The sequence below is a fragment of the Peromyscus eremicus genome, unplaced genomic scaffold (assembly GCF_949786415.1).
Source record: "Peromyscus eremicus unplaced genomic scaffold, PerEre_H2_v1 PerEre#2#chr22_unloc_1, whole genome shotgun sequence".
NCBI lineage: Eukaryota > Metazoa > Chordata > Mammalia > Rodentia > Cricetidae > Peromyscus > Peromyscus eremicus.
The window spans coordinates 2,298,845-2,370,933 of record NW_026734286.1 but is presented as its reverse complement, the minus strand read 5'-3'; positions in this window follow the sequence as shown (position 1 = coordinate 2,370,933).

Here is a 72,089-nt window from a genome sequence, read left to right as displayed (position 1 = left end):
ACCCATCTGAAATCCATTCATTATCTATCTATCTATCTATCTATCTATCTATCTATCTATCTATCTATCTATCTATCTATCATCTACCTACCTACCTACCTATCAGCTCTTTAGAAAATCAATAGGCATATGCAAATACAAATAAGTTAAAACAAATCAAAGAAACAAATAGAAAAAACACAAAGAAGAAGCACAAGGAAGACATACACATGAAGAGACAAATGCATGCTTGCATAGTCACAAAACTCATAAAAATCAGAAAACATTAAAAATAAACAAAAGTCCAGCAATGTTAAAAAACCCAAAGAAGTAATTCTCAACAAAAAAAATCTTTAAATTTACCAGAGTTTGTATTGTTTTGGTCATCTACTGCTGGCCATGTGACTTGCCTAAAAGTGTGATTTGTATACCAAGTGAGACTCCATTGGAGAAAAAAAAACTAATTTTTCTTTTGTGAGTGATTATCAAATGAGGATAACTCCTAGGTAAAGAATGGGGGCTCATATCCACCTCCCCTCTCAGTGCTTGGATCTTATCTGTGCAGTACCTGTGCATGCTGCCATAGTCTCTCTGAATTCATATGTTCATCAGTCTTGTTGTGTCTCAAAAATAATTTTATTAGGTGGCTTCTATCTCTACTGGATCTTACAATATTTTTATCTCTTCCTCTGCATGCTTCTCTGAGCTCTAATGGGAGGGATTGATGAAGATATCACATTTATGTCTCAGTGTTCTAATATTTCTTCATCTCTGAACATTCTCTAGCTATCGTTCTCTGGATTTGACCCCATCTAGTGTAGCAGGACACTTCTGTGATGATGGCTGAGACACTGATCTATGGGTATAGTGTAGTGTCTTAGGAGTCATTTATTGCTATTTTTCTTTATCAGAACAGTATTGAGTTTTCTCCTAGTTCCACATCCTATTAAGCATCAGTTCTTAGCTACACAAGCAGTGCCAGGAATAGGTTTCATCTAATGAAGGAAAACTTAAATATGATAAGACAGAATTGAGTTACTATTGATTTTTTAATGATAATGGCTCATATTATCCCATAGGCTCATATATTTAAGTGCTTGGTCCCCAATTCATGGAACTTGTTTGGAAGGACTAGGATGTATGGCCTACCTATAGTACATGTGGCCTTGATGAAGGTGAAGTATTTTGGACGGAGTTGTGTCACTGGAGCTGGGCTTTGAGGTTTCAAAAGCCCTTGCCAGGCCCAGTGTCTCACTGTCTGTGGAACAGTATGTGCCTTTCAGCTACTGTTCCAGTACCATATCTGCCTGCCTGAGGCCATGTTGTACATCATGATAGTAGACTAGCATTACGAAGCTGTAAACTTCAAAATGTTAAATCCTACAGTTAAATGCTTTCTACTATAAGTAGCCTTGGTCATGGGATATCCTTATTGCAAATAACTAAGACAATTATTTCAACAATACTTGAGCTAATATTACACAGGCATACTATGCATGCAGGACATCATTGTAGATACATGTTTGTAACTGGGTTTGTATTTATCTTCCTCCATTGTTGATGTACAGAGTTTTGTTCAGTAACATGAACACTAGTAAGTAGGGCTGACAGCTCTAGGTAGGTACCAACTTGCCTTCAGTCTATTTGATGAGTTATGTATGTTGCATTCAGCAATATAGAGCTTTACCATCAGTTTGTAGAGTACAGTAAATAATCTTGGCAAAAGCCTGACTTGCTATGGGGGTTTCTATTGGAACCTTTGGTAAAAAACTAAATTATGTGCTACCCATTCTTGACCCTGGAGGTTTCATTTGCCAAAGACTAAATTATATATAACCCATTCTTGGCACTGGAGGTTTCATTTGGGGGCAAGAGATGTTAAGTTCGGGCTTTGTCGTTTCTGATTTGGTAATTTCTTTGAGATTGTTTTTATATTTGTATGTATTTTAAGAAGCTTCTCCTATATTAGTTTTCCACACAGCCACCACAATGTCCCTTAGTTTTTCCTACCCCTCTCTCCATTTCCTTTTTTATTCCAATTTCCTTTCCCCTTCTTCCTTTTGGATTTTCTTGTTCCAGTCTCCCCAAATGTTTCTCCATAACTGTATTCTGTTTCCCCTTCATTGTGAGATGCATTATAGCTTATCTCTGTGGCTACAGGATGCCTTCAGAAGCCTTAAAATTTAACATCTACAGTAAGCAATACATACAATATTTGTCTTTTCTGCTGAATTACATCACACAGGATTTTTCTAGCTCCTTCCATTTACCTGTGAATTCTATAACTTTGTTGTGTTAAACATCTGAGTAACATTTCTTTTATACATGTTCTACATTATCTTTATCCATGTATCCATTGATTATCTAGGTTGCATTCATCTTTTGACTATTTTGAATAAAGTAGAAATGAACATGGCTGTGAAAGTGTCACTGCAGTCTTATGGACAGTTCTTTGGGCATATTCTCAAGAGTAGTATGGCTAGACCTTGAGAGAGATCTATTTCCAGCTTTCTGTGTAATCACCACACTTTTTTCTACAATGATTGTATTAACTTTCACTGTTAACAGGAATGGATAAGCATTTCCCTTTCCTAACATCTTTGTCAGTATGAGCTGTCATTTCTGTTATTTTCTTGCTGATTCTGACTGTGTTAAAATTTAAGTAGTTTTAAAAATTTATTATTCTCTTATACAAAAATACTGACTGCAGCCTCTGCTTCCTCCTCTCTTTTCAGGCCCTCTCTCCCCTAGACCCACTGCTTCTCCATTTCCCTTCAGAAAAGAGCAGGCCTCCTAGTGATATCAACCTAACATGGCATAACAAGATGCAGTAAGAGTAAGAATAGAATGTCATATCAAGGCTGGATGAAGCAACCCAGTAGGAGCAAAAACATCCCACAAACAAGCAAAAGAGTCAGAGACAACCCCATTCCCATTGTTAGGAGTCCAAAAAAAAACCCCAAGCTAACCTAACATAACATGTAGGCAGAGAGCCTTGTGTAGATTCATTCAGGTTCTGTGGTTGCTGCTTCAGTCTCTGGGAAGATGGTATGAACACTGTTTAGTTGATACTGTGGGCCATGTTCTCCTGGTGTCCTTGATCCTTGTGGCTCCTACAATCTTCCCTTCCCTTCTTCTGCAGGCTTCCGTAAGCTCCACTTAATGTCTGACTGTGGGTTTCTGTATCTTATCCTATCTGCTTCTGGTGGAAGCCTCTTATCACAATTGAGCTAGGCACTGATCCTGTGAGTATAGGAGAATATTACCAGAAATAATTTCATTCAATTTTTTGTCAACTGTGTTTAGTTCTACCCTAGGTCTGTGAGCCATGCAGCTCCTCAATCTTGTCTGTCTATGCAGTCTTGGGCATGGGTTCCTTGTCCTGTTGTGAGCCTCCATTTATACCAGTCATTGGTTGGCAACTCTCACAAACTCTGAGCCACAGTTGCCTCAGAGCATCCTGCAGGGAAAACATGTTGTGAATCATAGGTTTGGTGGTTGGGTTGGTGTCCTAATCTCACCACTGGTTGTGAAACTTGGTTCCAGAAAATACCCTGGTTCAGGCTTTATATTCACCACTACTGAGTATCCTCACTAGGGTCTCCTATCCTCAAATACACATATGTATTATCCATGAGTTCAAAGTGGTTGCTACTTCCTGCCAACTTGGTCCAATCAGCATACTGTCATCCATATAGTGTACTAATGTGACGTTTTTGTGAAAAAGATTGATGGTCAAGATCCCTTCTAACTAATTTATGTCACAGGACAAGGCAGTTAATATACCCTTGAGGTAAAACTGTAAAGGTATACTGCTGACCTTGCAAACTGAAGGCAAATAGCTTCTGATGGTCCTTATAGACAGGTACAGAGACACAGGCATTTTCTAGATGAATACCTGCATACCATGTACTAGGAAATATCTTAATTTGCTTAAGAAAGTACACTACATCTGGTACAACACCTGCAAACAGAGTTACTACATGATTGAGTTTTTGATTGTCAACTGTCCTCCATCTGTCTGTCTTTCTGCACTGGCCAGATATTAGAGTTAATATGGATTGACAGGTGACACAGAAGGCAAAGAGCAGGTGAGGAAGTATTGAGTCAAACTCAGTGGTCGGGAGAATCTTGTAGCCTTGACTGACTTGTAATCAGGGTGCTTCTTTTTATATAACTCAATAAGCAGGGGAAAATTCTTGTTGTTCTAAAATATAGATCATATAATTTCTGTCCCCAGATGTTTGTTTAACTTCTTCTTTTGTATCTGAGGTCAAAAGCTTACTCATCATTGATAAATATGATAGAACAGAGTTATTTTTACAATCATTTTCCCTCATCAATGCCATTACCTAACTTCTGAGAATCTAGAGGCATATTTTGTCAAAACAAGCATATTTGGAAAAAGACAGCTCATTCTCAGGCTGGCAGCTCTTGCAGTTCCAAAGACACTAGACAGAAAGAATGCATCCAAGCTAGGCCAAGCAGATTGCCAAGTCCCAAGGAATGTAGTATTAACTGTTAGTGGTCTCAGTACCAATTGGCAGTAGGCCCAAGAAAAGTAGTCAGGGCACATCTACTGCAGTTATTATTCAATGTCTGGCATAATACAATGTTTACGTTTTGCATTTTTATAGAATTATTTTTAGGAGAGGGTTGGACCTGCTTCAGTTGAATGTACCAAGCTCTGCTGACTCCAAATGGGGGAACTTATCTTGTCAGAGGAAGAAATGGGAGGTGGGCTGGGGGAATGCTGGGGGCGCATGGAGTTGGGAAGAGAGAGATCTGTGGTTGGTATGTAAAACAAAAAAAAAAAAGAAAAAGAAAAAAATTATTTCTACGTCTAATTCTGACATTCTCCTGTTCCTTGGTCATAAGACACCACAGTGGCTTTGCACCTGCTAACTTTTCTAAGAAAGGGAGATCCTGACACCTCATTGTTTTTATCATTTTTATACCATTTTTTTGTCCATCAATATAAACTGCTGTGTAGTGCAGTGGTAACTTCAGCCAATATAACTTTTGTTGCTGTTTCTTTTGCTTGAGGGGGATACCTTATGCAGCCCTTAATCTTCTTATATATATAATCACCAGAGCAAATAGTAGAAAGATCTTATCTACTGCCAACTACTCTAGTCCACCAAATCTTGTTGGCCTATGTAAATTTATGTTATTCTGATTATCTTTGTCCAGAGTAAGTACAGGGGCAGATGTTCCAAGAATATCTCAGAGCTTCATTAAAATATGTCTGGCCATCTTATGTGTATGACAACCTCCAGGGCACAAGGGATATCTTCAAGTAGACCCCTAAAAGTAGGAGGAGTACTATACTCAGGACCTTCCTGGGGGAAGCTTAGAATCAGGACTCCTGGAGAAGGAATAAATGATTCAAAAGAAATTTCCCATCAATCTGATATCTTCAAATTGTACAAATATTAAAAACTCCCCAAGCAAGCAGCATGTAGAGATCTAAACCAAAAGTGAAACATGACATGACAACGATCATGTGTCTTAGCTTTCCTGGATTCTTGTCAAGCAGCTGTGCTGACTTTATAATGATCACCATTTCCATCATATATGGCTTATTTAGTTTCAGGGGAACCTGCTTACCCCCTCATTCAAGGGGTTCTGAGTTTGAAAACTGGCACAAGTCTGGAAATTGATAGGCTGGCTGAGATTGCCTTTTGCCGTGATACAATGTAGCCTTTCTTTCATTTGTTTGATAATTTTTCTGATTATACAGGTCAAACTAAAATGCAGTAGATTTCTTATCTATTTCATAGTTAGAAACATCATGATTGGCCAGTACCAAAGGTGCACCTTGCCTATGGTGACTGTTATGGGTTGGTCATTTGAACATTACTTTTGTCTACGCTGTCCATTATGATAACACCACCTTTGGTGATTCAATGCTGCTACCTGGTCCCTTCTACCTAGGGTCCCGATTAAACCCATTGCATTTCATTCATCCAATTGAACAACAGCATTTCCAACCCTAAGGTCTAGCATAAGGAAGTGTTCGACAAAAAATTCTTCAAATTTGCTCATAACCATCTCACCATTTTCATCTTTTCTTTATTATTATCAAATTTTCTATTCATTTTACATACCAACCACACATCACTCGCCTCTCCCTCCTCCCACACCCATTCTTCTCCCCCAGTCCACCCCCCATACTCACCTCCTCCAAGGCAAGGCCTCCTATGGGGAGTCAGCAGAGCCTGGTACATTCAGTTGAGGCAGGTTCAAGCTCCTCCCCGTGAACCAAGGCTGTGTGAGGTATTACATCATAGGCAGTGGGCTCCAAAGAGCCCATTCATGCAGCAGGGACAGATCCTGATCCCATTACCAGCGGCCCCTTAAGTACGTCAAGCTAAACAACTCTCTTGCCTATGCAGAGGGTCTAGTCCAGTCCCATGGGGGCTCCACAGCAATTGGTCCTTAGTTCATGAGTTCTCACAAGTTTGGTTTGGTTGTCTCTGTATGTTTCCCCATCATTATTTTGATGTCTCTTTCTCATAGAATCCCTCTTCTCTTTCATCAACTGGACTCCTGGAGCTCAGCCTGGTGCTTGGCTGTGGATCTCTGCATGTTCTTCCATAAGTTATTGGATGAAGGCTCTATGATGACAGTTAGGTTATTCACCAATTTGATTACCAGATTAGGCTTCTTCAGGTACCCTCTCCTGTAGCTGAAGTTTTCCTGGTCCTGCCTGGCCTACAGTCAGGACAAATCTCTCTCACCTGCCAGTCCACAGCCAAGTAAACACACAGAGACTTATATTACTTATAAACTGTATGGCCATGGCAATCTTCTTGCTATCTAGTTCCTATATCTTAAATTAACCCATTTCTATAAATCTATACCTTATCACATGGCTCGTGGCTTACTGGTATCTTAACATCTGCTTCTCATGGTGGCGGCAGCTGGCAGGATTTCCTGTTCCCAGAATTCTCCTTGTCTGTTTATCCTGCCTATACTTCCTGCCTGGCTACTGGCCAATCAGTGTTTTATTTATTAACCAATCAGAGCAACACATTCACAGCATAGCAAACATCCAAGAGCACTGTCCACTATTGCTAGTAGTTTAAGGTGTAGTCATCCTTGCGGATTCCTGAGAACTTCTCTAGCATCCTGTTTCTTCCTATTGCCACAATGTCTCCATCTATCATTGTATATCTTTCCTTGCTCTCCCACTCTGTCCTTGATCCACCTTGAACATCCCATTTCCTTATGTTCTCATCCCCCATCCCTTACCCTCCATTGCTCCTTCACACACCATTTGCTCATGGTGATCTCATTTATTTCTCTCTCTTAGTGTCCTCCTTGTTAGCTAACTCTATGAAGCTGTCAGTTGCAGTCTGGTTATTCTTTGCTTTACATCTAGTAAAAAAGGGAACATCCTATATATATATAACACATATCAGATCCCATAGAGGTCTGCCAGGACCTCTAGCACAAGGTGATGATGAGATTGATCAGTTACTAATAGGTAATGTGCTAGAAGCCTCAAAATTTCATAAAAAATACCATGTAAATAACAAAGGTTTGAAGAAGGAGTTCTCCATCACTTGGCAACAGGCTAAGGATATTTTGAAAAAATGTCTTACTTGTTCCATCTATAACCAAACTCCATTACCTACAGGGAGCAATCCAAAAAGTATACAAATAAATGGAATTTGGCAGATGGATGTGTTTCATTTTGCAGAATTTGGAAGATTAAAGTATGTACATCATACCATTGACACCTATTCAGGATTTCAATGGGCATCTCCTATGAGTTCTGAAAAGGTTGATTCTGTTATTACACACCTATTAGAAGTTATGGCCATCATGAGAATACCTGTACAAATTAAGACAGACAATGCCCCAGCATATGTCTCCAATAAAATGAGACAATTCTTCACTTATTACAATATAAAGCATGTTACAGGTGTACCACACAATCCCACAGGCCAAGCAGTCATAGAAAGATCCAATCAAACTTTAAAGGATATGCTAAATAAACAGCAACAGGTAACAATGACTCCTAGAAATAGATTGCATAGTGCTTTATTAACCTTAATTTTCTCAACGCTCATGAGAAAGGAACAACAGCTGTGGAGAGACATTGGATGACAGACAAAACTCCTGAGCTAAACCAACTGGTTTATTTCAAGGATGTGCTGACCTCAGAATGGAAACCTGGATATGTTCTACATTGGGGAAAGGGTTTTGCCTTTGTTTCTGCAGGAGAAGAAAAGCTATGGATACCAACAAAATTAATAAAAATATGATTCGAACAGGAAAGACCCCCTTGATGAGGTGAAGTAAAAGATCATCCACCAATGTGACATCTCTACAAGTTGTAAGAAAAATTTAACAATCAAAGGTTGGAGTAGGGCTCTGTTTTTGTCTTTCCAGGATAATGGAAATACCCATCTTCCAAAAATCATAAGTCTTTGGATATCCAGATGCTTACAGCAGAAACAAAGAATCTATTGGTACCAATCTACACATGGTAAAATCTCACTGTCTAACACCTATCTCTTGATCAATCTAGAAAAGTTGTGGTTCCAATTCAATTATAAGCCAAGCTGGCTTTGGAGATGGAATTGGCTCACTCCTTCTCTAAACCCAAGCATATTGCTAAAAGAAAAGGTTGAGAGATTCTTCAGTCCTGTATCAGAAGAGCCCTCTGGTGTGGGACAAAAGGAAACCAATAAAAGGGGACCATTGTCTTCAAGATTCTAATTCTCTCCATGCTTACTCCTGATTTCTCAGAATCCTTTCTCATTTGCTATGTCCTCTTTAAATCCAAACTTTCCGTTTTGATAACAAATAAGTTTTTCCAATAGCAATCTCTGAAGTCTCCAGATGGAGGATGGGGCCCCAACAACAATAACTCTACCCAATCCAGAATTATGCCATGGTAATCATCATCATACTACACTTCTTGCCAGAATTTCAAACAATCTTACCCATTACTATAAGACTTGCTACAAAACCTACAATTAGTCTAACTGAGATTTAAGTCTCTGAGCTTTCTCACAGTACCCAACAGAGATACCATCACCCCCTAAACAACAGGAAGCAATTCTAAGAAAACAATGCCCCTTCTCCCTTAGGTTTCATAATTCTCAGGGTTATGGATGATGGTTATAGGGTTGGGGGTGGAAGAAAATATTAGACTCAGTATTCTTAAAAAAAGGGTAAAGAAGAAATGGAATGGATAGGTATAAGATATTATGGTAGATTATTGTATATACTTGTAACAAATTTAGTAAAATAGCAGTCTTAGATAATTTGCACTATAATTTGCACTGTTATGGATTCTTATATGTTGATGCAAATGTAAACTATTTTTATATTCCTATTTAAGATAATTGTATATTGATAGAAATACAGAACTATATTTGTTGTAATGTACATATAATTCTACTCTTATTTGAAATTTTTGTATATTGATACAAATGTAAATTTACATCTTTCATACTTTATGTATGTTCTACTTCTGTTTAGGATATTCAGTATATTGGTATATATTTAAGATTATTGTCATATTGCATATCACACTATATATTCCTACCTCTGTTATAAATATCTTGTGTAGTGTCACAATTTTGAAGTCATTGTTCTTTACCATACATTTACTTATAGACTGTTTACCTTGTTTACATGAAGCCTTAGTCCTTAGGTTATTTTGGTAGATAAGACTTATAGATTTATAGTCACCCATGCTTGTCATCTCTATAGTTATGTTAGTTAGGTTATCCAGATTTACAGATACATAGTTTAGATGGACAGGTAATCTTCAAACACTTCATAGACCTACAGAATATGGCATTTAAATAACTTAGAATTCTGTTGACGTGAGACACAATCGCTCTTGGCAGCACCAATTTGATCCTGAGAGAATGTTGATCTTCTAAGACATTTCCATTTGGAAGTTTGTCTTCTTGGCACAAAATGGCCTACTGGGCAAAGAACTGCCCTTGCCTCGACTGCTGACAGTACGAATACAATGCTGTCCTTTCTGGACAAGTGAGACACAAGAAAAACGACCACTGTAGTCTGCCAAGACAGGGTAAGATAGTCTTTCAAAATTCCGGCTTCTACAAATGATCTGACAGTTACTCTAGGCCTGTAGCCAGTTTGAATGCACCAACTATGCTGAGAAACATTAGGTGACTGTCCAGGCTGCCAGCTGTCTCGGTCTACTCTTGCAAGATTCCCGAAAGTTGCTTGCTTCCATCTACCATTTCTCAGGTACCATTATATTCCTTCTCAGGTCTTTGATGGGATTGAAGACTAGCAGTTATAGTTACAACTTAGTGTGTGTGTATATATATATATATATATATATATATATATATATATATATATATATATATATATATATATATATAATCTTAGATAGAACATATTAAGTATTAGATTCAGGTTCTTTAGGATAGGACACCTTTTGGAATGATTTTTGTAACGTGCCATTTACCTATGCTCTATACTTCTCTGGATTTTAGTTTGTGTTTCTTGCTTGATATTGTTTGCATTGGTTGTAGTTCCATCTTATCTAGGTTATTATTCCTCATTATTCCTGTACAATATTTGATAACCATTCCTTTGTATATAGTTTTGTATTAGGTTAAAACCTTCTTATTTAGACAAAAAGGGGGAGATGAAGTGGGTAGCCATTCCAGCTTTGATCTGGAAGTTCAATCCCCATTGAGGCTTCGGCAACTGTCATGCCTACAAGGCCGGGCCAAGGGAGGACCCTGGAGGCCCGAGATCTGGATGGGCCAGCACTCTCTCTGTTCCTGGACCCTGGACGGTGGAGGTTGACTGAGCAGAGCTCCAGAGAACACCGCTGGCCTGCAATACAGCTTCCCCGACCCCACAACCTACCTATCCCTTCATTTGTAAGTTACCCACTAAATAAATATTCCTTTTAACTATATGGAGTGGCCTTAATAATTTCACCAATATACATACCTTGTTTGTCCTTCTGAATCTGGCTCACCTCACTCAGGATGATATTTTCTAGTTCCATCCATTTGCCTGCAAATTTCATTATCTTTTTTTTCCTGCTGAGTAGTACTCCATTACGTATATGTACCACATTTTCTTTATCCATTATTCAGTTGTGAATAATGCTGTGATGAACAAAGGTGAGCAAGTGTCCTTGTGGTAAGATTGAGTATTCCTTGGGTATATGCCCAAGAGTGGTATAGCTGGTTCTTGAGGAAGATTGATTCCCAATTTTCTGAAAAACTGCCATACCGATTTCCAAAGTAGCCATACAAGTTTGCACTCTCACCAACAGTGGAGGAGTATTCCCCTTGCTCCACAACCTCTCCAACATAAGCTTTCATTAATGTTTTTTATCTTATCCATTCTGACAGGTGTAAGATGGTATCTCAGAGTCTTTTTGATTTTCATTTCCTTGACAACTAATAATGTGCAATTCCTTAAATGTCTTTCTGTTATTTTTCAGTCATTTGAGATACTTCCATTGAGAATTCTCTGTTTAGCTCTGTAGCTCATTTTTAAATTGGATTGTTCATTATTTTGATATGTAGTTTTCTGAATTCTTTATACATTTTGGAGTTCAGCCCTCTGTCAGATGTGGGTTTGGTGAAGATCTTTTCCCATTCTGTAGGCTGTCATTTTGTCTTAATTGATCTTGTCCTTTGCCTTACAAAAGCTTCTCAGTTTCAGGAGGTCCCATTTATTAATTTTTGCTCACCATGTCAGTGCTACTGGTGTTATATTTAGGAAGTGGTCACCTGTGCCAATGTGTTTAAGACTGTTTCTTCCTTTCTCTTCTGTCAAGTTCAGTGTAACTGGATTTATGTTGAGGCCTTTGATTGACTTGGATTTGAGTTTTGTGCATTCACCATTTTCATCTTATAGGATTAGTGAATAGTATGTCTTCTGGGACCTTCCATTGTGGAGGAATAAATTTTACACAGTGTACCATTGTAGCATTGCAATTTCTCTGAATATTAAAATATATTTGTCAACAGTAAGCCAAGGGATATCAGGTATTGCCAACTCCTTTTCAGCTGGCCATCTTTGAATAAATCCTTCAGCTAGCCATTCAAACAAGTTCTTGACACTGCAAGCTTTCATATTAAACCTAGAATCTCCACTCAGAGGGCCCATATCAATAAACTCAGCCTAATCTATTCTTATGTACCTCCCACCATTATCCCACATTGTGAAAGTCCACTTCTATATAAATTCCCCAGACTTCTGCTTGAATGAAGTAGCAAACTCATTAAGCTCTTTAGTTGTGTACCTCCTCCAAGGTAAGGTTTCCCATGGGGAGTCAGCAGAGCCTGATACATTCAGTTGAGATAGGTCCAAGTCCCTCCTCTCTGTACCAAGGCTTCACAAAGTGTCTCACCATAGGCACTAGGTTATAAAAAGCCAACTCAGGTACTAGGGACGGGTCCCGATCCCACTGCCTGGGAGCCCCTTAAACAGTTCAAGCTAAACAACTGTCTTGCTTATATAGAAGGCCTGGTCCAGTACCATGGGGGCTCCTCAGCTATTGGTCCACATTTCATGTGTTTCTATTAGTTTGACTATTTGTCACTGTGCTTTTTCCAATCATGGTCTCAATATTTCTTGCTCATAGAATCCCTCCTCTCTCTCGTCGATTAGACTCCTGGAGCTCCACCTGGGACCTGGCTGTGGATCTCTGCATCTGCTTCCATCAGTCACTGGATGAGGGTTCTATGACGACAGTTAGGGTATTCATCCATCTGATCATCAGAGTAGGTCAGTTCAGGCACCCTCTTGACCATTGCCTGTAGTGTATGGAGGAGTCATCTTTGTGGATTCCTGGGGACCTCCTTATTCCCATGGTGTCTTCATTTATCATGGTATCTCTTTCCATGTTCTCCCACTCTGTTCCTATTCCAGCTTGAACCTCCCACTCTCCTAAGCTGTCATCCTCCATTCCTTGCCCTCCATTATGCCCCCTCACCCACAGTTTACTCATGTAGATTTCATCCATTTCTCTATCGCTGGGTGATCCCTGTGTCTTTCCTAGGGTCCTCCTTACTAGATAGCCTCCCTGGAATTGTGGGTTGTACTCTGGTTGTCCTTTGCTTTACATATAGTATCCACTTCTGAGTGAGTACATACCATGTTTGTCTTTCTGAGTCTGGGTTACCTCACTCAGGATGATTTTTTTCTAGTTCCATCCATTTGCCCACAAACATCATGATGTCATTGTTTTTCTCTGCTGAGTAGTACTCCATTATGTATATGCACCACATTTTGCTTATCCATTCTTCAGTTGAAGGGCATCTACATTGTTTCCAGGTCTGGTTATTACAAATAATGCTGTGATGAACATAGTTGAGCATGTGTCCTTGTGGTATAATTGAGCATTCCTTGGGTATATGTCCAGGAGTGGTATAGGTGGGTCTTGAGGAAGATTGATTCCTAATTTTCTGAGAAACCATCATATTTACTTTCAAAGTGGCTGTACCAGTTTGCATTCCCAACAAACAGTGGAGGAGTGTTCCCCTTGCTCAACATCCTCTCCAACATAAGCCGTCTTCAGTGTTTTTGATCTTAGCTATTCTGACAGGTGTAAGATGGTATCTCAGAGTCATTTTGATTTGCATTTATCTGATGACTAAGGATGTTGAGAAATTCCTTAAAAGTCTTTCAGCCATTTGAGATTCTTCTATTGAGAATTCTTTGTTGAGCTCTATACCCCATTTTTCAATTGGACTATTAGGTATTTTCATGTCTAGTTTCTGGTGTTCTTTATATATTCTGGATATCAGCCCATTGTCAGATGTGTAGTTGGAAAAGATCTTTTCCCACTCTGTAGGCTGTCATTTTGTCTTATTGACTGTGTCCTTTGCCTTTCAAACCTTCTCAGTTTGAAGAGGTCCCATTTATTAATTGTTGCTCTCAGTGTCTGTGTTACTATTGTTATATTTAGGAAGTGATCTCTGCTGCCAATACATTGAAGACTAATTTCTCCTTTCTTTCTACCAGGTTCAGAGTAACTGGATTTATGAGGTCTTTGATCCACTTGGACTTAAATTTTGTGCACAGTGCCAGATGTGGACCTATTTGCAATCTTTTACATGTTGACAGCACCATTTGTTGAAGGTGCTTTCTTTCTTACATTGTACAGTTTTGGCTTCTTTGTCAAAAATTAGGTGTTCTTATGTGTGCAGATTAATGTCAGGGTCTTCAATTCAATTCCATTGGTCTACATGTCTGTTTTTATGCCAGGAGCAAGCTATTTTTATTACTGTAGCTCTATAGTAGAGCTTGAAGTCAGGGATCATGATACTTCCAGAAGTTGTTTTATTGCACAGGATTCTTTTAGCTATCTTGGGTTTTTTGCTTTTCCATTTGAAGTTAAGTATTGTTCTTTCCAAGTCTGTGAAGTATTGTTTTGGGATTTTGATAGGGGATTGCACTGAATCTGTAGATTGCTTTTGGTAAGATTGCCATTTTTAGTATGTTTAATCCTTCCTATACACGAGCATGGGATATCTTTCCATTTTGTGATATCTTGATAAATTTTTTCTTCAGAAACTTAAATTTCTTGTCATACAGGTCCTTACTTGCTTAGTTAGAGTTATCCCAAGGTGTTTTATATTATTTGTGGCTATTGTAAAGGGTGGTATTTCTCTTATTTCTTTCCCAGCCCATTTGTCATTTGAATATAGGAGGGCTACTGATGTTTTTTTTGAGTTAATCTTGTATCCTGTCACATTACTTAAGGTGTTTAATCAGCTGTAGGAGTTCCTTGGTTGAGTTTTTGGGGTCACTTATGTATGCTGTCATATCATCTGCAAATAGTAAAAGTTTGACTTCTTACTTGCCAATTTGTATCACCTTGATCTCCCTTTGTTGTCTTATTGCTCTAGGTAGCACTTCAAGTACTATATTGAATAAATATGGGGAGAGTGGACAGCCTTGTCTTTTTCCTGGTTGTAGTGGAATCGCTTTGAGTTTCTCTCCATTTAATTTGATGTTGGCTATTGGCTTGCTGTAAATTGCCTTCATTATGTTTATGTATGTTCCCTGTATTCCTGATTTCTCCAAGACCTTTATCATGAAGGGGTATTGGATTTTGTCAAAGGCCTTTTCAGCATCTAATGAAATGATCATGTGGCTTTTTTTCTTTCAGTTTGTTTATATGGTATATTATATTGACACATGTTTGTATATTGACCCAACCTTGCATCTCTGAGATGAAGCCTACTTGATCATGATGAATAATTTTTTTATGTGTTCTTGGAGTCTGTTTGCCAATATTTTATTGAGTATTTTTGTATCAATGTTCATGAGGGAGATTGGTTTACATTCTCTTTCTTTGTTGCATCTTTGTTTGTTTTGGGAATCAGAGTAACTGTAGCCTCATACAAGGAGTTTGGTAACATTCTTTCTGTTTCTATTGTGTGGAACAATTTAAAGAGTATTAGTGTTAAATCTTCTTTGATGATCTGGTAGAATTCTGTGTTTAAACCATCTGGTCCTGGACTTTTTTTGGTTAGGAGACTTTTAATAACTTTTTCTATTTACTTAGGGATTATTGGTCTATTTAAATAGTTTATTTTGTCTTGATTTAACTTAGGTATGTGGTTCCTATCCAGAAAATTATCCATTTCTTTCAGATTTTCCAGTTTTGTGGAGTAGAGGTTTTTGAAGTATGACCTAATGATTCTCTGGATTTCCTCATTGTCTTTTGTTATGTTTCCCTTTTCATTTCTGATTTTGTTAATTTGGATGCTCTCTCTCTGTCTTTTGGTTAGTCTTGATAAGAGCTTGTCTATCTTGTTGATTTTCTCAAAGAACCAACTCTTTGTTTCATTAATTCTTTGTATTTTTTGTTTCTATTTTATTGATATCAGCTCTCATTTTGATTATTTCCTGGCCTCTGTTTCACCTGGGTGAGTTTGCTTCTTCTTGTTCTAGAGCTTTCAGGTGTGTTGTTAAGTCACTAGTGTGATATTTCTCTATGTTCTTTATGTGGGCATTTAGTGCTGTGAATTTTTTTCTTAGCACTGCTTTCATAGTGTCCCATAAATTTGGGTATGTAGTACATTCATTTTTATTGATTTCTAGGAAGTCTTTAATTTCTTTCTTTATTTCTTCCTTGACCCATTGGTGATTCAGTTGAGCATTATTGAGTTTCCATGAGATTGTAGACTTTCTGTAACTTTTGTTGTTGTTGAAATCTAACTTTAAATCTTGGTGGTCTGATAGGACACAGGAAGTTATTACAGTTTTTTTGTATCCGTTGAGATTTGCTTTGTGACCGAGTATGTGGTTGATTTTAGAGATGTTCTATTGTGTAACTGAGAAGAAGGTATGTTCTTTTCTTTTAAAGATTTATTTATATTATGTATACAGTATTCTGCTTGCATGTATCCCTTCAAGGCAGAAGAGGGAGCCAGACCTCATTACAGATGGTTGTGAGCCACCATGTGGTTGCTAGGAATTGAACTCAGGACCTTTGGAAGAACAGCCCATGCTCTTAACCTCTGAGCCATCTCTTCAGCCCAGGTATATTCTTTTTTGTTAGTGTGGAATGTTCTGTAGATATTGATTAAGTCCGTTTGAGTCATAACATCAGTTAGGTCCCTTATTTCTCTGTTAAGTTTTGATCTGGCAGATTTGTTCATTGGTGAGAGTGGCGTGTTGAAGTCTCCCACTAATAATGTTTTGGGTTTTTATGTGTGATTTAAGCTTTAGTAATGTTTCTTTTACATATGTGGGTGCCATTGTATTTGGGGCATAAATGTTCAGAATTGAGACTTCATCTTGGTGGATCTTTCCTGTGATGAGTGTATAATGTCCTTCTCAATCTCTTTTGATTGATTTTAGTTTGAAGTCTATTTTGTTGGATATTCGGATAGCTATACCAGCTTGCTTCTTAAGACCATTTGATTGGTAAGACTTTTGCCAGCTTTTTTCTCTGAGATAGTGTCTATCTTTGAATTTGAGGTGTATTTCTTGTATGCAGCAGAAAGATGGGTCCTGCTTTATTATCCATTCTATTAGACTGTGTCTTTTTTATAGGTTAATTAATTCCATTGATATTAAGGGATATTAATGATCAATGATTGTCAATTCCTGTTATCTTTTGGGGGTAGTGTGTGTGTGTACTTCTCTTCTTTGGGATTTACTGCTGTGGGGTTATCTGTTGCTTGTGTTTTTGTGGGTGTATCTGACTTTTCTAGGTTGGAATTTTCCTTCTAGTGCTTTCTGTAGGCCTGGATTTGTGGCTAGGTGCCCCGGCCAGCAGGTGTCAATGGGGGTGATTCACTTGCAGAAGAGAATGAAAGGGATGGGAGACATGAAAGAAGACAACAAGACAGGGTTCTGATCAAGCTGCAAATTTTATTCTCCTCAGCAAGGCTTATATAGCATGGGAGGAGGAGGGTGTAGCTGGAGGATTTTTCTCCAGCTCCCGCCACCAAGTCCCGCCAGTCCCAGAGCCCACTTATAAAATAAACACACAAACTCTTACATTATTTAAACTGATTGGCCATTGGCTAGGCAGGAAGTGTAGGCGGGACAAGGAGGAGAATAAAGCTGGGAAGTGGAAGGCTGAGTCAGAGAGACACTGCCAGCCACCACGATGAGAAACAGCATGTGAAGATGCCGGTAAGCCATGAGCCACGTGGCAAGGCATAGATTAATGGAAATGGATTAATTTAAGCTGTAAGAACAGTTAGCAAGAAGCCTGCCATGGCCATACAGTTTTGCTGTGGATATCGCTATATGTAAACAAACTCTGATTGGCCAATAGCCAGACAGGAAGTATAGGCGGGACTAACAGAGAAGAGAATTGAGGGAACAGGAAGGGAAGAGAGAGACTGCCTGGAGCCACCGCCAGGAGAAGGAAGATGTAAGGTACCAGTAAGCCATGAGCCATGTGGCAAATTAAAGATTAATAGAAATGGGCTAAATATAAGAGTAAGAGCTAGACAGTGACAGGCCTGAGCTAATGGCCAAGCAGTTTAAATAATGTAAGAGTTTGTGTGTTTGTTTTATAAGTGGGCTCTGGGACTGGCGGGACTTAGTGGCAGGAGCTGGAGAGAAATTCTCCAGCTACACAGTTTGTAAGCAATATAAGTCTCTGTGTTTGCTTGGTTGGGTCTGAGTGGCTGTGGGACTGGCGGGTGACAGAGATTTGTCCTGACTGTGGGCTAGGCAGGAAAACTCAAGCTACAAATGGCATCCAATGTGGTGGCAAGAGTTTCCACCTAAAAACTGAGAAAAAAGATTCTAAAACAGAGCTAAAACCAGCTTCCTAATTGTCTCTGTCAAATGAGCGGCAGCTTCCTAATTGTCTCTCTCAAATGAGCGGCAGCTGCCAGTTTGAGCTACTGGCGGGAATGAGGCCTCTGCAAGTGGCACATTAAGCTGCATGGTGGATTTAGACTTTGACAGTACAAAACAAAAAAAAAAAGAGGTTTCTGGACTACATGCTGCTTGGATAAAAGCATAGACCCACGATAGCTCCCAGAGCTGGTGGTAAACATAGCCATGTTGGGAAGCTGAGGTGGGTGGAGCCAGCAGCCACAGCTGCTGCAGTTAAAAGCAATAGATTCACAATAAGACAGATTCAGATGTAACAGTTTACAATGTGTGTAAAAGATACGTAGGCTTGAAAGAGACAAAAAAGGTGATATATAGAGTTATAGAAACAAATACATAGTTTTAAAAAATAAAGTCTTTAAAGAGACAGTAAAGGTAGTATAAAAAATAAGCCACATAAAAATGGATATTACACAGAGAATCTGGATTGTGTTGTCTTTGGGATTTTTAACTGCAGAAAAACATTTGATTGTAAAAGCTGTTCAGTTATGCCAAAATGTATATTTTAAAGATACCTTGACTTCAAAATTTGGATGTAAGGATATGTTACTTTGGAAAGGAGACTCTGCTTTTGTTCCCACAGAAAGCCAGAGGCTATGGATTTGTTCAAGATTAAGATACATCAGGTTTGACCAGCCAAGACCCCCTGAAAGATCTCCGATGACACCATGACCCAGATGATCCAACATCCAGAATGGTTTGAAGGCATCTGGCTCAGACGATACAGCCTCATGGACTATTCCATAATTCTAAAATTTTTTTTGTTTCCCCATAAGATACAGCGCCCCCCTCCAGCAGGAAGTAGTAAGAGAAGCTACGCCCAATTTCCCAAATTATATGTAATTTTACTTTGTTAAGGTTAAAACCTTCCTTTTGGAAAAAACAAGAGGGGGGAAGTGCTGTGGGATGTTCTGTATGGCAAATGTGTTGCTAATTAGTCAATAAATAAAACACTGATTGGCCATTGGCTAGGCAGGAAGTGTAGGTGGGACAAGGAGGAGAATAAAGCTGGGAAGTGGAAGGCTGAGTCAGAGAGACACTGCCAGCCGCCACGATGAGAAACAGCATGTGAAGATGCCGGTAAGCCACGAGCCACGTGGCAAGGCATAGATTAATGGAAATGGATTAATTTAAGCTGTAAGAACAGTTAGCAAGAAGCCTGCCATGGCCATACAGTTTGTAAGCAATATAAGTCTCTGTGTTTGCTTGGTTGGGTCTGAGTGGCTGTGGGACTGGCGGGTGACAGAGATTTGTCCTGACTGTGGGCCAGGCAGGAAAACTCAAGCTACAGGAGGGTACATGAAGGAGAGAAGGGGTGAAGGGCATGCCAGATGTGCAGCTGTGGGGGGACTTGCAGATGAAGGAAGACGTGCAGGTTGTGAGGCTGCAGGATGTTCTGCTAGGTGATAAGGTCACTGGTCAGGGCCCATTGTTCTGTTGCTATGCTACCTGACTGCGGAATGTTCTTTATCTTTGAGGGCATCTGGTTTAGGGCCTGTGGCTTGTTCTCTGGCCTAGCTAGTACTTTTCCATGTTTCATGTTTGGTCCCTGACAGATAGGTATTGTTTAAATCTGGTTTTTGTCTTGGAAAGTCTTGTTCACTCTGTCTATGGTGAAAGTTTCGAAAGTTTTGCTGAGTATATTGTCTAGGCTGGCATGCATGGTCTCTTAGTGTCTGCATTCCATCTTTCCAGGGCTCCTTGCTTTCAAAGTTGCCATTGAGAAGTTGGGTGTTATTTTGATAGGTCTGCCTTTGTAAGTCACTTGGCCTTTTCCCTTTGCTGCTCTTAATATTCTGTCTTTATTCTATAAGTTTAGTTGTTTAATTATTATGTGACAAGGGGCCTTTTTTTGGGTCTAGTCTGTTTGGTGTCCTATAGGCTTCTTGTATCCTCATAGCTATTTCCCTCTTTAAGTTGAGAAAGTTTTCTTCTATGATCTTGTTGAATATACTTTCTTTGCCTTTGAGTTGGTATTCTTCTCCTTCTTCTATCCCAATTTTTCTTAGGTTTGGCCTTTAATGGTGTCCCAGATATTCTGGACATTTTGTGTTATGACTTTTTTGGCTTTGGTATTTCCTTTGACTGATGAATCTATTTCCTCTATTGCATCCTCTACACCAGAGATTCTCTTCCATCTCTTGTATTCTGTTGGATATGCTTCCATCTGTGTTTCCTGTTCATTTACTCAGATTTTCCATTTCCAGCATTTCTTCTGTTTGTGTCTTTGTCATTGTTTTTGTTTCACTTTTCAGGTCTTGAACTTTTCCTCCCACATGTTTAATTGCCTTTTCATGGATTTTTTCCTTTCTTTAAGGGATTTATTGATTTCTTCCATTTTTATTTGTCTTTTCCTCAATTTCTTGATTTCTTCCAATTTTTTTTGTATGTCTTTTTCTCAATTTCTTTATTGATTTCTTCCAATTTTTTGTTTGTCTTTCTTCAACTTTTTTAAGAGAATTTTCATTTTTTTTTCTTGAAAGATCTTTAGCATCTTCATGAAGCTATTTTTAAGATCACTTACTTGTGCTTCTTCTACATTGTGATATTTAAGTCTTACTGTTGGAGGAGGGCTAAGTTCTGGTGATGCCATATTGCTCCTTATGTTGTTGTATGTATTTTTGTATTGATGTCTTTCTGTCTCCTCTTCTAATAGGTATAAGAGGTGCCTGTGTCTGAGCAAGTTGCTTTTGGTCCACTCTGTGCTTGTTGTGTCTGTGTCTCAGGAGAACCCTCTGGGTCCAGTCTTAGCTTTTGGTCTAATTGGAGCTGGCAGATTCTGTGTCTCAGGGAGCTGCTCTTGGCCCAACCCAAGTTAGTTGATTCTGTGACCCATGTAGCCACTCTTGGTCTTCTCAGGGCTCTTGGTCCAGTCAGAGCAGACAGATTTTGTGTCTCAGGAAGCCTCTCTTGGTCCAATGAGAACTGGCAGATTCTATGTCTCAGAAAGTCACCCTTGGTCCAATGATGGCTGGCAGATTCCCTGTCTCAGGAAATTACTCTTGGTCCAATGAGAGCTGGTGGTTTGGTATATATTCCTCAGGAATTTACTTGGGTCACAGGCAGATAGGTTTTGGGGCAGGGTGTGGAACTTGTAGATTGCAGTGTCCGATGGGGGTTTTGGTATGGGGACCTTCTCACAGGCATTTTCCCTGCTAGCCTGCACCTGGGGCAGAGTTGGATGGGGCTTCCCAGGGACTGGCTGTGTCCCTGGGGCTGGGTCCTAGGGTCAAGACTCTCTGGGTGGGAAAAGAGTCACTCACCCCTTGGTCCAATGAGAGGTGTTCCCAGATTTTCTTTTAGCTAGCAAGATTTTTAATTTAATTTTAGTTTCTCTGTCTCTAAATCTCATTTAAATATTGCTACCATGTTCTAAGCATATATATTTTATTCTCAGATTAAACTTATTCATTATTATATAAGCTACTTAGGAAACATCAATATTTTATGTCACTTTTTAGTCCTTGCCTATTTAAACTATTTCTGCCAATTTAATAAACTATAGCTTATTGTTGGTAAGTATTAACAAAAGATAATTCTACATCAGTTGTTTCAATGATCCAATATAATGGATCCAACATTTTGGAATTTGTGTCCTCCACATCCAACCTATTGATGCAGTCATTCATCTGTTGCTATTTCTCTTGGCTACATTTTTTTGGTCAAGTTTACATATGCTATAATCTTATGGGAAGCTGGTACTTCAACTTATAAAATGCCTCCATTAGATCAACTGTAGGCAAGACTGTAGGACTTTTTTAAAATTAAATACTGATATGGGAAGATCTATACCAACAGAAGCATTAGCAAACCTGGCTAGATGGTCCTGAGTTTTATAATAAAGCAGGTTAATCAAGTCATGCAGAGCAATACAGTTAACAGAATTCTGCCATGGTCTCTGTTTCATTTCTTGCCTCCAATTCTTGCCTGGAGTTACTGTCTGGACTTTCTCAATAAAACCTGAGATTTCTGAGCTAAAATAAACCCTTTCTATCCAAGATGCTTTTGCCATGGTCTTTTATCATAGAGATAGATATAATCTTAACTTAAAGAGTGCTGATTTGGATGTTGTTGACATCAATAAGAGGTGGGATATAATAGCATATTTATGATCATTGCAGGCAAAGTCTTGAAAGTGACTATGGAATATTTCATTCTTTCTGCTCTTTTGTTATGTATATGGTGTTGTTCTACCAAAGGAGCTTGCCATTATGTGCTGTATTATAGAAAGCATAAAAAAAATGAAGAATGTTAATTAAACAATGAAACTTCTGAAACTGTGAGCTGAAACAAGTCTTTTCTCTAGATAATTTGACAATATGTTTGGCATATATTGTAGTAGTGGACAGATGAACTACACAGAAAAATTTTATCAAGATGAAAGCTCTCTTTGTCATCAATACATACATAATGCCAGGTAACCAATGCATTGGAGAAGCAGACTAGGAAAAATTGAAGAGATTGAACAGGGAATTTGAGGGTGGCTCAAGAAGTGAATAATTCTTTCTTCTTTATACAAGTTTTATTTTATGTGAAATCAATCTTGCTATTCCATTTTTATAAAGTTAGTAATAAATAAATAGTTATTTGGTAGTTAATTGGGAACATTTCCAGTAAAAAATCAATATTCTTGGTACGTTCCTAAACTCCATGATACCTATTACTCTATATTTGTGTGAAAAAAATCTAAATTCAAATTTAGAATGTCTCATATTTCCAGCTTTTGGGCAAAACTATCTTTAAATTTAATTTCTCCTTTTATATAACTGCTGTGTATTTTATAATCTATTTCATAAAGTTATTTTCTTAGTGCATTTGAAAACTTTTTTTATGTTTTGGCATATCCATTTAGATTTTGTGATATCATTTTTAAAATACAGATTTTAAAATCCATTCTGTATTTATTATTGTTATTATAGTACACTTTGACAAAAATTTTCCATGTTTTTACATATACAGTGTTCATATGTTATTGTTTCTTTTAACTTTATTAGTAATTCTGAGAATTTATCATGGATCGCAATCAGTTGTAGGGCTTAGTGAAACAATTGGGCTACTGGAATTAAGAAACATAGTTTTGAATTTCTTATTTGTGTTGGTAAAAATAATTTTAAATTCCCCTTGGTGATAGAAATCTAATTTTCTGTCCTGTTTTCAATCTCATATTTCCTAGGATAGTACAAAATTTTACAATTTGAAGTATTTTTCTCTCCCCCATTTCTCCTCACTTCTTTCTATTGATTTATATCACATTATAAGCTCACTATATGTTAGTTCACATTTTAAACATTGCCACTGAGAAAATATTCAGTTGTAGAAATAAAAGAATTAACTACTGTAAAATATGATTAACACATTTGAAATTACAGAGATCCATCATCTGAATACATACAGTTGTAATGCAATTGTATGGCATTAAACAGAGTTGGATATAACAAAATTAAACATATCTGAATTGTGTAACTCAAATAGAGATGGAATGAAATAACAAAATCAAAATGTGTTCTTCAAAGCAGAATTCAATATTTGTTGTTTTTCTTTTTCCCATTTGTTCACATGACCTTGCTTATCTTTGTGTCCTGATTTTTCATGCTGGTGGATAACTATACTAAATAGCTTATGTAGTTTAACATTCAAGCATTTCTATACTACTTTCAACCCACAGGCATTGTTTTTTATTAACTTTCAAAAATATTCTGTTATAATTTTTTATAGTTTTGCTAAAATGTACATAACATTATTTTCTAACAAGGTACTAAATTATTTACTGATTTAACCATAATTTACACTTTTTTCAAACAGCTACTTATAAGTACATGGCTATCAAGCTAAATTCAGACGGAAAGCAACCTAACTCAGACTTCATGATTTGTGTTGGATCCTCTGATCTATCTAGAGTAAAATGGAAGGAAATGATTCCTGAAAGATGTTTTTGGATAACTTCATTTGTGCTGTGGTACCCATATGTCTTGTCCCCAAAGACAGAAACACAGATACACTAACATGGACAAATAAAGTAAAAATAAAAACAGAGCCTAATATGATTTGAGTTTTTATTCAATACTCATTTTTGTAATAGTTATTTCCTTCCTCTTAGGTGAAATGTTGTAAGATATTACAGAGCATAAATTAGGGCATAAAACCTTTTTGCAAAATAGTCAAATATGGGTATAGATAGGGTCAAATGGCTGAATTTTTTCTTATAATTCAGATATAAATTATATAGCTATATCAGCTATTTAATCACATATCAAATATTAGAGGAAATAAACAGGAAATATTTAGTTTTCTCATTTATTGCATCTGAGAAATCAAACAAGACAATAGGAATTGAGGTTTGAGTTCATTTTCTCTTTCTATGACTTAGTATTTGATGGTCTTTATGGAGGTCTTTAGGAGGCCAAAAATCTCATCTCTAACAGATCTACCTTGCAGAACTCACATAATTTTAATAACATGTTCTGTTCTCCAGTTCTAAGTCCACAGAGTTATGCTTTATGATCTCAGTATATATGTTGACATCCATGATCTTGCTGTTAGAAAGCATTCTCTTCATAGCCAATCTCCCTTCCTCTGGAAGGCACCACTGAAATATGGTCTGCTTTCTTACAGGGACCATTTAGACACTACCAATGACAATGATCCAAGTAGGCTACATGCGCTATCCACCTCCACATCTTCTGAAATCTAGTCCTTTCACCCTTTGCCTGGGACATTACCCTCTTCTTATCCCACCCACTTCCTTTGGGTCTCACCACCAGACTGAACCTCACTTGCTATAAGGGTACCTATAGCCTGCTCATATGATAAGACCATTTTACTATGTCAATTCTACTAATCCATGATCACGGAGATCTTTACATCTTATGATATCTTCTTCAACTTCTTTCTTTAAAGACTTGAAGTTCTGTGGGAGGCCAGATCTCACCTTTTCCAAGGTTCTTATGAGGAGAAGAGAGGGATAAGAAATATTAGATAGAAAGATAGTGAAGAAGAGAAAGACAGAAACACAGGGTAGCTTTGGGAGGACCTGGGTCAATAACCAATGGCCTTTTCCATTTATTCAAAATACTTTTTGTAACATTCCAAGGGAGAGGCAAAATATCTCCCCTTTGCAAGATCAAAGCACACTGTACATTCAAGTGTAGACCCTTCAAAGGACCTGGTAAATATGCCCGTGGCCAAATATCATCTTCTTTTGCAGACCTGCTGTGTAGATGTAACCAACCGTCTAATTAAATAAGAAACACAGAAACAATGCAAAGAAGAAAGCCAAGAGGTCAGAGCTAAGAGCTAAAACCTTACCCTTCCTCCTGCGGTGGTCCTACATCTCCAAAAGAGAGCTACTTCCTGTGTTAAAGTCTTGATATAGACTTTCTGTTCTGCCTTCTCATTGGTTGTAAACCCAACCACATGACCGCCTTGTCACTGCCTGTCGGTACAGACCTCCAGGTCCTCTATGGTTGGTATTGAGATTAAAGGCATGTATATCCAATGCTGGCTGTATTCCTGAACACACAGAGACTTACCTAGCTCTGCCTACCAAGTGCTGGGATTACAAGCATACGCCACCACCACCTGGCTTTCCTATGGCTTGCTAATAGCTCTGACCCCAGGCAACTTTATTTATTAACATACAAATAACATAAAATATCACCATATTTCCCTTTTCTATTTTAATAAAAAGAAAAAAGGAAAAAGCTTATAACTAACATAAGAAAAACTATATATAAAAGTATAATAATTATATACAATCTATACAAGTAATAAATACCTAAACAATGTCTAGTTCATTTGTATTTGACAAATTCAGAGAAAATAATTCTATTATCTATCCTATCATATCTAATTCACTTTCTATCCTAATTAATCTTCAACTATAACTAACTAATCTTCAATTCCCTCAGAGACACAAGAAGGAAATAATATTAGCTAACAAAAATAAAAACAGGAAGTACATGCAAGCAACTTCCAAAAAATTGTGAGTTGACAGAAACAGCCAGCTGCTTGGACAGTCATTTGAGTTTTCTCCACAGTGTTGGGGCATCATCTTCAGCCTATAGGCTTAGGGTATCTGACAGAGTCATTTGTGAAGTAGGATGTATACAAGATCAACAGTTCAACCTCACATTGGGTGAGAGCAGTCTATATACCAGAAACACCTGAATTCCACTAGTGTCATGTCATGATTCAGGATTTTAAATTCTGGAAATTGTTGATGTTTTTTGAATTCAGCTGTCCATTCTTCTGGGCTATATGTGTATGTGGCTTCATCTCAGCATCATGCCCTTCTCCACATCCCTTTATTAAATGCCATTCTACTACTGAGAGGCCTGAGCTTAATTACTCTTCAAGAATAACTGTTTCAGTTACTGTTCCATTGCCTGTTCAGCTGCCTTCGAAGAAAAGGGCACTGTACCTTTTCCGGATTGTGAAGGTCACTTCAGGGATGGTGGCATATTGTCCTGGCCTCAGAAAATGCCTTTTGATAAAGCCATAACCACACTTGTTTTGGCAAGAATTAGTAGTCCTTTGTTTCATGTCCTGTCTGTCCTGTTTGTCAGCAGTTGATTCGAGGATACTTTGTTGTCCAGTGTCTAACTTTTACCACAATGAAAGTTAACTCCAATTGCAGTTTTTTCAATGCCCATATTTTCTCTGAAGTAGATTGGTACTGCCAGGAGCCGACATGTCTCATAGTCATAACAAAAGAGAAAAATTTTCTAAGTTATTGAGGCATTTTAAATGCCATATTCTGTAGATCTCTGAAGGGTTTGAAGATGACCTGTCTATCTAAAATATATCTGCTCAATCTTGAAAAGATACCTAATATGACTACAAATTCTATTATAATGTCTAACTACTAACTTTCATTTCTTTATATCCTAATAGTTGGTAATAATAACATTCAAGGATCAGAAAATTGTATTACATTGTTAAATGAATGGTATAAATACAGTTAGAAATATACATATAGCATTTTCTAACAATATCAATTTCTATATATATATATATATATATAGTATACAATATAAAACAATTGAATCCAATGTAAAGTATTTAAAACTAGTAATTACTTTTTCTTTTCTTTTTTTCTTTCCTTCTTTCTTTCTTTCTTTCTTTCTTTCTTTCTTTCTTTCTTTCTTTCTTTCTTTCTTTCTTCTTTTTAAACAAGAACCTTAAATCTAATCTCCTTTGCTTAGCCCTTTTCCTAACCCTGGACAACAACTTGTAACCAACCTCCCTAATCAATGAAAATTATCCCAGACCCAAAACCCATTAAAAGACAAAAAACCACCTGCCCCACACCACCTCTTTGGGAATGTGGGCGTTGTACTCTTAAAATTGCTTCCTGCTGGGTATGGCCAAAGGTATCTTTATCCTGAAAAGAAAAATTTTAGGTTAATTGTCAAATTCTAGGAAAGGTAACTATATCCTTTGTTATCCAGTCTGTATATAATGCCAAAGTTCAGGGTTTATCTCAAATCCTTATTCAAGTAGTCTTTGAGACTGGATCATTTCAGCTAGCCCTCTCAAAATTGCTCTGAGCACTTTGTAGTTCAAAGCTAATCTGCAGATGATGTTTGTCAGCCTAGTGATGTTATTATTGTCCACGTGGAATTGTTGTTGTTGTGGGGCCCCATCTTCTTCCTGGAGACTTCAGTTGATGTTAGACCTAGCCGTGATTTCCTGCAGAAAACCGACAAGAGACTCGAACACAAAGACATATATATGCAGCTAATTGAAGCCTTTTTTCTTTCTAGAATTATTTAGTACTCTATATGACCATTCATTTTTTAACAAAGTTTAAAATGTATATATATTAATGTTGTAAATTTTGATATAAAATTTATACTTTAAGAAAAGTTTAAAGAATCAGAATAGAATCAAAGAGGTGAGATTAGTAGTAGAATAGTCCCTTAATTAATTTGGCTTTTCTCCTGTCCCTTAGCAGAAGATGGCTCTTTTCTTCTGGCATGATACAGGGAGTTTGCATTTTCCTTTTAACAACATGCTTGGGTTTAAAGAAGGAAAGAACCATTCTCCAACTCCAAAGTTAGCTTTAGATTTTAATTGAACTGGGACTATTAGAAGACCAATAGTGTTAAATCTTTAGAGAAAAGCAGAAACAAAATCTAGGAAGACTTATACAATTTTATAGATGTTATACCCATACGCCATTTGACTCTGTTTCCTGGGATAGATGATTTGTCCCTTTTCTTCAGTTATCCCATTTGTCCAGTGTTTTTCAGATTCCCTAACCTTCATTCTTCTAAAAGACAAAAACAAAAACCTTTCCCCAAGGTTTTTTTGGGGTGTTCCTTTTTGGCAAGTTATTATCTGATTAAATGAAAAGGCATGTGTTACTGGTATTAGTTAGTTTAAATTGGATATTCATGCTGGTTGATGAACTATCATCTCCTCTAATTAAGAGGTCTTTCTTGTTCAAATCAAAACTTTATCAATTTTGATGGTACCCACAGCTTATCTTCTCCTGTAGAAACAAAAGCAAAACCTCGTCCCCAATGTAACACATATCCTGGTTTCCATTCTGAGGTCAGCAACATCCTTAAAGTATATAGGCTGATTTAATTCTGTAGTTTTGTCTATTATCCAAAGTCTCTCTGCAGCTTTGTTCCTTTCTCATTGGCATTGAGAAAATTCAAAGTTAATAGAGCATTATGTAGTCTATTTCTGGGGGTTTTTGTTACCCCTTTCTGTTTATTTAGCATATCCTTTAGAATTCTGTTTGATCTTTCTATAACTACTTGACCTGTAGGATTATGTGGTATACCTGTAATATGCTTTATATTGTAATAAGCAAAAAACTGTTTCATTTTAACAGAGACATATACTGGAGCATTGTCAGTTTTAATTTGTGCAGGTATACCCATGATGGCCATAACTTCTAGCAAATGAGTGATTACAGAATCAGCTTTTTCAGAACTCAAAGCAGTTGCCCATTGAAATCCTGAATAAGTATCGATAGTGTGTTGTACATATTTTAATTTTCCAAATTCTGCAAAGTGAAACACGTCTATCTGCCAGATTTCATTCCTCTGAGTACTCTTTGGGTTACATCCTGCTGGTAATGGCATTTGATTGTAGAAGGAACAAGTAGGACATTTCTTTACTATTTCTTTGGCTTGTTGCCAGGTTATGGAAAAATCTTTTTTAAACCTTTACTATTGACATGATGTTTTTTATGAAATTCTGAGGCCTCCAGCACATTTCCTATCAATAATTTATCAATCTCATCATTGCCTTGTGCTAGACGGCCTGGCAGACCAGTATGGGATAGGATGTGAGTTATATATAAAGGATGACTCCTTTTGCTGATTGTATCTTGTAACTGAATAAATAGTGAAGTTAATTCTGAAGCATCAGGGATAAATTCTGCAGTCTCAATATGTAATACTACTCTTTCAGCATACTGAGAGTCAGTTACTATGTTGAGAGGTTCTGAAAAATCCATGAATACCAACAGAATAGCATGCAACTCTGATTTTTGAACTGAATTATAAGGACTTTGAACCACTTTACTTAGATTTTTGGATTTGTAACCTGCCTTTCCTTGTTTGTTGGCATCTGTATAAAATGTACAAACTCCAGATATGGGTTTTTCCGTACAATTCGAGGCAAGATCCAATCAGCTCTCTTTATAAGATCAGTTCTATCGCTTTTGGGATATTTGCTGTTAATTTCTCCCAAAAAATTACTGCAAGCTTTTTTGCCAAGGTTTACTTTCTGTCCATAATTTTTCAATGTCCTCCTTAGTTAAAGGTATGACAATTTCTGCTGGGTCTATTCCTGCTAATTGACAAAGTCTCAATTTTCCTTTCCAAATCAAATCAGAGATTTTTTCCACATAAGTTTTTAATTTTTTATTTGGTTTATTTGGTAAAAATATCCATTCTAATATAATATCTTCCCTCTGCATTAATATTCCTGTAGGAGAATGTCTAGAAGGTAAAATAACCAAAATGCAATCCAGCTTTGGATCAATACGATCCATGTGCCCTTCATGTACTTTCTTTTCTACCAAGGCCAATTCTTTCTCAGCTTCAGGTGATAATTCTCTTGGACTATTTAAGTCCTTGTCACCTTCTAAGGTTTTAAACAAATTATTCTGTCATCATTTTTTGCCCCAACAATAGTTCTTAGATGAGAAATGTCTCCAAATAATCTTTGAAAGTCATTAAGAGTCTGTAGTCTGTCTCTCCTAATTTGTACCTTTTGGGGTCTAATTTTTTGTGGCTCTATTTTATATCCTAAATAATTAATAGAATCTCCTCTTTGTATTTTTTCAGGAGCAATTTGTAATCCCCAGCAAGGCAAAATTTTCTTTACTTTTTCAAACATTCTTTCTAAAGTATCTGCATTTGAATCAGCTAGTAAAATATCATCCACATAATGCTTAATTATAGATATAGGAAATTTTTTACATACCACTTCCAAAGGATGTTGTACAAAATATTGACACAGAGTTGGGCTATTCAACATTCCCTGTGGGAGGACCCTACATTGAAATCTTTTAACCGGTTGAGAATTATTATAAGTAGGCACTGTGAAAGCAAATCTTTCTCTGTCTTTTTCTTGTAAGGGTATTGAAAAGAAACAGTCTTTTAAATCAATAACTATGAGAGGCCATCCTTTTGGTAACTGAGTAGGCAAAGGAATTCCAGATTGTAGAGAGCCCATTGGCTGAATTACTTTGTTAATTGCTCTAAGGTCTGTTACCATTCTCCATTTACCAGATTTTTTTAATAACAAATACAGGAGAATTCCAAGGGCTGGTTGATTCTTCAATATTCTGAGCATTTAACTGTTCTTCTACCAGCTCTTCTAAAGCCTGGAGTTTTTCTGTTGTTAAAGGCCATTGCTGAACCCATACAGGCTTGTCTGTTGACCATTTTAAAAGTAGAGCTGTTGGTGATTTTGGAAGATTATCAGTTGTTGTGCCCTGTTTTTTTTAAATAATTTTTTTAGATTTATTTATTTATTATGTATACAGCATGTATGACTGCAGGCCAAAAGAGGGCACCAGATCTCATTACAGATGGTTGTGAGCCACCATTTGGTTGCTGGGAATTGAACTCAGGACCTTTGGAAGATCAGTCAGTGCTCTTAACCTCTGAGTCATCTCTCCAGCCCCAGTTCAATTAAAATTTAAAGCTGACTTTGGAGTTGGAGAATGTCTCTCTTCTTCTTTAAACTCAAGCATGTTGTTTTAAGGAAAATGCAAACTCCCTGTATCATGCCAGAAGATTTACCTTTATATCTGACTCTGCATTTTTATTATTAAGACCAACTAGAATTAGGCATCCAACTTTTGGGGCATGAATTCACAAAAATGCTGCTTTCCTGTCACTGGTACATGCCAGAGCTGCATGTGTGGGTTCTCACTAGAGTCACTACCTCACTAGCTAGGTTCTGTTCTCTTTTTCTCTAAGCCTGTGAGTGTATTTGGGATTTTTCTATTGTAGCTTCTCTGCAGCAAACTCCATAGGCATTTGGGCTCCTAGTGCCAGAGGAGTTAGCTGCTTTCACATGTTTCCCCATGCAGATGGCTGGGTCTTTGGCTTCTTTTTTCCCAGTGAGTTGTGGGCTTTCCCTGGACCACTCCTTGGATTGCTGCCAAACTAAGTAGCTGCCTTAAAAACCCACTCAATCTTCTACTGTTCTACAAAGAAACAGTCAGCTTCACATCTTCATCATCATTGTCAGCAGTTTTGGTGAGACATTTGGGAATTCTTAAAGGGAGGAATTACTTAGGAGAGTTTTTTTCTCACATTAAAAAAATGGGAAACACTATTATGATGGAGAGAGATAGGTCTCTGTATAATTATACAAAACACAGTTTGAAAATGGAACAATTAGGTGAAAGGATAATTAACTTAGATGGAATTTATGTAATATTGATTGTAAACATTATCTTTTTTATCATTTTTTGTTTTATCACTAAAAAATGGTTAACATGAGTTTTACAACTTTTAAAACAAAGTTTTAGAAAGAAGTTATTTTAGTTTAGGTACAAGTTTTAGAAAAACTTATTAAAAATAGAACATAGAAATATTCAGAAACAGACAAAGGAATTTAAAATAGAACCAATCTCAGCACTGCATTACAGGGTTAAAGAAGAACAGCCTAAGGTTTTCAAGCAGCCAACCTTAATTTATGCTGTAACCTTATAGGAGCTGCCAAATGATAGATATTCCCCAAGTCTGTGTAAGAGCTGAATGGACTCCTATACAAATATTAGATTGAAGGAGATTCAAGGAAGTGATAATCTCGTATGACATGCATTCACTTTTGTGAAGCAAAAGTTATATTTGTAATAAACTTGTAATAGAATTATCCCTCAAGACTGTAGAGACTTAATTCAGAAGTCTTGGAGTCTGTTCCTCAATTACAATGGAGGGCCTGGTGGAAAGATGAGGCTAAGACCATTGATCAATGAAGTAGCGGCAGAGGTATAGAAATCTCCCAAGACCAACTTCTTGGAGAGGGAGATTATGCTAATATAGAAAAGCAATCTCTATATGATGACCACACTTTTGTTTTATGCTGTGTGATAGCCTTGGGTGCTTAGGCCAGAATTAAAGAAACAGGACAGAAAATTGAGTCATTTCCTAAGTTATACAGGGCTCAAAAGAACCCTTCACTGATTTCTTACAATGATTGACTTCAGGAGTAAATTGAATGATGTCCAATTTAGAATGTAGACAAATAATAGTTGAATCTCTGGCTTTTCAAATGCTAATGCATAATGCAAAAGGGAAATTAGATGTTAAAGGCAAGATCAGCACATTTGGAGGAATGGATCTGAGAAACAGTCAAAATTAATAAAGCTTGGATAGGAAAGGTGATTTCCACAGGTTTGAAAAAAAATTGAAATGTCAAGTGTTTCAATTGTGGTAAACAATGTCACCTAAAAAGGGATTATAGACAGGGTTTCCTAGAAACAATGTTTTTTTCTAAGAAATATCCTACTTGTCCTTCTGGAGTATGCAAAAGGTGTGGCAAAGACACACATTGGACTAATGAATGTAGATAAATAAGAAACAATCAAGGTAACCTTTTACCCTGAGAAAACACACTAATGGGCCTCTCAGAGGCACCCATGTTAAATTCAGTTCAGTCATTTCCTGACAACATGGAGGAAACTTCTTGCCAGTGCAATCAAAGAACCTAGTGTCTAGTGTAAAAAAAAAATACTGCTCTGGATGATAGAACACCTATAGAAGAGAAAACAAAAAACTCAGGAAAAACTATAAAGTCAATATGTTGGCAAACTTCTATAAAGGAACAAAGACCAAAAGTAAAAATATGAATAAATGACATCATCATTTAAAGTCTTGTAAACAGGTACAAATGTAACAATAATTGCAATAGAATCTTGGAATCCAAATTGGCCTCTTCAGGAGGTAAATGTTCAGCTTTAAGGGATTGGCATATTATCTCAGGTAAAACAGAGCTTGAGATGTGTTGAATGTATAGGGAGAGAAGGACAGAGAGGCAATTTAAAGCCATATGTAGCTAACATAGAAATGAATTTATGAGGATGAGATTTGTTACAGCAATGGAATACTCAGACTAACATTCCTCCCATTTCAGAAACAAACAGTAAATTAACATGTCTCTCTGGGAAAATATGTGGTATTATAAAGAACAGTCACTGACCATTCAGATTGTACAAGAACAGGGCAAAACAGCTGGTGATCTTCCAAAGGCACCAACAGCCTTTTTTGTACAAAGGTTGATGGACAAAACTGTCGGGGTTGAGCAATGGCTTTTAACATCAGATAAACTGCCAGCCATAGCAAAGCTGGTACAGGAGCATGTTAATGCTCAGCATATTGAAGAATCAACCAGCCCTTGGAATTTTCTTTTTTTGTTATTAAAACGAAATCTGGAAAATGGAGAATGGTAACAGATCTAAGAGCTGATAATAAAGTGACTCAGTGAATGGGCTCTCTACAGTTTGAAATTCCTTTGCCTTCTCAGTTTCCTAGAGGATGGCCTCTTATAATTATCTAACTTAAAGACTGCTTCTTCACTATACATTTACAAGAAAAAGACAGAGAAAAATATGCTTTCACAGTGTCTACTTGTAACAATTACCAGTCAGTTAAGAGATACCAATGTAAGGTTTTTCAACAGGGAATGATAAGTAGCTCTACCCTGTGCCATTATTTCATAAGTAAGCCATTGCAAATGATATACAAGCAGTTTTCTCAATCTATGGTTTATCATTCCATGAACTATATCTTACTAGCAGATTCAAATGTAGTTACTTTAGAAAGAATGTCTGAAGAAGTAAAGAAAAATTTTTCCTTTTTTTCAGATTACAAATTGCTCTTGCAAAAATACAAAAAGGAGATTCTATCAGTTATTTTGGATATAAAATACATCTACAAAAAATTGGACCCCAAAGGTACAGATTAGGAGAAATCAATTGTGGACTCTTAATGATGTTCAAAGATTGCTAGGAGACACTTTCACTATTTGAGTACCAACTCAAGAACTGAGTAATGTGCTTCAAACCTTAGAAGATGACAAGGACTTAAATAGTCCAAGAGAATTATTAGCTGAAGCAGAGAGAGAATTGGCTTTGGTGGAAAATAAACTGCAGAATAAACATGTGGATTGTTTGGATACAGAGCTTGACTGCATTCTGGTTATTTTACCCTCTACACATTCTTCTACAGGAATATTAAAGCAAAGGGAAAATATTATCTTAGAATGGATCTTTTTACCACATAAACAGAGTAAAAAATTAAAAACTTATTTGGAAAATGTCTCTGAGTTGATTCTAAAAGGAAATTGAAACTTGGTCAGTTAGCAGGAATAGTCAAGGCAAAAGCTGTAGTACCTTTTACTAATGATGAAATTGGCAAATTATGGGCAGAAAATAAACCGTGGTAAAGAGCTTGCAATTTATTTTTTTGGGTAGAGTAATAACAAATATCCCCAAAACAAGAGAATTAAAATTATAAAAAGAAATAATTGGATCCTTCCTTACATTGTATGGGGAACTCCAATATCTGAAGCTCCTACATTCGCTGATCCAAATAAATCAGCAAAAGCTAGTTACAATTAGAAATATTTAAGTAAAGTGGCTCAAAGCCTCTATGATTCCCTTCAAAAGTTGAAACTATATGCTATTTTGATGGTATTTCTCAATTGTACAGAACATTTTGAAATAGTTACTGATTCTCAATATGGAGAAAGAGTTGTTTCCCACATTGAAACTGCTGAATTTATTCCTGATGAATGGGAATTAAATTTGTTATTTATACAACTACAAGAAATAATCAGTAATACAAGTCATCCCTTATATATAACACAGATCTGAACCCATACGGGTCTGCCAGGCCCTTTAGCACAAGGTAATGTTGAAATTAAACAACTACTGATAGGAAATGAGCTAAAGTTGTCAGAATTTTATAAAAAACACCCTATCAATACTAAAGGCTTGAAAAAGGATTTTTCCATCACTTGGCAACAAGCCAAGGAAATTATAAGGAAATGTCCTACTTGTTCTTTACACAACCAAACACTACTAACTGCAGGAAATAACCCAAAGAAAACTAAAAAAATGAAATCTGGCAGATGGATAGGTTTCCTTTTGTAGAATTTGAACATTTAAAATATATACACACCACACCATTGATACCTATTCAGGATTCCAATGGGCAACTGTTTTGAGTTTTAAAAAGGCTTATACAGAAAAAATTTTAATCACACATTTGCTAGCAGTTATGATTATCATGGGAATACCTGTATAAGTTAAGACTGATAATGCTCCAGCATATGTCTCTAGTAAAATGAAACAGTTTTTCTCTTATTACAATATAAAGTATATTATAGGTATACCACACAATCCTATGGGTAAAGCAGTTACAGAAAAATCAAACTGAATTCTAAAGGATATGCTAATAAACAGAAAGGGGTGATAAACACCCCCAGAAATAGATTGCATAATGTTTTCTTAACTTTAAATTTTTAAAATACTAATGAGGAAGGAATGACAGCTGTGGAGAGACATTGGATAACAACAACAACAACAACAAAAACCAACAACCATAGAATTAAATCTGCCTGTATACTTTAAAGATTTGTTGACCTCAGAATGGAAACCAAGATATGTTTTACATTTGGGAAGAGATTTTGCTTTTGTTTTTTCAGGAGAAGAAAAGCTATGGATACTATCAAAATTAATAAAAGTTCAAATTGAACAAGAGAGACCTCTTTATTAGAAGAGGTGATAGTTCATCAAACAGCATAGTTGTTTATCTAAACTAAATTATAAGATTAACAAATGCTTCTCAATTGATCATATATAATTTGACAAATAGGAACCTCCCAAAAGATAGGGTTGGGGAAGGGTTTTGTTTTGTCTTTACAGGAGAAGAAGGCATCCAGCCAAGGAATCTGAAGACCAGTGGACAAATGAGACATCTGAAGAAAAAAGACAAATCATTCAGAAAAAAAATATCTCAAGAAAAAGAGTAAATTGACATATTGATATATAACATATCCAACAGGACAAAATTTCATAAAATTTCCCAAATGTTTTTTCCTACTGTTCTCTACAGACACATATGCCTATGTTCTTTTTATAGTCCCAGTGCAATTAATAATTAAACCTGGCTTTGGGAATATAGTGTGGCTCTCTCCTTCTCTAAGCCCAAGCATGCTTGTTAAAGGAAAATCCAAAATCTCTTTCTCATGCCAGAAGACCCACCTGATATGGGACAGAAGAAAAACCAATATTAGGGACTATTCTGTTACCAATTATTGCATAATGCTTTTGTTTATTCTTGACTCTTTAAAACTTTTTCATAATGCATGAATATTATCTCAAAATTTATAAGATTTACATATATTTTAAACATTTTGTCATGTTGTTAATGGTCATAAAGAGTACTGACTAATTCTAGAAAAAGGATTTATCTAGCTTCCTGTACATGATTTCAGGATTGAGTATGTATTAGGTAACTAGGAATTCAGTTTTGGTACTCCGGATGTGCATAGCAAATATCAATCCTTTAACCTCTTTAAGATCTGCTGCATGTGATATTTAAAATGTTTAAGTTTTTGCAGTGAACCTACCTTTGGAGTCTACAAAAGGATAATGGGACCCCACAATGATTATTCCACATGGACTATGATAATGCCACTAAGCTGACAAATCCCAACCAAAGATTGGCTTTGGACTACAAACTTCTCAAGATAATTTTTTGGTGGCTAGTTGAGATGATCCAGTTACACAGACTACTTTAGCCAGAACGTGAGACAAGCCATGCACTTTCCCATTATGCAGAGACTGGACAACAAATGATACAGCTACCTATCTCAGGACTTGTCAATTACCCCAATTTTTTCTTTTTAGGATACCCTAAAAATGCTGTCAGCCTCAAACAGCAGGAAGTAAATTCAAGTCCATGATGCCCACATTTCAAAGATGGAAGGGGTGGGCTATATTTTGTTTTGTAATGGGTTATGGTTATTTGTCATTGTTTGGGATGGTTGGTTACAAGTTGTCATTGATAATGGTTAAAAAAAGTTGAACAGGGCCTAGAGAGATGTCTTAGAGGTTAAGAGCACTGGCTGTTCTTCCAGAGGTCCTGAGTTCAATTCCCAGCAACCATATGCTGGCTCACAACCATCAATAATTGGATCTGGGGCCCTTCTGACATGCAGGAAATGCAGGCAGAATGCTGTATATATAATAAATAAATAAACCTTTAAAATAAAAAAAGAAAAGAAAAATAAGCTGAACAAAGGAAATTTAGATTCAGTGTTCTAGTTTTGAAAAAAAAGGATGATATAGAAATGATAGGATGAAAGGGTAGATTATTAAATCTACTCTGGAAAGTAGGAGGATATGGGGAAGATAGGATAAAAGATAGAATGTTAAATCTACTCTGAAAAGCAAAAGTGGGATATAGAAATTACAGGATAAAGGGTAAATTATTGAATCTACTCTGAATAGAAAGAAGGGGGACATAGATATGATAGTATAAAAGAGTAGACAATGAATCTACTTTTAAAAAGCAGCTACTTGTTTTAAATATTTTACATTGATATGGATCTTTGTATATTGATAAAATTTTGAGATTATTTTTGTTAGAATATACTATACATTTCTACTCTTATTAAAGTTATCATATCTGTGTAACTCATTTAACAATGTAATGTAAATATCTAGTCCCTGAAAGTTGTTATTACCAACTAATTAGGACATAAGAAAATGCAAGCTAGTAGTTAGTCATTACAATGAAAAATGTAGTCATATTAGGTATGCTATCAAGGTCAAAAAGAGATATATTTTTGATAGACAAATTGTCTTCAAACACTTCAGAGATCTACAGAATATGGCATTTAACATGTTTTAGTAGCATAGGTTCATTTTTTTATGACAGTGAGACATGTCTGCTCCTGGAAGCACCAATCTACTTCAGAGAATATACTGGGCATTGAAGAAACTCTATATGGAATTTACTTTCTCTATAGCAAAAGTTAGCCACTGGGCAAGAAAGTGCTCTTGCCTTGGCTGCTGACAGTATGCTATTCTAACTGGACAAAAAAAGGACACAAAGAAAGTGACTGCCAAACTTTCCATGACAAGGTAGAAAAGCCCTTTAGAATATCTTACTTCACAGAAATGTGTCAGATATGCTAGGGCAGTAGAGTAGGCTAAATATGTATGGCCTAACATTACAGAGGAACCTTGGGTGGCTGTCCAGTCAGCCAGCTGTTTCTGTCATTTCTAAATTTTTTGGAAGTTGCTTGCTTTCACTTCCTTCTTACTCAGGTTATTTCCTTCTTGGTGTTCTCATGAGTTGAAGACTTTATAGTTATAGTTTTCCTTGTTACCAGATTCAGAAAAGAAATTCACTAAAGAGTTGTAAAGTGTACAAGGTTGAGAGACATTAAAAGATAGTTTTGGTAATGCAAATTAGGATAGAAAGTGAAAGAAGTAGACTCACCAAGATAGGATAGATAATGGAGTATTTTCTCTGAATTTGTCAAATGTTATTGGATTGGACATTGTTAATGTAATTATTGCTTGTATATATTGTACATAGTTATTTTACTTATTATATATAGTTTTTCTTACATTAGTTGTAACCTCTTTTTATTTTTTGACAAAAAAGGGGAACATGTTGATACTGTTTGTGCTCTAACAAATAAAGCTTGCCTGGAGATCAGAGTGCAGAGCTAGCCACTAGATGCCAGGCAGTGGTGGCACACATCTTTAATCCCAACATTTCAGATCTCATACCTTTGATCCCAGTACTTGGGAGACACACACCTTTAATCCCAGTACTTGGGAGGAGGAAACAGGAATTGGTATGGCTGGGTTAGAAGTGATAAGCAGGCCAGAGACAGGAGCTTGGCCTTTCCAGGCTGAGTGGTCATGGAGGTAAGAAGTGGCTGTGGCTTGCTCCTTTGTCTCTCTGATCTTTCACCATTTACTCCTATATCTGATTCCAGGTTTTTACTATTAAGACCAATTAGAATTTGTGCCACAATCACCCTCATAATGATCCACTTCCTCCAAAAAGGCCATACTCTACAAAGCCATAGCTTTTAGGGTTGCCAATCCCTATGAGTTTATGGTGCCTGATTACATTCAAACTATCACATTTTACTCTCTGGCCCCTATATACTTTTAATAATATCATAATGCAAAATACATTTAGTTCAACTTCAAAAGTCCCTATAGTCTTTCAGTCTCAACCATGTTTAAAAGTCTAAAGTTCAGAGACTCTTCTGAGATTCATGCAATCTCTTAACTTTTTAATTATAGTCCTCTATATAATTAAATTAACAACCAGATCACATACTTCTAACATATAATGTACAAGAATATTCCTTACCATTCCAATACATACCAAAGGGAACATAGTGGGAAATACTGGACAAAAACAAGGCAGAAAAACAAATGGGCAAACTTCACACTCTGCATCTCCATGGCTGTTGTCAAAATGCTCTTCTGATCTCCAATTCCTTTCAGCTTTGTTGACTGCAACACACTTCTTTTTCTTTGGCTGGTTTCAATCCCTGCTAGCAGCACTCCTTGGCAAGTATCCCATGGCTCTGACATCTCTAACATGTTGGGATCTCCAAGGCAACCAAGGCTTCAACTTCACACCTTCAAACAATATCTCTAAGCCTTCATTTGTGGGTATCCCTGTTACATGCCTGACCTCTATGGTTTTCCTATGTTTCATGGGCAAATTCCAAAACCCCTTTATTTATCCTTATCTCCAGAACCATGTAGTCAAAGCTGCCAAGTTCTGCTGCTTACTGGAGCTGGAACATGGCCCTCTGGTGTAATTACATCCTGGATACTTTTCTGTCCTTCACTGCTTAAACTTGCCTGTCCTGAAACTGGATCTAGGCCAGGCTGGCCTCAAACTCAGAAATCCACCAGCCTCTGCCTTCCAAGTGCTGAGATTAAATGTATGCACAACCACAACTAGTTCTAAGATTTCCTTAGTTCCTTTTACAAGTAGGAAACTTAGCTGGGTGGGAACTTGCACTGAGGTCATCACCCTTCCTTTTATTCCATTTCTTAATCTATGTATCTTATTAAACACAGCGTTTAGCTCTATTCCACTTCTTGGTACCACTTTTCTCAATATGTACATTTTGTACTCTTATTTGCTCAGCTTGCTTCTTTTTATTGTTAATCTTCATTAGAGTTAGTGCTAATAACTATATGGCAGAATTTATGCTAGGCTATTTTGAGATTTTCGCTGTCAATGGCATTAATTCAAAATTATTCACTTTAGCTTAAGGCAGACTCTTCAGACAAGCGCAAAAGCAGCCATACATTTCACCAAAATATCACAAGAATGATCTCTAGGCCACATATTAAAATTCTTCTCTTCTGAAATGACTTGAGCCAGCCACCAACAGTTCAAATAACTCTTAGTATGACTGTCTTCGATGTTCCTACTAGTATTGTCCATTAATCACTGTTTAAAGCATTCCACTACTTTCTTAACTCAAAATACTAAAGTACAAATTCCTCCAAACAAAATGATTTTCAGGCATATCACTACAATACCACAGTCCCTGGTACTAATTTGTGCTTTAGTTATGGTCTCTATTACTAAAAAGAGACACCATGACAATGTCAACACTTATAAGGAAAACATTTAATTGTGGTGGCTTACTTACACTTTCAGAGGTTAAGCCCATTATCACTATGGCAGGGAGCATGGTGGCATGCAGGCAGATAGGGTGCCAGCTACATCTTGATCAGAAGGCAACAGGAAGTGGAATTAGACACTGGGCAATACCTTGAGCATAAGAAACCTCAAACTCTGCCCCAACACTGAATCACTTCCTCCAACATGTACTCCACCAAAACCATACCTCCTAATAGTGCCACACCCTATGAGCATATGGGGGCCAACATTCAAATTACCCCACTCTGTGATAAAATCAGGAGAAACTAGGGATACAGGGGTCATATCTCAGCATAATGGAGTTTATTTACAGCAAACACACAGCCAAGACAAACTTAAATGGACAGAAACTAAAAGTGTTTCAGATGAAATCAGAAACAATAAAATTATGCCCATTCACTTGATATCTATTCAATGTAGGACTTGAGTTTTAGTTAGGGTAATAAGATAGCTGAAGGAGATCAAGTAGATACAAATAGAAAGGTGTAGCTAGAGTTTTCCTGCCTGGCCCACAGTCAGGACAAATCTCTATCACCTGCCAGTCCCACAGCCTCAGACCCGACTAAGTAAACACAGAGACTTATATTGGTTACAAACTGTATGGCCATGGCAGGCTTCTTGCTAACTGTTCTTACAGCTTAAATTAATCCATTTCCATTAATCTATACCTTGCCACACGGCTCGTGGCTTACCGGCATCTTCACATGCTGTTTCTCATCGTGGTGGCTGGCAGTGTCTCTCTGACTCAGCCTTCCACTTCCCAGCTTTATTCTCCTCCTTGTCCCGCCTACACTTCCTGCCTAGCCAATGGCCAATCAGTGTTTTATTTATCGACTAATTAGCAACACATTTGCCATACAGAACTTCCCACAGCAGGAAGGAAAAAAATCAAGTGTCTTTATTTTCAGATGATATGATTGTATACATAATTGACCCTAAAAACTCCCTTGGAAAAATTCTACAGCTGAAAAATATTTTTACCTAAGTATGAATATCCCAAATTAACACACACAATTAGTAACCTTTCTATATACAAGTGGAAAATAGAGAAAAACATCAGGGAACTAATTCCTTACACAATACTCTCAAAAACCCCTGGTAACTCTAACCAAATTATTCAAAGACTTGCATAATAAAAACTTTAAAACACTGAGGAAATTGAAGAATGTATCAGAAGACATAAAGATCTACAAAGCTTGTGGATATGTAGGATTAATATAATAAAAATTGCCATCCTATCAGAAACAGCTACATATTCAATGCAATCAGCATCCAACTTCCTATCCAATTATTCACAGAAATTGGGAGGACACGTTTCAGCTTCTTATAGAAACACAAAAAATCCAGGATACCTAAATCTATCATGAATAATAAATATCTGTTGAAGGTATCACCTTCTCTAATTTCAAATTATACTATAGAACTCTATTAATAAAAAACAACATGGTCTTGTCATGAAAGAAACTTATGGATCAATGGAAAAGAATTAAAGAACCAGACAAAATCCACAAACCTATGGAAGGCTAACTTTTTTAAAATAAAAAGCCAGGAATACACAATGTAAAAAAGACAACATCTCCAAATAATGGTACTGGTCAAACTGGCTGGCTACTTGTGGAAGAATGTAAATAGATATCACCCCACACAAAACTCAACTCCAAATGGATCAAGACATCAATATGAGTGTAGAGACATTGAATCTGTTAGCCACTAGAGTGTATAATAGTCTTGAATTCATTGGGACATGAAAAATCTTTCTGAACAGGATACAGGCACTAAGATAAAAAATAAATAAGTGGTATCCAATGAGAATGAAAATCTTCTGTATGGTCAAGGGTACCATCATTCAGAAAAAAATGGCAATCTACAGTGTAGGAATTTTTTTATCGACCCCACATGCAGTAGTTGGACAATAACTAAATTGTATAAAACCTAAAAGTGAGTGGTTATTAAGGAAACAAAAAATTTAATTTAAAATATATGTATAGACATAAACAGAGAATTCTCAAATGATGAGACAAATAGATGGGAAAGAAACACTCAAAAATTGTTCAACAACCTTACTCATCAGGAAAATACAAATCAAAACTATTTTGATATTTTATCTTACACCAGTCAAAATGGCAAAATTCAGCAAAACATATGACAGCTCATGCTGACATAGATGAAGGTAAAGGAAACATTCATCCATTGCTAGATAGAGTGCAAAGAGCCACTCTGAAAATGAGTGTGGTTGTTCCTCAAGAAGGTGGAACTAAATCTATCTCAAGACGCAGTTATTTAACTCTTGGGCATATATATACCCAAAGACTTCTACAGCAACACTTGATATCCATTCTTGCTTTCTTTATTAGTATTAACCAGAAAGTGGAAATAGACTACTTGTCCATCAGTGGATGAATGAACAAAAAAATGTGGTATATTTACACAGTTGGCTATTAATCTGCTATTAAAAAAAATCATGAAATTTGCAGGTAAATTGATGAAGCTAGAAAGAAAAGTAGCCAGACTGATGTAATATAGACTCCAATAGACAATACTGCATATTTTCACTTATTTGTGGATGCTAGCTGTTAAATAATTGATAAACAGGATGTAATCCATATAACCACATAGGTGTGTTTCAGAGTAAATGACTTGAGGGAGGGGAGGATCTTCTTTGGAATGGGAAATATAATAGTTATAGAAAGACTGGGAGGAGGACTGCAACAGGAGGACCAAAAGGTGGAAGGGAAGAGAGTAGAGGAGGATAATAGAGGGAATACAGGGAAGGGCAGTTTAGGGAACATATGGAAACATACTATAGTAGAAGCTTCTTAAATTTTGTATGTATCTGAAATAAATCTAATGGAATCACAAATAATGGGAGAGACAAAGCCCAACTTGATGTCTCCTGCCAGCAAATGAAAGCTCCAATACAAGGAATGCCTTTTTTATACTTGATTTGTTGGCCATTGGTGCTGTGGAGCCCCCATGGGACTGGACTAGGCACTCTGGACACGGAAGACGGTTGTTTGGCTCGAACTGCTTGGGGGGCACCCAGGCAGGGGGATCGAGATCTGTCCCTGGTGCATGGGCAGGCTTCTGGGAATCCGGTGCCTGTGGTGTGACACCTTGCACAGCCTTGGTGCAGTGGAAAGGGACTTGGACCTGCCTAGGCTCAGTGAGCTGGGCTTTGCTGACTCCCCATGGGAGACCTCGATTTGGGGGATGTGGGGATGCTGGATGGCTTGGGAAAGAGGGCTGGGGAGTGGGAGGAGGGAGGAGGGGGGGTCTGTGGATAGCATGAGGAGTGAGTAGAAAATTTCTTAATAAAGAAAAAGAAAAGAAAGTAAAATTAAAAAAAGAAAAGAAAACAACTAAATAGTGCAGGCTGTTGGTTGCTCTACATATACTGATGGTAATGCCCTAATGCTGAGAACCATGTCTGGATAAACTGTTAAATAAGGAGAATTCAGGCTAGTGCCTACTTAGAGCCTTCAACCTAATGACTGGTATTCATGATACTTGGAAGGCATTTTGCCTCTTATTAGAGAAGAAAGTTATGTCACCAACCCAGCTACAACCCCTTTGATATGCAATGGGAAACAAACCGCTCTTAAGCGCAGGATACATTCCCATCAGTAGATGGACAACCCATAAAGAATTCAATGGCATCTTTGGAGGTTCATGTCTCATAATGTTGTGGCAGAAAATCTTTCTTTTTCTTTTTTAAAATTTTACCTTACAGGTACTTTTTGTTTGTTTGTTTTTTAATGAAGATTTTTTTATTCATTTTACATACCAATTGCAGATCTCCCTCGTCCCTCTTCCCAACACTCTAGCCTCCCACATTCCCTTCTATATGAAGGTAAGGCCTCCCATGGGGAGTCAGCAGATCCTAGTCCTTTTGGTAGAGGCAGGTCAAAGCCCCTCCCCCGAGTCTCAAGACTGTGCAAGGTATCCCACCATAGGTAGTGGGCTCCAAAAAGCCAGTTCATACAACAGGGATGGGTACTGATCCTACTGCTAGGGGGTCCCTTGAGCAGATCAAGGTACACAATGGTCTTGCTTATGCAGAGAGCCTAGTCCAGTCATGAAGAGGCTCCACACATGTTGGTCTAAACTTCATTAGTTCTTACTAGCTTGGTTTTGTTGTCTTGGTAGGTTTCCCCATTATGATCTTGATGCCCCTTGCTAATCGAATCCCTCTTCTCTCTCTTCAACTGGACTCCTGGAGCTTGGCCTGTTGTTTGACTGTGGATTTCTGCATCTGCTTCCATCAGTTACTGGAGAAAGGACCTATGCTGATGGTTAGGGTACCCACAGATATGATAACTGGGGTAAGCCAGTTTAGGTACCTTCCCCACTATTGTCTAAACTGGGGTCATCCTTGTGGATTCCTAAGACCTTCCCTAGCATCCAGTTTGTTTCTATCCCCATGATGTCTCCTATTATGGTATCTCTTTCATTGATCTCCCACTCCATCCATGTTCTAGCTCAACCATCCCATTCCCTTATGTTCTCATCCCCCACCCCCTACCCTCCATTGGCCCCCCTCACCCCTAGTTTACTCATGGAGATCTCATCTATCTCTCCTTCCTAGGGCTATCCATGGGTCCCTGTTTGGGTCATCCTTGTTAGCTAGCCTCCCTGGAGCTGTTGATTATAGTGTGGTTATCCTTTGGTTTATATATAGTATCTACTTATGAGTGAGTATATACCATGTTTGTCCTTCTGAGCCTGGGTTACCTCACTCAGGATGATATTTTCCATTCCATCCATTTGCCTGAAAATTCCATGTTATTGTTTTGTACTACTGAGCAATACTCCATTGTGTATATATATCACATTTTCTTAATTCATTATTTGGTTGAAAGTCATCTAGGTTATTCCAGGATCTGGCTTTGTGAATAATGCTGCTATGAACATAGTTGAGCAAGTGTTCTTGTAGTATGATTGAGGATTCTTTGGATATATGCCCAAGAATGTTATAGCTGGGTCTTGAAGAAGATTGATTCACAATATTCTGAGAAACCACTATACTGATTTTCAAAGCATCTGTACAAGTTTGCACGTCTACCAACAGTGGAAGAATGTCCCCTTTGCTCTACATCCTCTCCAACATAAGCTGTCATTAGTGTTTTTCATTTTAGCCATTATGACAGGTGTAAGATGGAATCTCAGATACATTTTGATTTTCATTTCCTTGATGACTAAGGATGCTGAGCAATTGCCTAGATGTCTTTCAGCCATTTGAGATTCTTTTGTTGAGTATTCTCTGTTTAGCTCTGTAGCCCATTTTTTAATTGCATTGTTTGGTATTTTGATGTCTAGTTTTTTGAATTCTTTTTATATTTTGGAGACTAGTCCTTTGTCAGATGATGGGTTGGTGAGGATCTTTTCCCATTCTGTAGGCTATTGTTTTGTCTTATTGACTGTGTTCTTTGCCTTACAGAAGCCTCTTAGTTTCAGGAGGTCCCTCTTATTAATTGTTGCTCTCAATATCTATGCTGCTGGTGTTATATTTAGGAAGCAGTCTCCTGTGCCAATGCATTCTAGACTACTTCCTACTTTGTCTTCTATCAGGTTCAGTGTAACTGGTTTTATATTGAGGTCTTTGATCCACTTGGACTTGAGCTTTGTACATGGCTATAGACATGGATTTAATTACAATCTTCTACATGTTGACATCCAGTTATGCCACCAACTGGTAATTTTTGTACACATTATGGTGTCCAGTTTTGTCTTTTTCTGGGATTCTGAAATATGAGAACTGGTATGTCTCTGCATCTATATGAGTTTTTTTACTCATTTTCTTTTGTTTGTTTTGTCAAATTATGTATAGATCATTTTTATTAATTCTTATTGTACTTTAATTTATCATTGTTTACAGGTCTCTGTGTGTTTTCTAATGTGATTGAGAGAAAGAATATCAATTTAGGTGGATAGAGAGGTCTGGAGAATCTGTGAGAAGTTCATGTTGAGTAAACTGTAATCTGGACATATTTTATGAAAAAAATCTATTTTCAATACAAGAAAAAAGAAAATCATACAGAGTAAACCAATTACATGATGTGGATATAGAGATTGATTATGACAAACATTCATCCTTGTGTTCATGAATTAAAATGTACATTACAATAACAAACAATAAGTCAAATTTCAGAAAAAAGTGTGAGTTGACTTTTTATTGAGCTGGAGTAACTGACTCAAAAACTCATAATCATCATGAACTCCTCAGAGAAGACAAAACACATGAAAGTCTACTGAGATTTTGATATGAGTTTGGTCCTCAGATTTTGATGTGTTGTACAAAAGTTTCCTGCCTCTACTGGACACTGCTTCAGTGTGGCTGCTCCACTTCATGCATGACCTGGGTAGATGTGATACACTAATAATTTTGGCTGAGCCCTGATTTGCGAGGACCTGCTATCATTCTTTCATATACTATCTAACAGGCATCTTCATTTTGAATCATCTTGAAACATTCTCCTGCCACAGCGTCTCTGCACTAGTTTTAGAAAAAGTGCCCTAATGAAGAGATATAACTTATTCTATGTGGTCTTCAATATAGCATGTCACCTGGGAATGAGAATAACAATCCTCAATTGTATCTTTCCACTTGTGATTCCATTTAGAACACGGTGCTCAGATGCAGAGCCCCAGGGTTGAAAGTATTCCACATTTCTCTAGAGGATTTTAACAATGTAAGTAGAAACACATTGGCAGGGGTTTTCAATTGGACTTCTCAGACAGGATAAAAATGTGCACAAATATTGCTACAGACTTAACATGTATTCAAACTTTCCCAAGTTCATCTACCAACTTCAACTCCACAAAGGCTTAGGTCTGTTTAGACGTAATAATGATGTTCCTGCTAGTTTTTATCTGCTTTATCTTGCTATTTCCTCATCTTATCTACTCTTATGACCCTATTAATTGTGCTTTGAAAAAGAAAGCAACTATAGTTCAAGAAGGGGACGTTGTGATTACTGTACTGATCCCTTTATTTGTTTGGCAAAACAAAATCAATGCCACAGGTCATTATCAGAACATCAAAATGTGAGTACCTTCTTTTATTTACTCATTTTTTGTATTGGACATCAAGGATGTGATGATGAATTCATCAATGCTTATTGTACCCATTCTTCTGAATTCTTTTCCAAATCTATAGAACATTCTAAAATGCATTTTCTCACTATCAATTAGATTTTAAATTAATAAGGGCATTTTTTCTGACATTTCCTTTCATCAATTGCTTTTCAAGAGCTAATGCTCTCAACTTACTCCAGCATGCCTAATCTTCTCTAGTATAGGATGTAATTGCATAGGGTCATGTGATGTACATTAAAGCATAATCTGAGCCAATTTTCCAAGATCTGTTATGAGAGGTCATTGCTAGATTCCCATCCCATCCTCAGAAGTCCAGTATATGATAATGTTCCTTTAATCACATCTTCTATTCCTACAATTTCTCCCAAGAAACCACTGCTATTTCTGATCATATACAATAATGGATTGCATTCTATAGGGTCCATTTATACTTTTTATGAAATTCATACCATTGTTTCACGCTGTGCAATTTTCACAGCATCTGAAACAACAATCTGAAAAGGAAAAAGAGAACAGGCATCTGTGAGACCTTTTTATGCCTGAAATTTGTTTCTGTTTTACTTGGATACATTCATATCTATAGGTACTGAATGTACTCAATGAATTTTTGCAACAAAAATTCTAATTTCTAGATGCTTAAGTGTAAATTAATTAGAATCACAGCATTGTGTTTTTGCCTATGTGTGAACAAAGCATTATTGAAAGCAGCAACTAGTGAAATACTGATCAGATGCTAGACTGACAGGTCTAGCTCAGCATTTGTTAGCAGGGAACAGAGTTACAAACTGGAACATCTTTCCAGTTCTAGAAGACTTTCCTTCCTCTTATATGAAAATGATCAGATATTTGTATGGTTAACTTTATTTAATTTAAGACATTCCTAAGGTTCTATGCTCACTTTATTTCATCATTTTTCTGAGATTGACTTCTTTCTTTCTTTCTTTTGGTTTTTCAAGACAGGGTTTCTCTGTGTAGTTTTGTACCTTTCCTGGAACTCACTCTGTACCCCAGACTGGCCTCAAACTCACAGAGGGCTGCCTGGCTCTGCCTCCTGAGTGCTGGGATTAAAGTTTTGCACCCACCGCCTGGCGACTTCCATATTTTTATTAACGTTTATTTGTAGTATTTTTATTTTTGGTAGCTATTGTGGAACATTAGTGTAAACATTGACAAATTAGTAAGATTTTCAGTTTATTGTCAGAGATGTCTAGTATAAGTTTGATAAGACTAATTAGTTAGATTTCATAAACCTGTGGTTCATAATAACCATAATGAGGAATGAGGAATAATTTATTTCATCAAGGGCCTATGTGGATATTTAAACTCTTAAAGGGAAAATATCTTCCATGTATGGAACAGATGTATAGGAATCTATATTACATGATGATTGTGATATCAGTAGTAGTACATTTTTTAAAGAATAGACAGGAGTTATTCTTTCTTAACTAAAATTAGAGCGATATTCTAAGAGCCAGTTTGTGTGACCACTGATTACTTTGTGAAAGATTGTTGAGTGAAATAATTAGAAACAAAATGATATATGGAATATTTTTTATCTAAGACAATTGGTTAAAATTGGACATTTCCAAGACGCCAACTGAAATACAAAATTGTAGCTATAGTACAGTCCTGGGAAGCATTAAATACTCTAGGAAATAAACTATTTGCCATTGAAGAAGTAAAATATACCTACTCTATCCTATGATCTTTAAGCACAATTGTTGTTAGAGGGCAAGTTTATTTATATTTGTAGGCAGAGAAGGTACATAGACTTTTTTTTTCTACTTTTCAATCTCACTACATTAGAGAGCAATGTACCCCAAGCTACTTACTTTCTCCAAAAATGCATTGTTGAATCTATCTAAGATGGAAGAGAATAAACTTCCAACTACCCAATAATTGATTCATTATAAATTATTATTGAATGATTTATTCAGTATAATAGTACCTATTCAAACAATAATTTGAAACTTCAATGTGAGATGTGGCAGGAGAGTGCATTGAAACCCCATGGACATTAAAATTATTCTATTCATTGTTAATTGCTAAAAACATTCACATTTTCTCCATATGGAAATTCATTTAAAAGAAACTGTCTTTCTTCCAATTTATATTGCATTATTTAAAATAATAAATATTTCCCTTTTCAGAAATTTGTATACTATACATTTTAGTTTACACAAACGTATATTCTATAGGAAGGAAAATCATTTACTCCTGAATACAGTGTAAAACTTGTGTTTGTCAGATTTTGTAGCTTCTTAAAATCAGTATGATCTTATCATATATTTTGGCTTTTGCATACGATGTTGATATAGCTTCCTTTAGGGAACCTAGAAGAATGGGAAGAAAGACATCAAAGTTTAGATGTATACTTTCAAATTTTATTTATTTATCTATTTACTTCAGTCAGGGAGAGATATTATTGTAATTTACATTCTCACAAACATTATGTATCATTTTTCTATTCTGAACATTCTTGCAAGTATTTTCTCATTTTCATAATTATTTTAAAAACTGGCTTATGATGATATGTGGTTTTTATTTGCACATCCCTGACAGGTAATAAGTTTGAGTAATTATTGTCATTAATTTTGTAATCAATTGAATTCACTTTCTGTTGGAAATGGATTTTTTCATCCATCATATTCTGATAATGGTTTTTTTAATAAAAGATAAAATGTTTATATCTTCCAGCCCTACTTCTTTTAGGAATTTTAACATGAAAATGTTGGATTTTGCTAAAGGCTTTGCTTCATCTGTTGAGATGATTATATACTTTTTTAAAATAGTATTTTTATTTTATAATTAACTTAATTTCACATATCAGCCACAGATTCCGCCATCCTCCCTCCTCCCACCCCCCAGCACTCCCCCCAAATCCACCCCCCACTCCCACCTCCTCCAAGGCAAGGTCTCCCCTGGGGAGTCAGCCCAGCCTGGCAGATTCAGCCAAGGCAGGTCCAGTCCCCTCTTCCCAACACCAAGGCTGAGCAGTGTGTCAGCATAGTCCCCAAGCTCCAAAAAGTCAGCCCTCCACTGCCTAGGGCCCTCCCAAACAGTTCAAGTTAATCAACTGTCTCATTTATCCAGTTCCATGGGGGCTCCTCCACCATTGGTTCACAGTTCATGTGCTTCCACTAGTTTGGCTATTTGTCCCTGTGCTTCCTACAACCATGGTCTCAACATCTCTCGCTCATACAATCCCTTCTCTCTTTCGTCAATTGGACTCCCGGAGCTCCACCTGGGGCTAGGCCATGTATCTCTGCATCTGCTTCTATCAGGTACTGGATGAGAGTTCTATCATGACAGCCAGGGTGTTCAGCCATCCAATCACCAGAGCAGGTCAGCTCAGGCACTCTCTTGACCATTGCCTGTAGTCTACAGTGGAGGAATCTTTGTGGATTTCTGGAGGCCTCTCTAGCTGTCTGCTTTTTCCTATTCCCCTCTCCATTCTCTCACACTGCTCCTGATCCAGCTGGGACCTCCTGCTCCCCTAAGCTCTCTTTCCCCTGACCCTTGCCCTCCATTACCCTCCACCCCCAGTTTGCTCATGTAGATCTCATCATCTATTTCTCTGCCTTTGGGTGATCCTTGTGTCTTTCTTAGGGTCCTCTTTACTAGGTAGCTTCCCTGGAGTTGTGAGTTGCAGTCTGGTTATCCTTTGCTTTACATCTAGTATCCACTTCTGAGTGAGTACATACCATATTTGTCTTTCTGAGTCTGGGTTTACCTTACTCAGGGTGATTTTTTTCTAGTTCCATCCATTTGCCTGCAAACCTCATGATGTCATTGTTTTTCTCTGCTGAGTAGTACTCCATTGTGTATATGTACCACATTTTGTTTATCCATTCTTCAGTTGACGGGCATCTTGGTTGTTTCCAAGTTCTGGCTATTACAATAGTGCTGCTATGAACATAGTTGAGCATGTGTCCTTGTGGTATGATTGAGCATTCCTTGGGTATATGCCCAGAAGTGGTATAGTTGGGTCTTGGGGTAGATTGATTCCCAATTTTCTAAGAAAGCACCATATTGATTTCCAAAGTGGCTGTACAAGTTTGCATTCCCACCAACTGTGGAGGAGAGTTCCCCTTGCTCCCCATACTCTCCAAAATAAGCTGTCTTCAGTGTTTTTGATCTTCGCTATTCTGACAGGTATACGATGGTATGTAAGAGTCATTTTGTTTTGCATTTCCCTGATGATTAAGGATGTTGAGCAATTCCTTAAATGTCTTTCAGCCATTTGAGCTTCTTCTCTTGAGAATTCTGTTTAGCTCTATAGCCTGTTTTTAATTGGACTGTGGGTATTTTGATGTCTAATTTATTGAGTTCTTTATATATTCTGGATATCAGCTCTCTGTCAGATGTGAGGTTGGTGAAGATATTTTCCCATTCTGTAGGCTGTTGTTTTGTCTTACTGACTGTGTCCTTCACCCTATAAAAATTTCTCAGTTTCAAAAGGTCCCATTTATTATTTGTTTCTCTCAGTGTCTGTGCTACTGGCATTATATTTAGGAAGCAATCTCCCATGCCAATGTGTTCAAGACTACTTCCTACTTTCTCTTCTATCAGGTTTAGAGTAACTAGATCTATGTTGAGGTCTTTTAACCACTTGGATATAAGTTTTGAGCATGGTGAAAGATATGGATCTATTTTCAGTCTTATACATGTTGACATCCAGTTATGCCAGCCCCATTTGTTGAAGATATTTTCTTTTTTCCAGTGTACAGTTTTAGCTTCTTTGTCAAAAATCGTATGTTCATAGGTGTGCAGATTTAATGTTGAGGTCTTCAATCTGGTTCCATTGGTCCACATGTCAGTTTTTATGCCAGTACCAAGCTGTTTTTATTACTGTAGCTCTATAGTAGAGCTTGAAGTCATGGATTGTGATGCCTCCAGAGGTTGTTTTATTATACAGGATTCTTTTGGCTATCCTGGGTTTTTTGTTTTTCCATATGAAATTGAGTATTTTTCTTTCCAGGTCTGTGAAGAATCGTGTTTGGATTTTGATGGGGATTGCATTGAATCTCTAGATTGCTTTTGCTAAGATTGCCATTTTTATTATGTTAATCCTGCCTATCCATGAGCATGGGAGATCTTTCCATTTTCTGACATCTTCTTCCACTTCTTTCTTCAGGGAAATAAAGTTCTTATCCAAACTAACCAAAAGGCAGAGAGAAAGCATCCAAATTAGCAAAATCAAAATGAAAAGGGAGACATAACAACTAACATTGAGGAAATTCAGAGAATCATCAGGTCATACTTCAAAAATCTCTACTCCACAAAACTGGAGATCTAAAAGAAATGGATTATTTTCTGGATAGGCACCATGCACCTAAGTTAAATCAAGACCAGAAAAATTATTTAAATAGACAATAACCCTAAGGGAATAGAAATAGTCATTAAACGTCTCCCCCCCCCCCAAAAAAAAGCCCAGGATATGGTTTCAGCGCAGAATTCTGCCAGATCTTCAAAGAAGAGATAATACCAATACTCTTTAAATTTTTCCACACAATAGAAACAGAAGGAACGTTACTAAACTCCCTCTATGAGGCTACAATTACCCTGATTCCCAAGCCAAACAAAGATGCAACAAAGAAAGAGAACTACAGAACAATCTACCTCATGAACATTGATGCAAAAATATTCAATAAAATATTGACAAACAGACTCCAAGACCACATCAAAACAATTATCCACCATGATTAAGTAGGCTTCATCCCAGAGATGCAAGGTTGGTTCAACATATGAAAGTCTGTCAATGTAATATACCATATAAACAAACTGAAAGAAAAAAAAAACCACATGATCATCTCAGTAGATGCAGAAAAGGCCTTTGACAAAATCCAACACCCCTTCATAATAAAGGTCTTGGAGAGATCAGGAATACAAGGAACATATATAGACATAATAAAGGCAATTTACAGCAAGACTACAGCCAACATCAAATAAATGGAGAGAAACTCAAAGCGATTCTACTAATATCAGGACCAAGACAAGGCTGTCCACTCTCCCCATACTTATTCAATATAGTACTTGAAGTTCTAGCCAGAGCAATAAGACAACATAAGGAGATCAAGGGGATACAAATTGGAAAGGAAGAAGTCAAGCTTTCACTATTTGCAGATGACAAGATAGTATACACAAGTGACCCCAAAAATTCAACCAAGGAACTCATACAGCTTATAAACATCTTCAGCAATGTAGCAGGATACAAGATTAACTCAAAAAAAATCAGTAGCCCTCCTATATACAAATGACAAATGGCCTGAGAAAGAAATCAGAGATACGTCACCATTTATAATAGCCACAAATGATATAAAATACCTTCAGCTAACACTAACTAAACAAGCGAAGGACCTGTATGACTAGATCATGTACTTTTCAATTCTATGTTCAATACATGGTTTATTTTTTATTGACTTATGTATGCTTAAATGATGTGGCATTTCTGGAACAAAGCCAACTTGCTCATGGAGTATGACTTTAACATGTGCCTGTGTATGTTTTGCTAGTATTTTATTGAGAATATTTACATTTATGTTCTTCAAGGTTATTGCTCTGTGTTTATTTTTCCATTGCTGATGTTGTATCTTTACCTGCTTTGTATATTAAAGTAATACGGGCTTTACAGAATGACTTTAGGGGTTATTCTGTTTCTATTTTTAAAAATACAATTAAAAAGTATTATTTGTAACTCTTCTTTGAAAGTGTGGTATAATTCTGCTGTGAACCCATCTGTTCCTGGTTGTGTTTTTTTCTCATGTTGGGCTTTTTTGTTTTGCAAAAGCCTTTTGTTACTGTTTCTGTCTTTTATAATAAAATTACGTTAAGTTTTTCTTTTCCTGAAAATAAAATCTTGGGGTTGGAGAGATGATAAAGTGGTGAGAGTACTGGTAGCTCTTCTAGAGGACCCAAGTTCAATTCCCAAGACTTACTTCGTGGCTCACAGCTGTCTGTAACTTCAGTTCCAGATGATCCTACATACTTACACAGACATATGTTCAGGCCAAACACAAATTCACATAAAAATAAAAGTAAATCATTCTTCTTAAAAACAAAAAACTGGTTTATTTTCTCATATAATATATCCTGATTATAGTTCCCCCTTCCTCTACTTCTCCTGTTTGTTCATTCCTCCTCTCTTCTCTAGATCGACTCCTTTTCTCTTTCTCAGAAAATAGCTGTATTGTAAGAGATAACAACTATGACAAAATAAGATATAATAGGGTGAAGCAAAACTATCATATGAATATTGGACAGGGCACTCCAACTGGAGAAAAGAGTCCTAAGATCCATCATAAACACCAGAGTCCCACTTTTCCTCATAGTTAACATTCCCATAAAAATAGTAAGTCAATAGCAGTAATATATATGCTAAGCACATGGTGTAAATCATGGAGGCTCTGTGCTTGCTGCTTCACTCTCTGTGAACTCATAGGGTCCTTGCTTTGTTGATTCAGAGGGGTTGCTCTTCTATCCCCTGTGACTCTTAGAAATTCTCGAAAAACAGAAAAAAAAAAAGAAATTCTCTATTTCCTCTTCCATAGAATCCCTGAACTCTGAGGGGAGAGATTAGATGGAGTTCCTCAATTTTGACTCTTTCCACATAATGTCTAGCTGTGGATCTCTGTATCAGTTTCCATCCAATGCCAGAGGAATCTTTTCTGATGATAATTGGAAAAGACCCTAATCTACAAGTATAGCAGAATATTATTAGGAATCATAATATTGATTTTTTTTTGACAAATAGCTTTGGTTTTGCCATAGACTTCTGGGCTATCTAGTCTAAGGTTTTTGGTTACACAAGAAGTGATCAGTGCCATCACTGCTTTAGCACATTTTGCAGTCAATATAGATGATAGGTCAAAGATTTTGCAGCTGGGTTGATGTGTAGATGTCTTGGTTGTTAGCCTGCAGAGTACCTTCCCACACCAAAGAGACTGGAACATAGTGATGAAGGTTCCATGTAAGCACCATCTTGGCTTCTTCTTGTTCAATGAGTTGTATGGGTGTTAATCTTGACAATGGGGCCCCACTGTCAGTTTGAGGAGACCAGCCTTTTATGTTAGCATAAGTTTGGAAATTTGGGGGATTTTCATGGGATGCTCTTGGCCAACAACTCAGTTGGCAAACACCAGCCCAGTCCCACCACTGGAAGCTTTGCCTGACTACAAGAGATGGCCAGTTGAGACTCAGTATCCCCCATAAGTAGGTGTTCTCATTAGAATTTCCTACATAGGTTATGTGAAGTTTTCACTGCCCTTGGTTTTCACAAAGTCTCTCCAGTTCCAGGCTTTTCTCCATATGCTCTCTCCTTCCACTCCATCTCCTCCCAAACTATTTAACCTTCTCCCATCCCCACCCACACCCAGTCTACCCATAAAATCCATCTCTCCCTCCTGGAAGAGCTCTGTGTTTCCCCAAATCCCTCCATTTTACCAAACTTCTCTGGGTCTACTGATTACAGTATAGTTAACATTTCCTTAAGGGCTTATATTCACTTATAAGTGAATACATGTTATATTAGTTTTTCTGAGTCTGGGCTACCTCATTTAGGATGATGTTTTCTAGTGCAATCTACTTGCTTGTAAATTTCATAATGCAATTTTTTCCTTTTCATTTTTTTCTTATTCTTTTTTATTTTCCAGGCAGAGTTTTTCTGTGTAGCCATTGCTGTCATAGAACTTGCTGTTTAGACCAGGCTGGCCTCAAACTCAGAGATCTGCCTCCAGAATGCTAGGACTAAAAGCATGTACTACCATGAACCATCTTTGATATCATTGTTTTGTAACAATTGAGTAATACTCTTATATTTTTGGTTGTGATCCTAGACTTCAAAGGCTGAGTCATCTTTCCAGCCACACCTTTTAAACTTTATTATTTTAGGTATATGGTATTTTGCCTGCATGCTTATCTGTATAATGGCCTTCAAGACCAGAAGTGGGTGTTGGATCCTCTTAAACTGGAGCTACAGATGGCTGCAAACCACTGTGTATTGTAGGAAATTGAATCCAGGACCTCTGGAAGAGTAACCAGTGCTCTTAACCACTAAGCCATCTCTCAATTCTCTGTATTACTCATTAGGTAAATAAACCACATTTTCTTCATCCATTCTTTAGCTGAGAGAACAAGTTGTTTCCAATTTTTTTTTTTTTAATATAGCCACAATGAACATAGATGAGCAAGTATCCACGTGATAGGATGGAATGTCAGTTTGCTTATGGTATAGCTCAGTCTTGAGGTAGATCAGTTTCAATTATCTGAGGAACCACCATCTTTATTCCAATAGTGGCTGTATGAGCTTGTACTCCCACCAGCAATGGAGGAGTTTTCCTCTTATTCCACATTATTGCCAGCATGAACGTGTGTTATTGATCATAGTTATTCTGACAGGTGTAAGATGGAATCTCAAAGTAGTTTTGATTTTCATTTCCCTGATGGCTAAGGATTTTGATCATTTATTTTAGTGTTTCTCAGCAACTTGAGATTTTTCCATGGTAATTCTCTGTTTAGATTTGCACTGCATTTCATAATTGGATTATTTGATTTTTGAACTTCATGTCTTTGAGTTATTTATGTATTTTAGATATTAGTCCACTATGAGATGTGCAGTTGGGGAAAATTCCAAAGGCTGCTTCTTTGTCTGTTTGACAATGTCCTTTGTCTTATAGAAGTTTTTTCCGTTTAATGAGGTCCCATTAATTAAATATTGATCTTAGTCCCTGCACTATTGACGTTCTGTTCAGAAGATCATATCAATTGCTAATGAATTCAAAAATATTCCCCAATTTTCCTTTTATTAGGTTCATTGTATATGGTTTTATGTGGAGGTCTTTGATCAATTTGGGCTTGAGTTTTGTAGAATGAATATTTGTAGTGATGAATATTTGCATTCTTTTACATGCAAACATAAAGGTTGACCAGAATCATTGGTTTCAGATGCTTTTTTCAAGTGTGAATTTTTGGCTTCTTTATCAAAAATCATATGTCTATGTGCCTGTGGATATATATCTCAGTCTTAATTTCAACTCCATTGATCAATGTGTCAATTTTTATGCCAATCTCATGTGCTATATACTGTTATAGTTCTGTAGTACAACTTGAAATCAGGAAGGATGGACCATACAACAGTTATTTTAATGTTTAGAATTGTTTCAGCTATGTAAGATAAATTGCTAAATGATCTTATTAATACAAAAATCAGATATTGGGGGTGAAAACTGAGAGATTAGAGAAGCAGAAAGAAGCCAGCCACATCTTACCTCTAGGAAATCCTAAACCAAACAGAGAACTACTGACTGTATACTCACATCTATATACTTTTCTGTGTCTTGCCATCTTACTTCCTCTCTCCACCCAGTTACATCACTTTCCTCTTTCTGCCCTGATCTATCACTTCCTGTCTATCTGTACAGACCTCCAGTCCTCTATGGTTAACTAGTGCTGGAAATTAAAGGTGTATGCCACCATACCTGGCTCTGTTCCCAGTGTGATGTTGAGCTCACAGAGATCCAGATGAATCTCTGCCTTCTGGATGCTAAGATTAAAGGCATGTGCTACTACTGACAGACTTCTATGTTTAACATAGTGGTTGGCTTTTCACTCTGATCCCCAGATAAGCTTTACTGGGATACACAAATAAAATGTCACCACACAGATACCCTATTTTGTTTTTGTATGAAATTCTGAACTGTCCTTTCATGATCTGTGGACTGTGTTGGCAGTTTAATGGCAATTTTTTGAAGTTATAGATTGACTTTGGTAGTATGGCCATTTTTACTACATTAATTCTACTGATACATGAGCATTGGAGATTTTTCTACCTTCAGATATCTTACTCAATTTATTTCTTAAAAGATTTGAAGTTTTTATCATACATGTCTCTCCCTTGCTTCCTTAGACTTTCCACAAGATAGTTTTCATTATTTGAGGCTATTATGAAATATGTTGTTTCCCAGATTTATTTCTCTGTTCATTTATATAAAGTAGGATATTTTTTATTTTTTAATCTTGTATTCAGAAACTTTTCTGAAAGTGTTTATCAGATGTAATAGTTTCCTGATGGATTTTAAGTCATTTATGAATATGATCATATACTCTACAAATAATAATACTTTAACTACTTTAAAATTTGTATCTTTTTAATCCCCTTCAGTTGTCTTGTTGCTCTACCTAAAACTTCAAGTACTATATTGAATAGATATGAAGAGAGTGGACAACTTTGTTTCATTCCTAATTTTACTGGAATTGCTTTGCGTTTCTTTCCATTTAATTTGATATTAGTTACAGGCTTGCTATGACTAATTATTTTTATGTATATCCCTTGTATCCCTACTCTTTCCAGGGCTTTTATAATGAAGATGGGCTAGAAATTGTCAGAGACCTTTTATCAATGTAATGAGATTATCATATGGTATTTTATTCAGTTTGGTTATATGATGGGATTACATTTACTGACTTTGATTTTCATATATTAAACTATCCATATGTCTCTGAGACGAAGCCTACTTAATCATGATGGATGATCTTTTTGATGTGTTCTTATATTCAATTTTCAAGTATTTTTGCATTGATGTTCATAATTGAATTGGTCTGTAATTCTCATTTTTTTGTTCAATGTTTTTTGTAATTTGGTTATTAGTGTAACTGACTTACAAAAATGAATTGGGCAATGTTCCTTCTGTTTCTGTTTTGTGGAATCATTTGAGAAGTATTGACATTAACTGTTCTTTGAAATTCTGGTAGAATTCTTCACTAAAACATTCTGGTCCTGGGGATTTTTTGTCTTGGAGACTTATATTGACTGCTTTAGTTTTCTGAGTGGTTACAGGTTATTACAATTATTTATCTGATCTTGATTCATGTATGGTAGGTAGTATCCACTTCTATTATATTTTCAATTTTTGTGAAGTATAGGTTTTTAAAGAATGTACTTATGCTTTTTCAGATTTCCTCAGTGTCTGTTATTATTTACCCTTTTTCCTTTATGTTTTTGTTAATTTGAATAGACATTCTCAGCATGTTATTTAGTTTGGATAATGGCTTGATTTTCCAAAAGAATTAGCTCTTTGTTTCATTGATATTCTTGTTGTTCTCTTTGTATTTTTATTGATTTCAGCTCTTAGTTTGATTATTAATTACCTTCTACTCCTCTTGGTTTTAATTACTTCTTTTTCTTTGAGAGCTTTCAGGTGTTTTCTTAAATTGCTGGCTGAATTATATGAATTTTTATTTTATTTTATTTTACTGCTAAGAATATTACTCTTAAATCCACTTTCAATGTGTTCCAAAAATGTGGCTATGTGGTGTCTTCATTTTAAATGAATTCTAGGAAATCTATAATTTCTTCCTTTCATTCAGTCTTGACCCATTTTTTAGTCAGTAGAGTGCTGTTCAGTTTTTATGAGTTCATAAGCTTTCTGTTTTTTCTATTCAGCTTTAATCCATGATGGTCTAATAAAGTTCAGGGAGATATTTAAATTTTCTTGTATCCATTGAGACATATTTTGTGACTTAGTGTGTTAACAATATGTATTGTTATATATGTGTTTTATATATATATATATATGTGTGTGTGTGTGTGTGTGTGTGTGTGTGTGTGTGTGTGCTGATAACAATATGTATTACTTTGTGTTTTGTGAAATTTTCTGCAAATATTATTTATTAGTACCATTTGGTTTATAATGTCTGTAAGCAACTGTGCTGCCACTCTGGGGGAATGGTATCCTAAATGTTCAAAAATCAGGTAAAACCTTGAGCTGCTAGGACAGTTCTGCCAGCTGGTATCCCAGACATCTTGAGCTGCTAGGACAGCTCTAATAGCTGGAGCTACATTTGGACAGGTCAGCACTGGAGGGAAAGGTATCTCAGATACATCGAGCTGTTAGAACAGCTCAGATCTGGATGAAATGGTATCGTGACTGTTTGGCAAAGTCAGGCCAGGATCTGTAAGGACAGCTCAGCAGGAAAAGGTATCCTGACTGGGAGTCAGGCTATACCTGGTGAGATGGGGAATGGTCAACTTGCAAGATATAGTAATCCTGCTCCTCTCCTGGAGGGCCCCTACAGCTGAGCTCTGCTCAACCTCCACTTAAAAGAGTTCCTCTTCTCCAGCCTAAGATACTGCTTCTTTTGTTTCACTCTGCTAAAGGGGAAACCCCTACAGAAATGTAGCAATCTCCTCTGGCACTGGCAAAAAAATCATTACTTTTTCTGCTCCCCCTTGCTCAGTTACCCAAGGGATATCTCATCAAGGTTCTTCTGTTCAGACATCCCCCTAAGGGATGTCTCAGCAATCTTCTTCTCTGCACCAAAGAATGAAGATCTTCGCACTCAAGATTCTTTTGAGAAAGTGATTTATTTGGGAAGGAAGAAGCCAGGAGAGTGACTGCCTTTACCAGGGTGGAGAGAACAGTCCAGAACTCACCAGGCAGGGTGGTTTATATAGGATGTCTTGTGGACAGAGTTTCTCCTGGGAGAAGACTTTCTGTCCAAGGACTGGTTAGTTTTTTCTGCTCAGGGATTGGTTAGTTTTGTGGGTTAGGGGCACAGATGGCCCTGATCTTAGAGTCAAACTCTGTTTCCTTCACTGGGCTTTCTTAGCTTTTTGGCTCTCATTCTTAAGCCAAGGCATATATCTTCCACTATCTCTGATGCTAGGGACAAAGAGTGATTCTTGGTTACTGGTCTCAGAGTCAGGGCATGTTTCTTTGTTTCTGGGTTTGGGGATAAACTGTTTCTTTCTCTGGCTCAGGTCCCAGGTCCAGGTTGTGTTTCTTTCCCTGGTTCTGGGCTCCAGGGTCAGGGTACTTACTTTTCTGTTCTGTGGTTGGTTGGTTTCACTGGTCAGTTGGCCAATGGCAGAGATGGCTCTGATCTCAGAGCTAAACAATGTTTCTTTCACTGGCCTTTCTTACCTTCCGGGCTCTAATTCTCAGAGCATATTTCTTTTACTGGCTCTGATTCTACAGACAAAGCATATTTCTTTGGTACTGGTTTCAGAGTCAGGGCATGTTTTTTTGTTTCTGGGTTTGGGAATAAAGTGTTTCTTCCTTTGGCTCAGATCCCAGATCCAGGCTGTTTCTTTCTCTGGTTCTGGGCTCCAAAGTCATGGTAATAACTTTCCTGCTCTGTGATTGGTTGCTTTCACTTGTCCCTTTCACTGGAGAAAGATCATAATTGTCCCAAGAATCTTGATGTGCCAATTCAGCCGGAAGTAATCTAATGATAACTTTGCCCCATTTCCAAGTCAAAGTTGCTTATTACCAAACAAAAAAAGGGGTGGGGGGGATGTAGGGGAAAGGGGCTGACTCACCCTTACCCTGGAGCCCAGAATCAGGGAAAGAAACACAGCCTGGATCTGGGACCTAAGCTGAAGAAAGAAACAGTTTATCCCCAATCCCAAAACCAAAGAAACATGCCCTGACTCTGAGACCAGTAACCAAGAAACACTCTTTGTCCCTACCATCAGAGATAGTGGAAGAAATATGCCCTGGCTTAAGAATGAGAGCCAAAAAGCTAAGAAAGCCCAGTGAAAGAAACAGAGTTTGGCTCTGAGATCAGGGTCGTCTGTGCCCCTAACCCACAAAACTAACCAATCCCTGAGCGGAGAAAAACTAACCAATCCCTGGACAGTAATCTTCTCCCTAGAGAAACTGCCCACAAGAAATCCTATATAAACTACCTTGTCTGGTCAGTTGTGGGTTGTTCTCTCCACCCTGGTAGAGGCAGCCACTCTCTTGGAGTCCTCCTTCCCAAATAAAATCTCTTCTCAAAAGATCCTTGGGTGTGAAGATTTTCATTCCTTGGTGCAGAGAAGATTGCTGAGACATTTCTTAGGGGGCTGAGCAAGGGGGGAGCTGAAGAAAAAAACCTTGCTGAGACATTCATTAGGGGGCTGGGAAAAAGGGATCAGAAAAAGTAACAACTTTTTCCCAGAGCGGGAGGAGACTGCTACTATCTACAGGGGTTTCCCCTTTAGCAGAGTGAAACAAAAAAAGCAATATCTTAGGCCAGAGAAGAAATGAAACTCTACTAGGAAGTCCCCTTAAGTGGGGGCTGAGCAAAACTCAGCTGTAGGGGCCCTCCAGGAGAGGAGAAGGATTGCTATATCTTGCAAGTCGACCATTGCCCATTACACCAGGTATAGCGTGACTCCTGAACAGTCAAGATAACTTTCCCTGCTGAGCTGTTCTAATAGCTCCAGGACTGGCTTTGACAAGCAGTCAGGATATCATTCCCTCCAGAGCTGAGCTGTCCTAGCAGTTCTAGGCCTGACTCTCCCAAGCAGTTCAGTTACCTTTCCCTCCAGAGTGGAGTGGTCCCATGGCAGTTCTAGCTGTCAGAGCTGTCCCAGCAATTCAAGCTATCTGGGATATCTTTCCCTCCAGGGCTGAGCTGTTCCATTTCAGCTCCAGCTGTCAGCTGTTCTAGCATCTCAAGGTATCCAGGACACCTTTTTCTCCAGGGCTGAGCTGTTCCATTGCAGCTCCATTTGCCAGAACTGTGCTAGCAGCTCAAGGTGTCACCTGACTCCTGATGAGGATACTTTCCCTCCTAGTTTCAACACAGTTGCTTTCAATGTCTGTTAGATTCAGTATTACTCTGTTTAGTTTTTGTCAGAATGACCTATACATTGGTTACAGTAGGATATTTAATCTCCCACTATCAGTGTATGAGGGACAATGAAGTTGCCTGTGTGTTTGAGCACATAGATGTTAATAATTGGTAAATCTTCTTGGTGAATTTCCTTTGATGAGTATGTCGTGTCCTTCTCCATCTCTCTTTAGTGTTTTGGTTTGAAGTCTAGTTTTGTAGATATTAAAATGGACACATCATCTGCTGTGGGATGGTCTGTATGTCAAGTGTGTTGCTGATTGGTCAGTAAATAAATCACTGATTGGCCATTGGCTAGGCAGGAAGTATAGGCGGGACAAGGAAAAGAATTCTGGGAAGTGGGAGGCTGAGAGAGAGACACTGCCATCCGCCATCAGGACAAGGAAGATGTAAGGTACCAGTAAGCCATGAGCCATGTGGCAAAGTAAAGATTAATAGAAATGGGCTAAATATAAGAGTAAGAGCTAGACAATAACAGGCCTGAGCTAATGGCCAAGCAGTTTAAATAATGTAAGAGTCTGTGTGTTTATTTTATAAGTGGGCTCTGGGACTGGTGGGACTTGGTGGCGGGAGCTGGAGAGAAATTCTCCAGCAACAAATGGCGTCCAACGTGGTGGCAAGAGTTTCCACCTAAAAACTTAGAAAAAAGATTCTAAAACGGAACTAAAAACAGCTTCCTAATTGTCTCTCTCAAATGAGCGGCAGCTGCCGGTTTGAGCTACTGGCGGGTTCCTAGTGTGCACTCTCGACCTGCAGTATGGTAGGAATGAGGCCTCTGCAAGTAACACATTAAGCTATGTGGTGGGTTTAGCCTTTGCTAGTGCAAAACAAAAAAAAGAAGTTTCTGGGCTACACGCTACTTTGGTAAAAGTGTAGACCCACTATTTCTGAGAGTTACGGCTCCCAGAGCTGGCGGAAAGCGGACCACCGCCATGTTGGGAAGCTGAAGTGGGCGGAGCCAGCAGCCACTGCCCCATTTCAGGCTTAGAAGGCTGCAGTTTAAAGCAATAGGCTCACGCTAATATAAAAAAATAAGCCACGTAAAGATGGCTACCACACAAAGAATCTGGATTATGTTCTCTTTGATATTCGTAATTGCAGAAAAACATTTGATTGTAAAAGCTGTTGAGTTATGCCAAAATGTATATTTTAAAGGTACCTTGACTTCAAAATTTGGATATAAGGATATGTTGCTTTGGAAAAGAGTCTCTGCTTTTGTTTCCACAGAAAGCCAGAGACTATGGATTTGTTCCAGATTAAGATACATCAGGTTTGACCAGCCAAGACCCCCTGAAAGGTCTCCAATGACACCATGGCCCAGATGACTCAACATCCAGAATGGTTCCAAGGCAACTGGCTCAGATGATACAGCCTCATGGACTACTCCATGATCCTAAAATTTTCTTCGTGTCCCCATAAGATACAGCGCCCCCCTCCAGCAGGAAGTAGTAAGAGAAGCTACACCCAAATTCCCAAATATACCAAGCTGGCTTTAGAGATGGAATTGGCTCACTCCCCCTCTAAACCCAGACATATTGCTCAAAAAAAAAAAATGGTTAAGAGATTCTTATGTCCCAAATCAGAAGAGCCCTCTGGTGTGGGACAGACAAAAACCAATATTTTTATTTAAAGCAGGTTGATTATAAATACAATCTCTTTCTAAAGAAAAAAAGGGGATAGTTTATATATGATAGGATGAAAGGGTAGATTAATGAACCTACTTTTAAAGAGTAACAACTTGTTTAAAATGTTTTACATCGCTATAGATTTTAGTTTATTGATACAAGTTTAAACTTAATTTTGTTATACTGTATATATATTTCTATTCTTGTTTGAGGTATTATGTTTATGTAACTCATTTAAAATTATAATGGATAATTAAAAAATAGATTAATAATTAGTGATCTATGATAATCATATTTGTAGCCATGTTAGTTAAGTCTTTTAGGTATACATAGTTATATTTCAGATAGATAGGTAGTCTTCAAACACTTCAAAGACCTACAGAATATGGCATTTAAAATGTTTTAAAAATTTAGACTTTCTGGACAGTGAGACATGTCTGCTCCTGACAGCACCGATTTACTTCAGAGAGGAGGATGGGCATTGAAGACACTCCATACGGAGTTTATCTTCACCTTGACAAAAATAGCCATTTGGGCAAGAAACTGTTCTTGCCTGGACTGTCTGATCAACTGGACATTCAGGACCCATACAAAGGTGACCACTGAACTTTGCTTGACAAAATGGTCCTTCAGGTTCCTGCTTTGCAGAGAAAACTGCCAGACATTCTACAGGACACAGAGAAAAGTGAATAAGAGACTCTAGGCCTGTGGGCTGAAGACAGATGCCCCAACTTTACAAGAGAACTTTGAATGACTGTCCAGGCTGCCAGCTGTCTCTGTCTACCCTACAAGACTCCTAAAAGTTGCTTATATCCTTCTCCATTTCTCAGGTAGTAGTATATCCTTCTGAGGTCTTTGATGTGGTTAAAGACTAGATACTTACAATTTTCCTTAGTTATAATAAAAGATAAGTTAGATATAAAACCTTAAACTTACAAATATAAGATAGATAGGATCTCTTCTTTAATATTGTAACTGTAATTCTTGCTTGATAATTGTTTTGTTATATGTAATTTTACTATGTTAAAGTTAAAACCTTCCTTTTTAAGAAAAGAAAAGGGGAAGTGCTGTGGGATGGTCTGTATGTCAAGTGTGTTGCTGATTGGTCAGTAAATAAATCACTGATTGGCCATTGGCTAGGCAGGAAGTATAGGCGGGACAAGGAAAAGAATTCTGGGAAGTGGGAGGCTGAGAGAGAGACACTGCCATCCGCCATCAGGACAAGGAAGATGTAAGGTACCAGTAAGCCATGAGCCATGTGGCAAAGTAAAGATTAATAGAAATGGGCTAAATATAAGAGTAAGAGCTAGACAATAACAGGCCTGAGCTAATGGCCAAGCAGTTTAAATAATGTAAGAGTCTGTGTGTTTATTTTATAAGTGGGCTCTGGGACTGGTGGGACTTGGTGGCGGGAGCTGGAGAGAAATTCTCCAGCAACAATCATCTATCTTCTTAGGTCCATTTACTTGGAATATTATTTTTAAAGTCCAGTACCCTGAGGTAATATTTATCCATGAGGTTGAGTTTTGTTTTTTGGATGTAGGATAAAGATGGATCATATTTTCCCATCCATTCTGTTAGTCTTCATTGGGAAATTGAAACCATTAATATTGAGAGATATCAATGACCAATGATTGTTGGGTCCCACTATTTTTGTTTTTTTGTTAGTGTTTTGGGGTTTGTATGTATGTTCTTCTCTTTTATTTGATTTTGTTGGCGTGAAATTATTTACTTCCTGTAATTTCATGGATGTACTTAAACTCTATAGTATGAAGTTTTTATTTTCACACCATCTGTAAGGCTAGAAATGTAGAGTTTTATTATTTACATTGGATTTAACATGGAATGTCTTAGTTTCCCATTTATGGTGAATGAAAACTTTGCTGTGTGTAGTAGTGTGGGCTGGCATCTGTAGTCTCTTAAAATCTGCAGCACTTCTTTCCAGGCTGATTGTGCTGGCTTTTAGAGTCTCCAATGAGAAAGCAGTTATAAATTTAGTATGTCCATCTTATAGAGTATTGCTCTTTTTCCATTGCAGCTCTTAATAGTCTATTTTGTTTCTGTACATTTAGTGTCATATTATTATGTAGTGAGGAGGCTTTCTTTTCTGGTCCAATTTATTTTGTGGTATTAATGCTTCTTGTATCTTCATAGGTACCTTTTTATTTAGATTAGGAAGGAAATTTTTCTTGGATGATTATTTTGAAAAAAAATTTCTGGTCTTTTCAGCTGTGTTTCTTCTCCTCCTCTGTACATAATATTCTTAGATTTGGTATTTTCATAGTACCCTAGATTCCCTAGATGTTTTGTTTCTGGGGGTCTTTGGATTTAACTGATATACCCATTTTTTCTATCATCTTTTTTGATGTCTGAGATTCTCTCTTTCATCTCTTGTGTTGTATTGATGAAGTTTGTGTTTGTATTTCTTGTTTGAATTCCTAAAATTTTTAGTTCCAGAATTCCCTCAGTCTGGGTTTTCTTTGTTGATCCTATTTACAATTTCAGGTCTTAAATAATTTTATTTATTTCTCTACTCTGTTTTTATTTCTCCTGGGTTTCTTTTTTCCTTAAAATTTTTATTGCATGTATGTATTTATTTTGCAGAGTTTGAGAGAACTATATCGGTGGATGACAGAAGGCAACTTGTAGGAGTCAGTTATGTCCTTCCAATACTTGAGTTCTGCTGATCCAACTTGAGCTGTCAGGCTTGTTGATGAGCATCTTCACTTTCTGGGACATCTTGCTGGACCAGAAATGCAAATTCTTGAACATCATCCAAACTTCCAGTAATAGAATTGATGATAATGTCTAGTACATTTAGTACAGTTGTAACAGGTCCTTCAAAGATTCCAGTTTGAACTGAATTTGGAAACTCAATATACATCTAATAATTAAAAGATGTAGAACATATCTAACATATTTCTTATTGTTTCTTGATACACTAATTTTAGCTACCAAAACAGCTACCAAATTATTGGAGCCAGTTGACGAGTTGACTAGGATAGCTGAGTAGGGCATGAGGCTGAGGAAAAAACAGAGACAGAAGAATAGATGGAGATAGAAAATCAGTGTCAGAAGGGTTTCTGGTCAACACCAAGAAAGCCCTGAGTTTATTTCACAGTCAGCTTACATACAAACTAAAAGACTAAAGTAGAACAAAGGACAGATTAGACAGTCTAGCCTGTCCTTGAATCAAGATACAGACAGTTTTGTTATCTCAAAAACATGCCACCTGCTAACATCAGCAGTCTGTCTACAAATGAGCATTTGCTAAATAATTAGTCCTCCTACAAGCTAATCAGGACTTTCTCAAAGCCCCCTATACTTTTCCCAGGATCCTTATCAGAGCTTTCTCATAGCTTCTGAAGAAATGAAAGGAAACAAGCTTTGAACTTTTGGGTCAGAATGGACTTCAGCTTCAAGCTGAGTCACTGTGGGAAACTGAGTCAATATGGGCTCCCACACCAAATAATTTTGCATTTTCTTTTAACATACTAACCAAGAACTTCTAGAGTCCAAAATTACCATCCTACCCAATTAAAATGAGAAATGTCTGAAAAAATGTTGAAGTTTTCTCAGAATAATAAACTCTATTTAACTTGAATGTCACGTAGTAGAAGTTTTATTTAATTTCTTTAGTGGCATATTAGCAGTTTAATAGTTGTCTAATGCCAAGTTCATTTTCACAGGAAAGAAACCTACAGTGATAGTATCTTTGGAGACTGCTTTGCTTTGTGTATTGAAGCAAAATAACTCTGTATATATCATATGGTCCACTGTGGAAATGATAATGTAACAAGGAAGTCTGTTGAACTCAATGGGAGTCATGGATATGAAGGAGTTCTAAATTCCCTATTTTTTGGTCTCCCAATATTGAATTGATTTGAATACCCTTGCCTCACTTCCTTATAGGTTGAATGGATTGATTTCTTAGAAGGAAATCTATTGTGTTTTTGAAAAACAATAGTAAATGAAATATTGAAACACAATATTTCTATATTAAAGACTGGCTTTATTTGGTCCTAGATGGAAATGATTACTATTTATATGTTAGGTTTCAGTACATACATGTTTATTAACATTCTTATAGGAACTGTGGAACCTAGGTAATAAATAACACTATATATTACAGTTGCTAAAACATAACCCTGGCTGCCCTTGATTTTAGCATAGGGCTTAAAAAAATCAGCTGATTGACAATAAACAAATAAAAATATAAGTTTGAGTAGAAACATTAAAATCAAGACTCAAAATGCTCTTATAAAATTAACTGTGTTCAATTTACCTAGTCCCTAAATACAGTCATTAAAGCTATATTCAAGTGCTCTCCTCCTGCAGGCTGACTTCACGGGTAAACTAGATCAAAAGTGAAAACTTTGAGATTTAAATTGGTATTATGCAGTGCATAAGCTGGTCACAAGCCAATACTCAGTAACTACTGTGTCTATATTGGAAAAATGTGTTGCTACTTGATAGTAGTTACAACTTTTCTCAATGAATACATGGCTCCAAGCAGTCTTCCTAGGATTTCCCCTTTTATTTATCTCTAAGGTAAATTACTTAACCCTAAATAGCTGTGAGTTAGAGAGCTACCCATTCAACCACTTGTGTAGTCCAGTACAGGTGAAACAATAGACTTACCACATGAGGTTAGTTAATATATGTAATTAGGGACACTGTGGGAGACAGTTAAATTATGTAGGAAAAAAACTGGTTTATAAATAAAATACATTAATAGTAGCTTTCATGTTGTGTTTTCAAATAACATAAAGAATAAGGCAAAAGGATAAAATGCCTCTTTATGCTTTGCAACTGAGGAGATGTTTTTCATATGAGACAAGAAATAGTTGTACTAGATATTATCTGATAACTAAAGAATATACTAAGAGACTTTCTAAAGGAGCTTATCTTCTGACATGCTGAAATGCCCCTAGGTGATTGACAGCTTAATAAAATCTGTGAGTGTTCAGCATGAAGCTGTTATGTTATTTATTCCACTTCTATGCTACATACATGAACTGCCACAGTCTGATGAATCACTGAAGAAAATGAGAAATGACGCACACCTCTTCCTTTAGCAGCTGGTGACACTGACAACATCAATAGAAAAATACATCAGCCGGGTGGTGGTGGTGCATACCTTTAATCCCAGTACTTGGGAGGCAGAGGCAGTCGTATCTTTGTGAGTTCGAGGCCAGCCTGGTCTACAGAGTGAGATCCAGGAAAAGTGCAAAGCTACACAGAGAAACCCTGTCTCGAAAAATGAAAAAAAAAATATATTATGGGTTCTAAAATGCCACATGTTGGGCATTTAGACTGAATAAAACATAAAACTACTTAAAGAAAGCAGTAGAATGTGGTCATTAGGGGCCAGCTGACAAAGACCTGTGTGTTCTTTGAACTCTACCTAGCCATCATTCTTAATTTCGTCTCTCCTTAGATGGAAAGCCCACCCACATAGGCTCAGAGCAAGGCTGGAACTATTGCACATTTTAAAATACCATTGGTAGATTGATTTCGTCAACACCTATCCTGGCTCCTGCCCATTGGGAGAAGCTCCTGTTCTCATTAGGGTACTATAATTTCTGTGGCTAACATTGTTCTCATTCAAATAGAATAACACAGAAGATAACTGCCATGAAAATTCAATTTCCCCTGACCATCATTTCCTCTTTTGTTTTAGTTATTCCCATTCCAATCTGCAGAGTGTGTACAATCTGCTGGTACTTCTGCAAGATGATTACTACTTTTGGGTATTGAATTTCCCAGCACTAGGAGATATTTTTGCAGGTTCCCTGGTTTACCTAATATGTACTTGGCAGCACTCCTTACTCAGCCTTTGCCCAGTGGATTTCCACTCTGGGGATATATTATTACTAGAACTTGTATCCAATACTTTTTCTTCTTTAATCGCCATTAGCCCATTTGAGATAGAATAGATAATTTGCTCAATGCTATCTGAAATATAAATCAAGATTCTTGTCTACTTATCCAATCAAAGGAGAAAACCCATGCAAAAATTTATAATCTCTCTAAATATTCTTTTCATTTATTTATTTATTTAAAAATAAGTGTTTTTTAAAATTTTACATACCAATCCCAGATACCCTTCTATCCTCTTCTCCTGTACCTCCATCTCCTTCTATCTCAGCCCCACATCCAGTTCTCAGAGAGTATAAGGCCTCCCTTGGGGAGTAAACAAAGT